Source organism: Mustela nigripes, chromosome 9, assembly GCF_022355385.1.
Source record: "Mustela nigripes isolate SB6536 chromosome 9, MUSNIG.SB6536, whole genome shotgun sequence".
Classification (NCBI taxonomy): Eukaryota; Metazoa; Chordata; class Mammalia; order Carnivora; family Mustelidae; genus Mustela; species Mustela nigripes.
In genome coordinates, this window is record NC_081565.1 from 38,092,541 (window position 1) to 38,164,629 (window position 72,089).

General features: G+C 40.2%; 1 long non-coding RNA gene and 1 pseudogene across 1 annotated transcript; one reads left to right on the forward strand and one right to left on the reverse strand.

Annotated features, from left to right (window-relative positions):
• Positions 1-23,306: 23,306 nt before the first annotated feature.
• On the reverse strand, positions 23,307-52,192 carry LOC132025099 (uncharacterized). Its single transcript, XR_009406413.1, has 3 exons — positions 52,140-52,192; positions 25,824-25,894; positions 23,307-23,420 (listed from the first exon to the last, which is right to left on the reverse strand). It is a non-coding gene; the product is annotated as an uncharacterized LOC132025099 (long non-coding RNA).
• Positions 52,193-52,711: 519 nt separating this feature from the next.
• Positions 52,712-52,806, forward strand: LOC132025241 (U6 spliceosomal RNA; annotated as a pseudogene).
• The last annotated feature ends 19,283 nt before the right edge of the window (positions 52,807-72,089 follow it).

Consider the following 72,089-nt stretch of genomic DNA (forward strand, 5'->3'; position numbering starts at 1 on the left):
CACTGAAATGGGTGAAATTGCATGTTTTATCCCACTCTTCTAGTCACCGATTCATTCATTCATTTGGCACTTAATAAGTACCTACTATGTGCAGGGCCCTGCCTAGTCTCTCTTCATCAACGAGAGGGGCCTCTCTAGCAGACCCCCTGAAGCTGAGCCTCCAGAACCCTCCATGTCTCATCACTACCTCCTCAAGTTCACGTTGAGGTATATATTTCTAAGAGCAATTGCCCTGAAAATGATACTGCTCTGTATGAGAAAGGTATAATCCTGAGGCTCTGGCAACACTGTTGCCTTCCTGAAAATGACTGTGACATAACCTAGTCTGACTCCTGGCAGGATGAGGCAGCAGAGAAAAAAGAGAGAGGAATTCCTGCACGTGATAGGGACGCAACTTAAAACACAGATGTTTCCGCAATATCTTTTGAAAATAGGAATGGTACAAAGGTGACTTAAGAAAAGCACGGAGGGACACCTGGGTGGCTCAGTGGGTTAAAGCCTCTGCCTTCAGCTCAGGTCATGATCCCAGGGTCCTGGGATCAAGTCCCACATCAGGCTCCTTGCTCAGCAGGGAGCCTGCTTCTCTCTCGGCCTCTGCTTGCTTGTGTGTGCTCTCTTTCTCGCTTTCTCCTCTCACAGATGAATGAATAAAATCTTGAAAAAAAAAAGCATGGAAAAGAGTAAGGTTCAGGGTTCAGATTTAAATACCATTTAGAAGTAATCTTTGTGGTGATCCTCCTGTATTATGAAATCTCTTTGAAATAACTGCAGGAAAATGGGTAGAGACAGTATCACACAGAGGCAAAGCATCCAACTTGACTCAGCACCAAGACTCTTTTGGGCCCTGAGATAGGCTGAAATAACATCCTTTGCCAAAGACATCAGATCCTACAGTGGTCAACATTGACTAGGTTGTGAGATTCATTTGTGGTCTGAGGCGGTTCCATGTTCTTTTTTTTTATTATTATTAACATATAATGTATTATTTGCCCCAGGGGTACAGGTCTGTGAATTGTCAGGCTTACACACTTCACAGCACTCACTATAGCACATATGGTTCCATGTTTTTGATATAGATCTATAAATGGCCCCCTGCAGGGTACAGAAAAATTCAAAGGGATATTTCAGAAGTTTTTTTTTTTTTTTTAAGATTTTATTTATCGGGGGGGCGGGGAGAGCGAGCACAGGCAGACAGAATGGCAGGCAGAGGCAGAGGGAGAAGCAGGCTCCCCGCTGAGCAAGGAGCCCGATGTGGGACTCGATCCCAGGATGCTGGGATCATGACCTGAGCCGAAGGCAGCTGCTTAACCAACTGAGCCACCCAGGTGTCCTGGATATTTCAGAAGTTTTAAAAGAAGAGCTAAAAAGCACCAGGTTCTGCTTTTAATCCTTAAAGCATATCTACATAGGGGTGTGGGGGAGAGACTACCACCCCTCCACAGATGAATGAACAGGGCTTTGATAAATGTATGGCAGAAACAAGCACACTTAAGCCAATCAGATTTGGTTGGTCAGTCTCTTCCTTTTCTTCTGCCAAAATGGGCATTTAACAATCTGCTCCTCTGACTCCACAATTAATGAAAATTTTTAAAGGTCCATTGATGTGGTTTTTCCTACAGAAGACATATGGCTACGTATGTATGTATGTGAGACTCAAGAGTTGCATTCTCCTCTGACTGAGCCAATCAGGCGCCCCTGACATACGGCTTTTTAATATAGAATTTATGTATGATTAAAAGCTTCATATCTATTGATTTCAATCCCTAGAAACAGAAAGTCTGGTTGCCTTAGAGCAAATGTCAGATGGTATCATAAGTGAGCCTTGTATCTATCCACAGGCATTTTCCTGGTGTCCTCGTGGCCTTCAGATATTCTGTAATTTCCAAGAAACCGGTGCATTTCCAGTGCTATGGTGCTATAGTGACAAATGATGAAAAGCTGAAATATCTATACCTTCAGAGGTTCACGAAGGGCAAAGGGCCAGAAAGATGATCTACTGTGGTAGTTTTCAAACTGTGTTCTATAGAACCTTCAGTTCTGTGTATTTGCTGTAATTCTTTCATTCAGAAGTAGTGCAAAACAACCAAACTGTCTGGAAAGATCCAGGGTTAATATTAGCAACAGGCATGCCTGGATCCAGATGCTCAAATAATGTTATCAACTTACCATTTCCCTGCTTTTCTCATTCTTGTGTCTTAGTTCTTCTTCCCTGTGTTTTAGAGCTTCATTGTCAGTTAGACTCTTTGCCACGAAGCAGCAAAGATGGCTAACAACAGCTTTAGGATTTTATTCTACCAGCTGAGCAATCCCAGGACAAAGAGCATCTTCCTTCCTGACATTTTCAATAAAAAGTCTTAGAATTAGTCTCACTGACCGAAAATGAGTCAGGCTTATTTTCAAACCAGTCTTGGTGAGTCTGCTTGGGCAGTTCTGGGTCACATTCTCATCTTTAGAGCTGGGCACTAGGGTCAGTTCCGTGGAAATCAAGTGGAATGGGAGAGTGGTGGTGGGAAGGAGGTTGAGGTTCCTCAGAAAGAGGTAGATCCTGTTATCAGAGGAGATTCTAGAAGATTAAAAATAGAAGATGGCCACTAGCTCCATGGTACTGTCTCAGGATCATCTATAGCAGCTAAGAGGAGGGGAGAGAAGAGGGCAGACCTGCTTCCAAAAAAGCATTTTTCTTTTTTTCCTTCCCCACCAGCTTTATTGAAACATATTTGGTATATAACATTGTGTAAGTTGAAGGTGTACCATATGTTGATTTAGTCACATGTTGCAAATGATTACCACCATAATTTTAGCCAACACCTTCAACATATCACATAATTACCATTTCTCTTTTGTTGTGAGAACATTTAAGATCTATTCTCCTAGCAATTTTCAAGTATATAAAACAGTATTATTTACTTTAAACACCATGTAGTGCATTAGATCCCCAGAACTTATTTATCTTATAACTGGAAGTTTGTACTCTTCGACCAACATCTGCCCAGTTTCTGCACTGTCCCTGCTCTCTTCCTCAGCCCCTGCTAACCACTGCCCCAGTCTCAGTTTCTATTGGTTAGGCTTTTTTTAGATTCCACATATAAATGATACCATACACGATTTATTTTTCTCTGTCTGGCTTGCTTTACTGAGCAGGAGGCTTTCAAGTTTTTATCCATGTTGTCGCAATAGGCAGGATTTCCTTCTTTCTAATGGTTGAATAATAGTCCACTGCATACACTCACAATATCTTTTTAATCCACTCATCTGTTGACATACACTTAGGTTATAGCCATATCTTGGGTATTGTGAATAGAGCTACAGTAGACATGGGAGTGCAGGTATCTCTTCAAGATCTTGTCTCCACTTCCATTGGATATATACCCAAAGTGGGATTGCTGGGTCATATGGTAGTTCTACTTTTGATTTTTTGAGGACTCTCCATACTGTTTCTTATAGGGGCTGTATTGATTCATATTACCACCAACAGTGCACCAGCATACCCTCTTATCCACATCTGGCTTTTTTCCCCCTCCAAATCTGTTTTACATATTGGAATTCTGCATTAGATGTAATTTGAAGAAAGTGATTTGTAAGCTGGAATGTTTAGAAACCACAACTTTAGTTAAACATTCTCAGTTTGTAAACCGAGCATCAGAGATGTTGCATGAACTTCTCACAGTCACACAGTTAGTTAGTGAAAAAATTGTGATGCCATTAAGTTAGAGATATTTAGCCAATCAACTTATTTTGAAGACCTATTATCCATGATATATTGTCCATATAAGGTCTTACTCAAGGCACTGCACGGAAATAACAAAGATGAATATCTTACAGAGCTCATGATAATTTAGGGAAGATATGACGAACACAAAGAGACTTCACAGGGGAAAATGTGTGACAGTCTGTATTTTCCAAAGATGTCTACAGCAATATTTCTGGTCCCACATTCTCTTCCAGAATTTTGCCATACTTTATCAAGAAGTGGAGTTTCATTCCCACCTCCCCCGTCCCCTTGAATCTGGGCAAACTTGTAAGGCTCCAAAAACTTGAATGTGGCATTTTGAAGCTAAGTTAGAAAAGGCAGTACAGTTCCCACATGGCTTTTGCTCACAGGATGCTCAGCTTTAGAACCTAGCCACCTTGCTGTGAGAAAACCCAAACCCTCTCATGCAGAGAGACCACACGGAGAGGCCACGTGGAAAGGAACTGAGGCTCAAGCTGAGTACCAACCTCAGCTGCCACTCGCGTGAATGAATGAGCCTTCAGAATTATCCAACCCCTGGTTTCAAGTCTTTCATCAAAGGCCTAAGATGCTGTGGAACAGAGATAAGACATCCCTGCTATGTCCCGTCCACATTCCTGACCCATAGAGTCTGTGAGCATGATAAATGGTTGTTTTATGCCAGACAAAGTGGAACAGAATAATTCTGCCTGGATCTTCATAGATTGTATAACAAACTGTAGGAGCGATTGCTATGAACTGGCCAGAGTGGCTTTCTCCCAACTCCTTCCTCATGTAATGATCCCATGTCCATGGTCTCACTGATCATAATAATCCATTCCCTTGGACTCTGAGGTAAAGGCAGGGGTTAAACCCATGACCCAAATAGGGCCAATCAGGGCCCTTCCTGACTTGATAAATGGATGATGAGAGAGAGAGGTATTTCATATTGCTAAAGCTATTTGGCTGGGGGGGGGGGGGTAGATGAATGATAGAGGTAGAAAGAAGATTCTAGCTGCATTAAGTCCCTATTAAGCCTTGGTTCCTATGCCAATCCCTTTGAACATGTAGACCACCCCAGTATTTTTCCCAAATGCTCAAGCCAATAATTTTCCTTTCTTGTATATTGGATTTTTATTCCTTCCCTCCAAGAATTCTGCCTAATTTAAAAGTTTTTGCAAAGGAGATAGCCTGGCACTGTCTCTTGGAAAGTGGTAGGGCATGGACTTTCTGAAGTGGGGAAAGGGCTTTAGAAGGGGAGACAATGTCCATAGAGAAAGGAGCACGACAGCTAAAAGCACGGACTCTTCTGTCACCAGGTCCTAGGTCCAAATGTTGCCCCACCCCTGACCCACTTAGAGAACTTGGATTTTACCTCATCAAAATGCAGTTTTCTCACTTGTGAAATTAAATAACACCTAAGGCATGCAGTTATTGTTAGGATTAAGTGACACCCGTGATGCATATTGGCTCAGTGCCTGTGCCTGTGAAGGTTTAGTTTAGCTGTGGCTACCGTGGAAGGACGACATGGAGTGTGGATGAGGAGCAGCTCACGGCAGGAGTTTGGCTGAGATGAAGCTGCAGTAAGAGGCTGGTGTTGGACTGTGTGAGGTGGGCAGGCAGGAGCCATGGACGTTTTACTAGCAGAAATGATTAGAGATGTGAATACATGTACCTGCTATATGTAGATCGCTGCCATCTCAATCTAGCATCAGCAGTATAGCTTCGTGAGAATACATAATATATTTGGATGATTTGTGAGGTTGATTCCAAAAGCCTGTGGAGTTAGGTGTCAGGTCTTCCTCATTCTCTGCACCACCGACAAGGACAGTCTCGGCTTTTACTCCCTAAAGGTTTTGACCTTTAGGTTGTTTTTTTGTTTTTTTCTTTGAGTTAGCATGAAGAATGGACTGCTACACCATCGATGGTGAGCAAATGCAGGCTTTATTATAGATTTATGTAGTGGATGCTATAGTGCTCTATCAGATCTCCTCACTTCCCCTTTTACCATTTTTTGTTCTGCCTTCCCTATCCCTTTGGCTTCTTGCATGCAACCCCTTGTACAATTGTTCCTCAGTGAACACTGCCCTCTGTAACAGAGTGCGTGTGAATTGATCCCCCTCCTCCACCTTACCCTCAACCAAAGATTGACAGGGTGAGGAGTGTGAGAGCCCAGCTTGCTTACCACCAGTGGGGACAACACTGAGCTGCTCCCCTGTGGGATCAGACTGGTGGGTTGTGCCTGGATTTCATTTTAGCTTGATTTTGCCCTCTTCTTTCTCTCGTTTTGCCTGCTCCCTTCTTGGTCTCCCTTGGGAGCACCTCCTTCATAAGCCCCAAGCACAGGAATCCTGGCCTCGGGGTCTGCTTCTGGGAAACTGTTTTCTAGGGCAAATGGAGGGAGGAGTTTATCATGTATGTGCTACAGCAAATAATTTCAAAATCCCCCTTAGACATTCGCTTCTGCTCGGCTAAGAAGTACATTTTTTCCTTCTTTCCCTTCTTGCTTACAAAGCCTGACTTTCTTGGTTCGCTCCCTGAACACTTCACCCCCAGTTTCAAATTCTTACCTCTTTATTTCACAGAACAGTTCTACCCCAGCAACCACCCAAACTTCTTTATCAAACCACCAGAGTGCAATGATATTAGAACCCTGGGATCAGCAAGATCCTCTCTCCTTAGAAAGCAATTTAGGGAACATCTTTTATTATAAGAACATGCCTCTTGGGGTCTCAACCTCGCCTCCAAGTGAGTTACTAACATATCAAATCCTATGTTCCCTCTGAGTGGAACTATTCTTACCAGCTGGGTTAGTATTTTGCCCACTGGTGTTATGTATCTATCTCTGTGTTTGTGAATGTAGGTATGTATGTATCTCAACTGAACAGTATATACATTGCTTTACTAGTCTGGGACCAGTATTTCCAAGCATTTGATTTCTCCACACTAAAAAAGGGGGGAGATCTGAAAAGAAATAAGGCTTTATGGGGGTGGTGGGAAAAGAACTATATGAGCAGGAAAGTGTTGGGCAGAAGAGGCTGGAATGCAATTTCTAGTTCTTTTGTCCCCCTGACACTGAAGCTCAGGTCCACATGGCTTCCCTCGCCATGTAGGCCCATTTGTTTTCACTGCCCCAGAAGTTCTGCTCAAGCAACTTGCCCTACACCATCGTATTTCTTAGACCTTCCACAGGAAGCTGCTGGCTGCTGGTGCAAACTAATGAGTATTTCCCAACACAAAGCCTCTGGTTGAGATTATGAAGTAATTTATTAGGCTCCTACCGCAGTGAGCACACACAGTTCCTACTCAGAATGGACTAATTAAAAACTTCCCTACCATGTACGATTTCAATTGTGTTGAAACAAAAAATGAACAATATCTCTGGTAATTTTTCATGGAAAGGAAATGATAATATTTCCTTAAAAGATTGTGGAAGCCTCACATTGCTTAAGTAGACAAAACTGGTATCTGTGGGTTTTGGTATATAACTCAGAGCGTGATTGTCGTTGTGCAGAATAGATCCAGTTTCCCACCTTTAACTCTGATGTGGTGTTTTCCCTGAGTTCAAGTGATACAAAGGTCAGAGCCAACGTTACTAACTGTAGGAAGAAATGGGTTTCAAGGTAATTTTAATCTGAGGGTGACATTCAGAAACCCAGGTAGCCCTAGTTGGTCCAAGTTCAGAAGTTTCTCTCCTTTAATAGCCAAATATTTGCCATCTAAGCCCCTAATGTTCTACCAGGTAAGCCTCTCCAGGGTGCCTTGGGAATTTCTCAGGAACACCAAAACATTTCAAAATTCACCCTGGTTGTTGCTTGCCACCTTGGACTGCCATCTGACTTTGAACTATGGCCACCTTCTGTGTGAAGACCAGACTGTTATAAACTTTCTGTGTACTGTTTTACTCTAACAAAAACATTAAATAAAAATTTCACTAAGCCTCAAGCATACCTAGTCAAACTTGCCTGCTGAGTGACACTGAGACCTCTAAGAGTCTCATGCAGCCTATTCTGAACCTGTTTTGGAACTATACCTGTGCCTCAATAATTCTAAACCAGAAAAGTAACTAAACTCAAGAAAGACTTTATAATCCACTTTTGAAATAATCAGAAATTTGAAAAAAACTTCCCCTTCTCCATATCCTCCATATCTGCCACTTTCACTTGTAGCTTGCAAGAGACTCACTGACTTTTCTTAAGGAACATGATTCTTCTTTGTCTGGTGGGCAATATATTCTGCCTCCATTTTAGACTATTTTGAAGGTCTTTGTGTTATGCTGTGACAGTGGATGTTGGCCACTGTACTAATTCCCCAGAGTTCAGCTAAGATGGGGCTGTGACATCTCATAAAGCTTTACTGGAGAATAGGGTGCTGGAGGGAATGATACAGGGACTTAAGGATGCCTTAAAACTGGATACCATAGGGGGAAAATGACAACTTGTCACCACAGGTTTCTTTTCTCAGTCCTTTGTCCATGCTCTCTGATAGAGATCTCTTATTGGTTATCCCTCCCCTTACCACCAGCCTGTGACCTTGCTTTTAAGACAGTTTGTATCCCTACAAAATGAGTCGTCTTGCCAAGTTCTTGCCTATCTGATCCAGATGCCTACTCCACTGACACTCAGGGAAACACCCCATCTCATCCTCACTCTCAGTCTACGACCAGTCTCTCAGTAGCATGATAATCTTGGGGATGCGTCTCTATCATCAGTAAAGACTACCACTTATATTTTCACATGAAGCAGTTTGGATCCTCACTATCTATCTCTGGAAGCTCTTCATTGCAACTGATGATCAGAATTTCACTTTTTCATAAAGGATCATTAAAGTTTTCCAGCAATGAAGGAATCATGTGCCTTTAGGGGTGAACGTCAATGTCCATCTTTAAAGGATAAGAAACATTGTTGATGGTTTAAAAAAAAAAATCTGTCCTCCTCTCTCCCTTCCCTCCCCTTTAGAATCTGGTTGAGAGCATCTTCTTTACACTTACAAAGAGTCAATCGCTTCTAGTGTTTGCCAGGTGCAGTACCCAGAACCAAACAGGCAGAGAAAGGTAAGGCACAATCCCCGCTCTCAAGAAGCTCATGGCTGGGGCGCCTGGGTGGCTCAGTGGGTTGGGCCACTGCCTTCGGCTCAGGTCATGATCCCAGGGTCCTGGGATCGAGTCCCGCATTGGGCTCTCTGCTCAGCAGGGAGCCTGCTTCCTCCTCTCTCTGTGCCTGCCTCTCTGCCTACTTGTGATCTCTGTCAAATAAGTAAATAAAATCTTAAAAAAAAAAAAAAAAAGAAGCTCATGGCTTACTAGAGGATTTCCAGTGACAATAGAGTTAGGATAAGAATAGAGATTGCAGGTGTAAGATGAAGAGACAAAAAGGAGTAGGAGAGTCAGGAAAGGCTTTCAGGAAGAGGTGGCATGCCAGCGGGTTTTAAAGCAGAAATGGGAATTTACCAGATGGATGAAGTGGGAAAAGCATCAGGGGGAGGAAATAAGCGCAAAGATAGAGTGGCAAGAACTAGTATGTAGTATGGAGATGACCAAAGTTGGATAAATCTAAAACACAGATTAAATCCAGGGTAAATGGGAGGAAATACAAGGTTAGATCCCTCCTGGATGTTACCCTACAAGGGATGAGGAAAGCTGGAAATATTTTGTGAGGGTGGGGATCAGGGTATGGAGGGAGGTGGAGGTGGGAATGGGAATGGGTGAGGGCTGACATGATCAGATTGGTGTTTTAGAAAGATCACACAGATTCTTTTTCTTTTTCTTTTTCTTTTTTTAACTAGAGGCCAAGATTCCAATCAGAGAAATAGTGTGGCTGAGGGTCGCTGAGACCTGTGATGAAGGAAAAGGAGTCGATGTTTCTGATGGGCCAATTGTGGTGCCACTAGCTAAGACTGGAAGTACATGGAGGAAAACTGGTTTGTGTGGTAGTGAAGTGGGGGGAGTGAAAAGAAGGGGTTAGTAATTATCAAATGATGAATTCTGGTTTGAAAACATCCTGATTTCTGAAGATGACTAGTTAGTAGTCAGATATACAGGTCTGAAATTCAGGTGGACTGATGGTATAGAATTTAGGTGATAATTATCTTCATGAAAGGACAGTTTATACTCCAAGGAGAAGTGTAGAGTAAGAAAAGAGGGGAGACAGAGTTGACCAAAGAATCCTGAGATGTGGGGCAGTGGTGGCAGTAAGGTATTCATTTGTTTCTTGATGAGAACCAGAAATAGTAAGTTACAGTCACTCTCTGAGCCTCTTGACAAAGACTAAGTCCCACTTTTCCGCATTTCTGTATGTTGATTTCATACAATTTCATTCCCATATGTTGATTTCAACAATCTGTAATGCGCTAGTGTCCCCCAGAAACATCCATGTCTTGTAATTTCACCAAAGCAGTGACCTAGAATCGTGCCAAATCCTATGGTACAAACTAAAACAGTGTTCCCACTCGCAAGGACTTGATTTCATGAGAATATGCAAAGGCCAATAGCTTGGCTCCAGGGGCTCAAAGATCAAAGACTGGGGAAGATCCTTACAATAGCATTTTCAGGCAAGATGGGAATTTTCCAGTCTCTGTAATATCTGATCTGGCACCCCCAATCTCATAGCATTTCTGATTTAAAATGGCTTCATTGTTAGAGGCTGGTAATGCTAAATGTCTTTTCTATCTCCAAGCTGTGCTAACGGACAGACAGGACCCTTTACAAAGAGAGCTGTCTTATCCAGTACTTCTTCAGACAAAGGAGTGACATAGAGAGGTCACAGTTGCTTTCTGAAACTTGCCACCATTTCTCCAGGCAGTTCTAGGGTGGTGTGTAAAGTCATTTTAACCTTTGTTAAAGAGGCCCGTGTTTATGGGCCTCTCGTTGCCCATGAGATAGTCAGAAGCACAGTAGTACATGTCGTACTTGCCAGAAGTCCTGTGGGTAGATTACAACACCTTGAAGGCACTCTAGCCCTAGGTTTAGACTCCACTTTTGGAAAACCTTAGGGATCATCCAGTGCAACCCCTGAGGCTAGTAGTTACCAAGTGATTATTCGTTTGGATAAAAGTATTTTATTATCAATAAAATACAAAAGTTTGTTAAAGATGGACATCTTTTTCCTTTGTGAATTAGAAAAGACTCAAATTATACTACAATAATGTCTAATAATGTCTCTCACACTCATTTCTGATAGGCTTTTTGGATAGGAGAAAATAACCCTACAGTTATTCTAGTAGAAACCGAGCATAACTGTCAACTCATATGCTCTATGTAGTCGCTATTAGCCGTGTGGGGGGCACTAAAACCATCCATTTTGTATTGCTTAAGAACATCAAAGAGGCTAAGCTTAAAACCCACTTCATCATCTCAGGATGCTGGATACCTCCAGCAGTGGGGAACTTACTAGCTTACCAGAAGACTCATTCTGCTATAGATATCTCTCATTGCTCAGGTGTTTTCCGTTCTTATTTCAGACCCAATTTGACCTAGTGGGACTATATAAAGTAATTCCACGTTTACTCCTGGATGATCGTCTTCAGTATCTCAGGAGGTTTTTGAGTGTTTTCTCAGGTGTAGTTTGACCTGTTCCTTGATGTGTTCTTCATGTCAAGAGCTGGCTTCAAATTCTCACCTCTCCTGTTTGCTCCGTCAGAATGCCGGTCAATTTGGTAATATCTTTCTTAATGACTAGCGTCCAGAATTGAATGCTCTGCCTCCCACAGGCCCATAATTTCTTACCTTACTCAAGTAGGGAGGATAATACCATCTTCCCCCAGAAAACAGCTTGAATCCTGATCGTAAAAATGCATTAATGTCTGTGATTTTAGTATCTGAAACAGAGGAGCGTTAATGGGAAACTGAAACCTCCAACCTCCAACCCTTTGCACTCACCTTCCAGGAGTACATTCTTTGCCTGTCTTCTTCCCTGCCACCTTCACTCATCCTTTCTCCTCTCTACCAGAACTGCTGGCCTGTGGGGTTGGACTAGAGATGTCTAGTCAAAAGTTCAGTCTATGAAACAAGATGGGATCGGGAGGGAGACAAACCATAAGTGACTCTTAATCTCACAAAACCAACTGAGGGTTGCTGGGGGGGAGGGCGTTTGGAGAAGGGGGTGGGATTATGGACATTGGGGAGGGTATGTGCTTTGGCGAGTGCTGTGAAGTGTGTAAACCTGGCGATTCACAGACCTGTACCCCCGGGCATAAAAATATATGTTTATAAAAAATAAAAAATTAAAAAAAAAATACACTTGGAAAACAAAAAAGTTCAGTCTATCTTTGAAACAAATGTTAGAGCTTACATTTCGGAACTTTGAGAAGGATGGAGCTCCTGATAATAAGGTTCATCTTGGATAATATTCAGTTTTTCTCAAGTGAGGGAAGTGCTGCCCTTAAAGGAACCTTTGAAAATGTGTGTCAGCAGTTTTCGTTGTCACAATGATGGGAGGCAGGTGTCACTGCTGTTAGAGTCATGGGTGTGAAATGTTTTATAATGCTTGTGAACATTTTATAATATGTCATCCAAGGAAATATTGTCGCTTCCCAAATTCCAACAAACACAAATGGAGGGAGCACAGAACTAGGGCACAGATTCTGGTCCTGGTCTTGTTCTTACTCGCCTCACCTTTTGTCAAATGGGTGAAAACACGAAGCTGTTGTGAGGACTAAGTCCCAAGCATTTAATCAGACCATTGTTAAGGACCCTTGACCACTCAAGCCTCATTCTCCTTTCAGCCCATGTGGTTTGGGTAGGCCTGGCCCCACATCTGCTTGGAGGAGGGACCTAGGGTTATCAGTTAGCTAATTCCATTCCATGGTTCAGGGATTGGCTCATGAGAGAGTATGTGATCATTACTCAGGCCAAGGATAATTAGCCCCCAATTTTCATTAAAACCTGTGGGAAAAGGGAAGCTCTATTTTCTCAGGTCACACCGGGCCTTGGAAGATTTGAGCCTTAAACTCTGAGTGGCTACCATGATGGAGCCTGAGAGTGATACTACCTCAGCGTAAGGAAAGCCGAGAGATTGAGAGAGGGGACTGGTGTACACCATTCAAGCCCCTGGAGAAAGCTAAAGCTCAATAAAGATATCCCTGGGAATTTTCATTACATAAGACATATGTTTCCTTCCTTAGTGAAATCAGATTGAGTCACTTATAACAGAAATAATCCTGATTTACCCAGCCGCCGTCTCTGCCTTGAATTACAGTTATTAGTTATCTCCTCCATGTGAATCCAAGCCCCTTAGAGGTAGTTATCTTTGAACCCTCCTAACAGCCCAATAGTAGGTGTCAGTATAAAGAAGCATCCCCAAATATTTGATGCATGAGTAAAATGAAATAAAATGATATATACAAAAAAGTTTGGTTGACTTTCAGTTACTTTGCAGATGAACAACATATTGTGTACATCAAAGTTCTCTTGAATATTTCCTTCTTTTTCTATGAATATTTCCTTCTAAAATCTTTGTCTAGTGAAACATTCCAGAGCAGTAAGATTAGTATGTAAGCAAAGACGTTGCTCACCCAGTTTGTTTTTCACATTTGTCTCTATTTTAGCTTTGTATCAATGCAATCTGTCCTCACTATTGTGTCCCTAATAGTTTCCCCCATTAGATTCAGTGTCTCCAATGCAAAGACCTTTTCTGTTTTATCTCTGTGTCCTCAGTGCACGTCGTAGGTTGGGCTCCTCTCCTTTATCCTCCTCTCCAAAGCTGCTTCTTACTGCTGTGGGCTTTTAAGGTGGCCAGGTTGCCAGAAAAGTGTATTCCTGTGGCACAGTGGGCATCCTTGGGAACTTGTAGTGTATCTTATCATTCATTCATTCAGAAGGCATTCATAGAGGGTTTAACAATGTGCTTGGCATTGTCTTTGAGGCATTGTCATTGAGAATGCCACTCTTGTGGCATTCACAGATGAGTACACAGACAATGACAATGCAGTCTGATAGGCACTAGGGTGGGGGGAAATATGGGGTATTATAGGAATAAACAAGAAGTTGCCAGGTTGAAGTGAATCAAGGAAATCTTCCTGGAAGAAGTGACATCGAAGCTGAGGCCTAATGAGTCAATGGGAATTAATCAGGCAATGAGTGGAAAAGGAGCCTCCCAGTCAAGAGGAAGTGCAAAGACCAGTGGGTCAGGAGGTAGGAGATCAAATGTGTTTGGGGAGCTGAGCATGGCACAGACTGGCTGCAATGTGTCTGTAGATGCAGCGCCACTACCCTTTCCTTGCATCGGGTCTCCTTTCCAGCCAGACCAGGTGATGCTCTGTTTTTGCTTTATTCTGAGGTTTCCTCGGTTAAACCTATTCACTTCAACTAATAATAGGATGCCTGGCAGTTGTGCCTAGCTCTACTGGGCCGAGGGCCTGGCTGGAGTCCTTTCTTTCATTCTTTTCAGAATTCTTTGATTCTCTGGAGTAATTCAACTTCTCTGGAGGAATTCAAGCCTCAACAGAGTATAGGCTGACATACCTACCTTAAAATCAGGTCCTTGATGATTGCAGTCACCTCAAAGATGATTCTGTGTATTTTTTGAAAAAAAAAAAAAAAAAAGATACTTAGGACTTAGGGACATTAAGTTCTGGGGATGGGAGAGGTAGAGACAAGGAGTGGTGTGTGGTTTGGAAACCAGTGTGGAGATTCCTCGAGAAATTAAAAATAGAGCTTCCCTATGACCCTGCAATTGCACTACTGGGTATTTACCCCAAAGATACAGATGTAGTGAAAAGAAGGGCCATCTGTACCCCAATGTTTATAGCAGCAATGGTCACGGTCACCAAACTGTGGAAAGAACCAAGATGCTCTTTAGCGGATGAATGGATAAGGAAGATGTGGTCCATATACACTATGGAGTAATATGCCTCCATGAGAAAGGATGAATACCCAACTTTTGTAGCAACACGGACGGGACTGGAAGAGATTATGCTGAATGAAATAAGTCAAGCAGAGAGAGTCAATTATCATATGGTTTCACTTATTTGTGGAGCATAACAAATAACATGGAGGACAAGGGGAGATGGAGAGGAGAAGGGAGTTGGGGGAAATTGGAAGGGGAGGTGAACCATGAGAGACTATGGACTCTGAAAAACAATCTGGGGGTTTTGAAGGGGTGGGGGGGTAGGAGGTTGGGGGAACCAGTTGGTGGGTATTAGAGAGGGAACGGATTGCATGGAGCACTGGGTGTGGTGCAAAAACAATGAATACTGTTACGCTGAAAAGAAATTAAAAAAAAAAAAAAGAAGTGGTGTGGTGGGGGGTGTGCACGCGTTAGGGGTTTGGGGGAAGGAAGGGCTTACCACTGGCTCATTCATTTGGTGTAGATTCTTATCTTCATATTGAACAGCTTTGGAAGCCCCCTGACAACATCAGTCAGGTGGGTAGGGTCTTGGAACTCATGGCCTTATAGGATGGTGGTGGACATTGAAACTGAGCCTCCTCACAAAACAGAGTCACTATTCTTTGCTCTTTAATGACGCGCCATTCCCCCATCTTTACTTGCGGGCGCCATTCCTAAATTCTGTTTGGGTTTATGGCTCTGCTTTCAAAACGTTGGGAATCTGCCTCCTGGCTGGGACATATGGTAACAGCCCTGGGGGTCTGTGAGGCCAAACCAGAAGTACTTGCCACCAGTAAGAATTTCCTAAAGTCTAATGTTTTATCTTTACATGTTGTGCAAATTCATATTCCCCCATCATAAATGCATGTTTGCTTTAGTGAAAACCGTGTTTTAAATTATCTGCCATTGAATAAAATTGACACTTCAGAGGATGTGCTGTGTTGATGCTGCTTTTTATGACTCTAGCCATGCTGTCTTGTATATAATCTCCACTTTGAGAAACGGGGACTTTTAGGTTATACAGATCTGGGTCACTAGACATGTGACCTTGCACAGATCACTTCACCTTCCCAAGTCTGCTTTTTCATCTAAACTAGGAGAACAATGAAACTTAGATGTCAGGATTCATGTGAGGATTATATGAAAAGAAATATATGAAGTGGCTGGCCCACAGTAGGTACTCAAGACATATTAACAGTTTCCCTGTTATTAGGAAGATCTCTGTCAGGTTTCCATTTCCAGAATTCTGTGATTCTGACTCAGCTGACCGAGAAGGTGACCCCATGGGACATTTGCTACTAGAGGGGTTTTGAGGAGAAAGTATATGTCACTGCTGGGTGACATAGCTGATGACATTGCCGAATGAAAGTAAACTGTATGGAAAGAGGAGATGTGATGTGGTTTTAGGGCTTAGCATAGTCTGTTTTCCTGTTTCTAGGTCTTTCTGAAATGTGAAAATTGGTAATGGGGTGATGCCCACACTGTCCCATCTACTCTCTGGGGCCCCTTGTCATGTGGCAGATGCAAATGAGTCACTGGCTAAGAGAAAAAATCAGAGCCTGACAGCTCTCCCCTTTCTCGGGCTCACCTTTCAGTCCTGCTGCTGAAAAAGATTTAGGCCATGGTCACTGCTTAGACTCATGAGTCTGTCTCAGGGTATGTAACAACAGTCTTAGGAAATTTCCTTCTAAATTCTGGAGTGATACTGGAGATGCCTAGATCCCAATTAAAAAGGAAACATCACCAATGATTCCAATTATGAATGTAGAAACTCAACTATTAACTTTAATTTTGAATATCCAGCTCTTTTCTGGGGAGGGAGGGGAAGACTTCTAGTCATATGACAGTTATTTCTGTGACTTACCCGGCTCAGAGTCCAGTGGGACCTGGAGTACAGGTGAACATGTGGGTAAGGAGGGGTGTGTTAAAAACCTACTGAGGAAGTATGTACAGGTGCACAGGTGAGGGAGTTATGTTATGTGGAAGCTTCAGCAAGTCTTGAGAGTAGAGGTGGTATCCTAGATTAAGATTCTGATTCAGAAGATGGGCTGCACCTCAGGAAGTTGTTTCTCACAGTGACTCCAACGATTCTGGTGCACAGCCAGGGTCACAAGTCATGGCAGACATTTGCACTTCTATTTTGAGCATTTGCCTTTGTAGGTTCTGAGCCCCTTGGTGGTAGCTGGCTGCCTGCATTCCCCCTCTCAGTGAAGCTCAGGATGGTGCTTTCTCTCCTCAGGCGACATGCAAGTAGCTGAGGCAGCCCAGCAGGACCCCGGTTTCTCTGTGCCATCAACAGCACGTGCATGTCCACCTGTGCTGTCGTTTTTAAGCCTGTGCTGTTATTTAGGGCAAAGAGGAGAACAGAGGAGCTGGGCCTCACTGCAGAAGGCTGGCTAGAGGTACACGTTTCCTTGGGAGTATCCATGCCAGTCCAGGAGCCAATCTTTAGCCAAGGACGGATACTTCCTCAGGGAGAGACTCACCATCCCAGCTCACAGAGGCTATAAACAAGCCCTGAATCCCCACTGATTAATCAGAGTAGAAACTAAAAGAGAGCAAGATGCTCCTGTAGAGACTAAAGTCGTGTGCTTTTTGTCAGTCCCTCTGCCCTGCCCAGAACTCTGAGGTAGTCAGTTTGGAATCCCAGCCTCACTGGGTGCAGATGTCTTGACTCCTGAGACTTACGAAGTATTGACTAGAACTCACGGTGCATGCTCTGTGGAGGGAAAGGTGGTCTGGTACTCTCATAGGAGCGAACTGCCACGGGGTCCTTGCTGGGCATTGAGGTGCCATAGAGAGAGGAGGGGCTGCTACACAGCTTCTCTGTGCACAGGATTCGGCTGTCCCTGCCACCAAGGGCTTTCCTCAAAGGAAATGTGAGTAGCGACCGAATGAGTTTAGGCTATGAAGGTGAATCCATGTGCACGTAAGGGTTGCCATGATAGTCATGTGTCCTTCCCCACCGCCATAACTTGAGAGAATTCTTTATTTCTTAAGAAAGCAGTGGATCCCTTTTAATGTCTTTATGTAAGTTTTCAGGAAAAACTCTTTTTTACTTCCAAGAAGCAATTATCAAGGATCAAACTGTGACATGATGTCCCCTGGCTGGGAGCAGGAGTCCCAGATGGTGACTAGGACCCAGCAAAGTAGTCTTCTGATTCCTCGTGGGTATCTCTCCTAGCAGAAGGCCTCAGGCAGCCACGATTGCAGCAGCCAGCATGCCCTGACTGGAGCTCGGGGGTGGGGGTGGTGTGTGGAAGAGAGGACCAGGTGTTTCTAGCAGCCCTTCTCTTGCCAAGTGTGCAGAAACAGACTCCCCATTGTGTCTCTCCCGTTCCAGTGACTGAAGGGTCTCATTAGTCTGTGCACACTAATGGCTTTCTTTAGGGACAATGAGGTCCTTGGGGATGTGTAGGCTGGAGAGCAACTGGAAAATCTGATGGAGTTTTCCAGGTTTCATGGACTACAGCTTGAATTGAGCCTTCCCTCTCGGTGCATTTCCAGCTGCCCTTGCTGCTTCTTTGTAGTCACTTGGTTGGTTGGTTGGTTGTTTTTTCTTCCCTGAAAGCCCCGACAACAGGACATTTTAAATTCATTATTAAAAATGTGGACCCAGACTTAAGTGTATTAAAGGGAGTAAAGTGAACATAGACAGGGAGCTAGGACAGAATAACAAGAAAGCCAACAAAATGTGCTAACCTAAACAGAAAGGTTATGGTCAGCAGTTTCTGGCACTGAAATACATCAAGCTGTCAGGGAGTCAGTGAGGCCTCCCACCGGTAAGCCCCCTAGGGCACCTCTCCATCTCTCATTCTTTCCTATGCACCCCCTTTTTTCTTTCTACCAGCCTCAGAAGCTTTGCAAAGAGCTACACTTTCAAAAGCACTACTTCCTTTCCAAGTTTCTGCTCCTTTTGTGATGGAGAGTGCCATTCCTTGTCTCTGCTTCTTCCACAGAGTCCCCTTCGGCACCTGGTCCTAGAACACCACCTAAATTGGACAGCGGGATGTTGCTGAGCAATTTGGCTCTGTCTTCATTCCAGAGCCAAACCTGTCCATTTATTTTAGCTAGTCTCTCCGTTCTTGGTTATAAGATGTCTCTGGAATGGCTCCAGCCACACAGGACAGGTTTCACTCCTGGCATCCTGGTACCTCACTGGCGTGGTTGCTGAAGGAGGGGTGAGGAGTGAGTGTGTGTGTGTGTGTGTGTGTGTGTGTGTTGTGGGGATTGTTGGCAGTGTTGGGTGCTAAGGGTTAGGGAGCAGGGCTACCAGAATCTAAAGAGCAAATAACACTGAAATTATGGGGCATCATGGTTCTGGTCATCGACCCATTCAGGACAAGACCCCAGCCAGAGATGGAAGTATGCATGGTACAGAGGACTATAAGCCTGAGGAAAGAATCCATTCAGATTTGGAAACCAAAGAGTTGGGGAAGGGCTTTTTTTCTTTAGATATTACTCAGTAAGCACCTATATGGGTCTGGCTGTATAAGAGTACTTTCCATATCTGCTTTCATTTCATGCTGATCTAGAGACATACCTTTAGATGAGGAGGCTGAGGTTCTGAGAGGCTAAACTGCTTGGCCAGGATTACACAGTTAAGTAAGAGGCGAGGGTTTGGATTTCAAGATAGGACCTCTGACCTGAATTCAGAGCTCTATCTACCAGGGTGTCTGGGTTTTTTCCTCGGTTACAGTGGGTCCAATATAGTTACTCCTTAATTTCATGTAAATAGTATACACTTACTTCCTCTGTTACTATCATGTCTTACTTCGTTTATTTTCCGGCATTTCTAGCAGTCTATCAATGGCGGGGGGGGGGGGGGTTCTTCTTTTAGAAAGGAAGTGGTGAAACCCAAGACTGCTTAAACAGAACTCCTTCCCAATGTCATCTTGGAATGTGGAGCTTCAGTTACTCAATTTATAGGGTATCTAGAACATGAGTCCTAGCCATTTCTACTTTCTGCTAAGTTAGCAAGTATGACTTTTCAGTCCTTATGCTCCTTGTTTCCTTGCAACTCAAATTATTCTCCTACTTCAAGCCGCATTTTACCACCTGGCAGGAAATTTAATCTTCAATTAGTTTCAGTTAAAACCATTCGTTTCAGGCTTATACTTGAGTTAATCCAGGATTTTGTCCTCCCTGATCCCACCCTTCAACCCAGAGTTGGCATCTAAGGTCAGGGGCATTATATAGCATCCCATGGCATCAATGAGAAGAGAATTGGGCATCTGGTTATTGGCACCTTTCCACACTGATAGTACAAACTTCCCTTTGTACTTGGGCACTGCTATCCTGCCACACTGGCATCTATGGAAACACCAAGTTCCTAACTGACCTCTAGCCATGTAAGTGTCTTCACTTCCACTGTGGTATCCCTGCATCAGGACACTAATATCCCTTCAACGTGACTTTCTTATTTATCCAGTGAAACTTCCCCACACTCCTCTGGAGCACAGGGCAAAACCAATGGGGACGTTTTAGGTCTTCCCTGTTTCAACACCGTCTGTGGCCATCTGTGCTGACAACTGCCCATGCTATGGTAGGATATTCTGTGAAGTTGGCACACTCAGTCCAGTTGGAACACAGGGCAGAGATCTCTTCTTTTCTAAGGTGTTCCTACTTGTTTGGGGGTTCTACTGTTTCTTCGTTTATAGCAAGTCTTGGGGAGAATGGATCAAATCAGAACCCAAGGACCCATCTCAGATACCACCACTAGACTCTTCTCTTTTGTTTCCCTTCTAACTCTTTCCTCCAACCTCAGACCAGAGAAGCTTTTTAATCCTTTCTCAGGCATTAGGGAGAGAAAGCTGGCAAGTGTTCTTCTCAGGGGATCATCCCTGGTGTCATTTTCCTCTCTTGACAGTCATGGTCCAGTGAGAGAGAGAGGAATGGGTCACAGATTAGAATGAAGTATAGTTGTAAAAGCCAGTGATTGTAATTCAAAGACTTATCCTGCCCCAGCAAAACAGTTTAAACATATGAGGCAAGAATAGTAAGTAATAGTACATACTATTAGTACATACTAATAGTAATACTAATACATACTAATAGTACATACTATTGCTTATCACAAGTATGTGTGTGTGTATATACATATATACATATATATATATTCATTTATTTCTTATGTATTTATAACTATACATATAGTTAAATATAACTCATTTATTTCTTATGTATCTTATTTATTCCTTTGATATTACTCTTATTATTATTACTATTCTCCCTTTTACCAATGAGGAAACTGAGGCAAAAAATTAAGTGACCTATCTGACATCTGTGAGATAGTTATAGGTAGTAACCATCGGATTTTGGAGTCAAATCCAGGCATTCTGTGTTCTCGACCCTTATATGGCTTCACTGCTTACGTACATAAATAATGGTTTAGTTTTCAGTGCTGTGGGGATTGGAACAGGAAAAGAAAGGCATCGTTTTTGTTGAAAACTTATGCTTGCTAATTTCTCACTGTTCCTCCTTTTTTCAAAACAGGTTGGCACCACATCCTCAGTTGTGGAGTCTTTTCTCCACCCACATTGGGTTTATAATCACTTGTCCAATCTGGTGAACTGCGAAGAATGCCCTGAAATGAACCAGAGGATGTGTGCATGTGTGTGTGCATGTGTGTGTGTGGGGGGTGTGGGTGTGGGTGATAGGGAGCTCCAGGCAGATAGGCCCCACTCTTGAGATCCACAGAAGTGTCTATTTCATGGGAATTGCATTCCACACAATATGCCAAACACATGTGGCAGCTCAAAGATACAAACTAAGGTTGGCAGTTTTGTTCTTTTTAAAAAATAAACATTATGAACGGAAACACTTTGTCAAAATCTTCTCTGCACCTATCAGAATTTGTAGGAGGCAAGTGTACACATGACTGTCTGTGACACTTCTCTTGTACAAGTTCCTCTTCTGCTTTCTCTCCAGGCACCCAACAAAATTATCTTTTCTCTATAATATATGAAATAGTGAAATTGCTGGTGACATTTTGCAATATGGTCTTAACAACTGGTGAGTTTGCGAAATGATGATGTAATGGAATTAGGTGAAATTGCTGAAATTCTAATTTTTCCCCATGGAACTCTGCCAACATTTTGTTTTCTACGATTCTGCAGAAAAAAAAATTGGAGAAATTGCAACTCGTGTTTATCTAGTTGCTATGACATGCAAAATAGTTTCTCATGGCTTGGAATATTAAAAAGGGAGTCAGACCAAATTGTGAGCATTTGTTGAAATTCTTGAAAAAGTGTTTGAATGGTAGGGAAATGCGAGTGGTAAATAAACAACCATTAGGAAATCATGTAGAGGGAAATTCCCAGAAAGTGAAGGTTGTGGGGAAACCAGAGTGGGATTAGTGACAGAAAGATTGAATCCCACACCGCAGTGGTAACAAAGCAGTGAGAATTACGCTTCCCCAGATACAAATACTCTCCCATATTTGCAGAGATGTGGAGTGACCTGAGTACTGAGAACATTTAAGTGTGAGAAATGTTTAACTCCAGCATTCACCTCCTGATACAAGCTCCAGTTCTATAGGTCTTGCTCACACAGCTCAACTTCCAGCACCCCCAAAACCCTTAAAAGCTTCAGTTCAATAGCAACAATTCTCCCTTATCTCTGACTCACACCTGTGGCAAACTAGACCAATTTTTTCTTGTCTCTCTAGGAAGGAGCTGCTTGAACCATTTTAACCTCCTACATCCCACTTCTGATCCAGTTTCTAAATCTGATAATAGACTTAGGGTCCAACTGGAAAGGAGAGACAATCAGTGCTATGGTGCTGCCAGTTCCATGGACATGGCCATGAAGATAGGAGAAGGATCAAGTGCCTCGAAGGCTCTTGTCTGAGACACACTGGCTTGGGAACAGTATTCTCTGTTGAGTTTAGAGTTGAGTATACCAGGGAAATCCATGGCAAGAAATGGAAGAAGAACAGGTTTGAGAGCCTGGTTACTTTGAGGGGGGGTAAGAATCTTATATTTATCTGATTACAAAAGAAAATCGTTCAGTCATATTCAAATTCATGCCTAATCAGTGCCCAGAGAGAGATAGAAGGTCTTAAACTGGGATAGTATGAAACCTCTGAAATTATAAATAAAGGGGTGTGTGTGTGAGAGAGAGAGAGAGAGAGAGAGCGCATCTTCCATAAAAGAGAATCCATCTTTCCCCCTGGATTCTCAAGGGAATTTGCTGCATATCCCCCACCCCTACCATCATCAAAGTTAAAAACCAGTGACTTAAAATGATTTCAGAATTTGAGCTGAAATGAATCTTGGATGGTATTTAGTTCATTTTTGCTTCTCTTTTAATTTTTCTGATATAATAATTTGAGTCTGATTAACATGAAATGTTTCATAAACATTGAAGTCTTCTAGGTCTTTCTCTTCCAAAACACCTTCCAGATGGTTCTTGGAAAACGCATCATGATGACCTAGATAAAGGTTCTGAGTGGTGGCGTGACTATCTACCCATGTGTCAGAAGGACTGATGAGGGGGTGGCAGGCATATTGTTGTCCTCTGGTTTATCTTCATATCTCACTTGGAGCAAAAGATGGAACTTTGTGATTTAGAAACTCAAGTCGCTCCATTTCAGAGGGAATGGATGAGATTTATTCTTACTACAAGAATCTGGCATAGTCCCACAATGATTTCACTTTGCTGATTTTCATGGCCCAATCTTCTCCTGAACATTTACACATTTATTTCTTTTACTTCTCTGCTTAAAGCAGCTCAAAGATACATAATTCAAGATGATTATAGTTTGAAAAAAATCTCATCTGTTCAACACAAATATTGAAAAAAGAAATCAGCTTGACACTTGGCACCCTTCACTGCAGCTGGGTTCACTCTTCCCAAGTCCAATGTTTTCATTCAGTGAGCAGAAGCTATAGAAGAAGAGCAGATTGAAAACCACATCATTCTAATTTCCACGTAAGATTTATCTAGGGTGAGAGGGGAATCAGGAGGAGAACAGTCAGTTGATTCTTTTAATAAGTAGGTCATAAATGAGGTCTTCTTTTTAGGAAGTAGAGTAGAAAGAAGTTGGCAACCATTGGCTATAAGGATGTTTGTTGGGGGCTGGGGGAGTTAAGAATGACGCCCAGGCTCCCAACTTGGCAGTTGGGGCACACAGAAGGAAGAGCTTTTGGGAGAAATAAATGAGACCTGATTTGAATATGTTCCATCTGGATCCAGGTGAAGCATTTAGCATGTGGTTCAATATGAGGGTCTGGACCTTTAAGCAGAGGGTTGGGCTGGAGATATTATTTGAAAGTCATCAGAATACCTGCAGCCTACATACCTATAGGAAATTAGAGAAGAGAATTTCAAAGAGGAAGATAGATAGTGACCCTAAATATCTCAGAGAAAGTAAGTATGAAAGAACCAGCTACTCACTGGCTATAGCAATGAGGAAGTCACTAGTGACTTTAGGATAAGATTTGTGGGGCAGAAACCACATCATATATTTGATGCAGGATTGGATGGATAAAAAAGAAGTGACAAAGCTAAATGGAGATGAAGATAAATGCCAGAGAAGGCATGCAGGATGGTGGGAGTTTTATTTGTTGTTTTTTAGTAGACACTTGAACATGATTAAGTGATGATTAGATGAACCAGAAGGAAGGAGAATTTGAAGAAACAGAACAAATGAATCATTGATAGAACAACTTCCTGGATGGAAATGGGGAAGAGTAAATTCAAGAGCACTGTGGTGACACGGGCCTTGAGGCATGCATCCTCCAAGTCACTAGGGAAGGAGGATATGGGTACAAACTCATGAACAGTGGTGGTCATCCTGGTCATCTCAGTCTCCTTAGAGAAAGTGGGGATACTTGAGGTGGGTTAGGGAGCATTAGAAAATTAGCACAAATTTGGACTTGCTGTAGAGAATAGTAAAAGGACACTAATTAGGGAAACAGACAGCATTGGCTAGAAGCACAGGTAACCCAGATGAGACTGAATATCCTAAGCCTATGGTAGCACCAATCCACCCAGCAGTGTGTATTTCTTTAATGCCTGACTACCAGTGTGCAAAGCTGGAGAAGACAGATATGTTTGGTTTAATACAGGACTGGGGATTAAAAAGCAGAAGTAATAGCAGGGCAAAGGGGTGAAGAAGTTGGATTATCTAGATACAGAGTAGTTGAAGTAATAGGTTATCAGATCCGGGCAGGAGAAGGAAGGATGAAGCAGGAAAGGATTGATGCAAAGTGAAAGGCTGAGATAAAATGAAAATGTTGCTGAAGATCTTGTGAAGATCAGAGAATAAGTAGGGTCAGAGAAAAGCTGGAAAGATCTGGAAAGACAAGATTGTGTGGTCAGAGAAAGCTTACTTTTCCAGAACATTTTACTTCTATTTCTACCTTGCACTGTAAAATTTAAAAGTGCATTACAAATGAAAATACAAATGTCTGGTAAATTATTTATTTTGTATTATCTATGCCTTAGGCTCTTTTCTATGTGATAATCCCCCATTCTCTTCATTGAAATAGAAAAATGTGAACCAGGTCTTAAGAGTATTATTTCCCTAAAGTTTTAACCATTTTATATGTACAATGGTATTATATTTTTATTTTAAATATAAGATCTTGGGAAAGAAGCCAGTGTTTTCTATTTCAGCAGTCCCAGCAGCTGTTACAAGCATAAGCAAGCCTTCAATACATGTGCTTTCTCTGGCTTTGTGCTTTCCTCTAAATTTAAGTTGATTGTAGGAAATTTTAACCTGTAAACCTCAAGAGGATAGATATCAGTAGACCTGACATGACAAGTGACTAATGGTAACAAAGTGGACCCATGGAATGTCGGGGAGGCTGTGCACAACATTGTGATCTAGACTGGAAGCTGAGTCTGCAACTCAGGTAGGTAAGGATGGGTTAGATGAACATTGCATGTAAATAAGCTACAGGTTGCCTCTATTCCATTTAAGTCTGCTTCAGCTATAAATGAGAAGAGATGTTAAGAATCAAGTGTGCATAATTTGAACGTAGTTCAGTAGGAACACAAATATTTCACTTGTTACCCTTATTTTGCTAAAATATGTGTTTAGTGAGTTTGCAGATTAGGTTAAAAATATAAACAAAATTATGGATAATGAATTAGAATCCTATTTGCAGAGGAAATTGCCCTAAGATATGTTATTAGTGAGTAGGACTAAGGCGCTTCTCAAGAATCCTGTTCAGTTTTCTTATTACTGAACAGAATAAAGATGGAGTTGACACATGTGATGGCCATCAGGGTCTAGGAAAAAAATAGCACCCCCCCCCACAAAAAAAAGAACAAAGATTTACCATTGGGTCTTCACACGCAGGGCGCTCAGATGAGCCGGAAAGAGACTCTTGTTCATTCGCTGAGTATTTTCCTACAAGAATAAAAATAGGGACACTGTCTTTGTTCATAGCGGGGACTTAGTTAAATGGCAGACAGGCCTGTTCTTCTCTCTCTTCCTTTGGTGAAGATTGTGCCTCTGATCACATCTCATGACATTAACATCACCTAATTTCCACACTCCTCAAACTACCTGCTAATGGTACTTTGCCTTCTTCCTATGTAGACTTTTCTAAAAAAGAACAGCTCTCTGGCATGCTGACATGAATATTCCAGTTTGCTTAGCTGTTCTGACTTTCCTTATAATTAACAAAATAACATTCTAGTTTATTTACTGATCTCTTGTGAGATGGCTAATTAGGGTGAGTTGCTGCCCTTGGTTCTGATGAATTCAGGAAGGAAAATGTAAATTTCTCCACCTTTAAAGAAAACGAGCAGGCCTGCATTCTATAAAAGCACTGCCACTCAGTGAAGCCCCACGTGAGCTACTGCAAACCTCTCTCTGACACTTTTTCTGTTTCAACAAATACCATGTACGCCTTCTCAAATCATGCTCTGTGAGCCCTTGTTCCAGTCTCAGTGCCTAGCATTCCACTATGTTGCCTTTACCTTAAGTAACCTTGACCTTGAGGGGTTTTGTTGTGAGACAATGGGGCTCAAACTTCAGTCTCATCTGCATGCTTGTGAAAATACATAATCCAGGCTTCCCCATAAACATCCTGCCTCAGCAGTCCAGGTAGGATTTGAACGTGCATTTTTTTAAAACAGATTTTGTTTGTAAGTAATTTCTACACCCAACATGGGGCTCAAATTTACAATCCCAAGATCAAGGGTAGCACACGCCATTGACTTAGCTAGCCAGATGCTCCTGGAATGTGCATTTTTAGCATAACTGATTCTGATACAATAGTCAATGGACCATACTTTGAGAAACGGCTTTAGATTGGGGGCTCACTCATTTGTGGCTATGGCACTAGCAAGGGATATTGTTTGTTCTTGAGAGCCAAGAGTAACCTTCCCACCCCCCACCCCCCACCACCAGAGTGAAGTTTGATGCATCCAGAGGAAGGGGAATGGGAGGAAATGAAGCCAAGTGGCGTGACAAAGATCAGAGAGAAATGGTGGGGGCCTGGGAAAGGAGCCCCAAGGCATTCCAGTGGAACTTCCTTTGGAATCTGCCCACTCAGGATGAGGCAATTTGTCTGCCAGACAAGTTGGGTCTGTTGCATGCTCCCTCGAGCAGAAGCAAATTTCAGGTTTAAAACATATTTACCTTAATTTGGCAGTGACTAGTTTGGCCAGGGGCAGATACTCCCCAAGCTGCCTGAAATGATGGTGGCAGCATGTTGTGTTGAAAATGTGTGTGGCACAAGGCTTCTTTCTCTTGTCCTAGAGGTCAGTGATATTGGGATTTCTCATCCATATTTGGTGCTGGAAATCTTTATTAATTGGCATTTGGCAATCCAATTTGGAGAATCATAGAATGCTAGAGCTAGGGCTAATTTACAGAGTATGGCTGAGGTCCTTCTCCTTTTAAAGATGCAGAAACTGAGACAGAGGGAGGATGGGTGATTCACCAGAGTCCAACAGCTTCCTAGAGGAACAGCTGGGACTGGAAGTAGGTCTCTTGACATCAGTGCACAGCACTCTGCTGCCTGCTCCCAAACCTCAGCCAGGAGACACGTGCCTGCTGAATCAGCACAGATGAGTTAGATATATTGGTTTGTTAACTGCTTAAGCATATTTTATTATACGATATTATTAGCTAGTAATAATAGTATTTTTTAACATTTCTTTTTTAAAGGCTTTGTTTATTTATTTGACAGAAAGAGAGAGAGCATAAGTAGGCAGAGTGGCAAGCAGAGGGAGAGGGGAAGTAGGACCCCACTGAGCAGGGAGCCCGATGCAGGCTCAATCCCAGGACCCTGGAATCATGACCTGAGCAGAAGGCAGATGCTTACCTACTGAGCCACTCACATGCCCCATATTAACTAGTAATAATAGTATTAATAGTATTAGCTACTTTGCATTTTTATTTCATCTGTTTAACTCCCTTCCTTAAGTAACCTACTTTTGTTTTTTGGTTCTTTCTTTCTTTCTTCCTTTCTTCCTTTCTTTCAACAATGATCCTTCTAAGTCAGCATTCTTCCTCAACTAAGTACATTTGCCATCTAGTGGCTCAAAGATAGCAATAAAGTTTCCTGCAGAAGATTTTATATAGGGCAAAGGAATCAGAATTTTTACAGCCTGGAAGAGAACCTTCCAGATCTTCATGTCCAATACCCTCATGTTGCCAATAAAGAAAATGAGGCTCTTGAGGGAAGCAACTTGTTGGAGGCCTCACAATAGGTGAGCGGAGCCAGGGGCACCCTTGACCACACTGAGTACAGGACAAGGGTATTTCCTGGCCCCATCCTCTTGGAGGTGGATGAGCCCCTGGAGGGCAGGGATGTGGGTGCACCAGGGATTCCAGAGTACCTGGCCCAGGTCTATGTGTGATGGGTGAAGGGGAGTCCTCCATGACCAGACCCATGTTGCTAGCTTTGATTATTTTTCTTCATGGTGCCATCAAGTCATAGTGGTTGTCCACACAAAGGGGCCTCCGTCAGTGTGGTGTTGGTGACTGGATGGAGGCCTGCATCAGCTGAGTCAACCGAACAGTATGCTATGCCCTCCAGTTTGCACAGTGTGCTTTCTGCCTCACCTTCAGCCACATGCTTCTGCACCCTTTCTGGTTGAGCATCTCTTGCCCAGGATACTTTTGCGTTCAGAGTGAATTTCCTGATGGGCTGCAAGTCTAAGCATCTCCTGCCAGAAGTGAGAGGAGCACTCAGGGCCTCATCCCCTTCTATTTATAACGTGCGTTGGTATCAGGCAGTCCCAAAAAAGGTGCTCAGGGCAGAGTTCAGAACTCACCAGACCTCCAGGAAGAGGTCTGTGCGGGATGGCACTGAGGGGGTTGGGAATGGGCAAGCGCTTTAAACGGCTGCAGATGGCAAGGGTGCCAGGGTGACAGACTGTGGGAGGCAGTTTTCTTTGTATTCCAAATAGGCTGAGGATTTTCTTTTATCCACTGAAACTCTCTGGAAGAAAATGAGGACAAGGAGAGTGGCAGGCATAGGCAGCCCCTGTCGGGAAAGTTTTGTTTCCTGGGGTCCACAGATGGGCTTCCCAAGGCAGATGAGCTCTGAAGCCCCTGGAATTATACACACAATTTGGTGTCTATGTTTTGTTTTGGGAACAAAGTTTCTCTACCTTTTATAAGCTACTCAGGGGAGTAAATGATTCAATCATGTCAGGAACCACCAGTGTCCAGATCCAATCTATCTCCAAACTCTTCGAAATGAGTGAATTCTTTGTCTCGCTCAGGAAGATAAAACTCAGCCACAGTTGTTGTTTGCTTTTACCAATGTTCTCATCTATACCTGATGTCATCTTTTTAAAGGTTGTGTGCACATAGAAAACAAGTATATAAGTAAAATCCTACTGTCTTGACTGCCTTTTGTAATGAATGGGTACATATCTAAGTCCCAAACTAAGGCATGCAGAAAATATGCATTTCTTTTACTTTTCTAAAATTCAAATTAATTTCTATTTTGAGCCCCCATTCCTGTCATGTGGCTGTGACTTAATCTCTATGTTTGGGATCTTCTATTTCTCTCTCTGTCCCAGGGGACTGTGTGTAAATTCTGGGGCACTTACTTAGAGTGGAGGTGCCTACCTAGACTGAGATGTCTGTCTTTTATGTCATTTGTGTACAAAGTCATGTGCTGAGATCCATCCTTGATCTCACGGAGTCCTTGGCTGTGGAGCCACGTGTGTTACCACTGAACTTTCTCTCTTCTGGTCCTGGCCCTGGCAGACCTCCCCACTATCTTCATGATGAGTCCTTGGGGCTGCATCTGGCTCTGCCTGCCCAAGCAAAGGCTCTGTAGCCTTGCTTCTTCACAGGACGCTTTGATCTAGGAAAGAGGATGTTTTGGATTTCTCTTTGAGGTCCAAAGTTACCAAGTCTTCCAATTTGTTTTTTAAGAAGAAGCTGGAAATTTTCACTTTATGCATATCTTTCTGATTTTAAATGTTGGAAATTAATTCATTTTGGAAAAATGGTCACTGAGATCAGACAAAAAAAACTTTCCATGGCCCAGTTTTGCCCCTAGGGCCACCATTTTGTAGCCTCTGCCCAAAGGCTTAGACTTATGGAAACCAAAGCAGGCAAGACATCCATTTTTCTGCTTTCAGTGTGTCATAACTCTCCCTGAGGAAGTAAGCACAGGATTGTCTACCTACTGGACTAGGAGAGAAAGCCAGAAGGGAGAAATCTGGGGGCAAAACATTAGTTAATATTTCGAAAGTCGTATCTTCCTACACCTTGATATTGAGCTTCTAAAGACAGGTTCTGTGTTTAAAAAAAAACAAAAACCAAAAACCAAAAAACAACAACAAAAAAAACTTTTTCTATATCCAGAGAAAAAAGGCTTAAGATCGCACAATATATTTTCAATAAAGTAACCACGTTCAGCAAATGCTTTCAATGAAATTATAGAACTTTATAATAGGTTTCCTTAATGTTTACTGAATCTTGGGGTGCCTGGGTGGCTCAGTGGGTTAAGCCTCTGCCTTTGGCTCAGATCATAATCTCAGGGTTCTGGGATCGAGCCCCTGCTCTCTGCTCAGCAGGGAGCCTGCTTCCCCACCCCCCACCTCCCTCTCTGCCTACTTGTGATCTTTGTCTGTCAAATAAATAAATAAAATCTTTTAAAAAATGATTGTTGAATCCAATTCCTGAGACTAGATTAAATAAATGAGACAACTAAAGTCTACAGAGGTAAATGAATTGCCTTTGATCACTTAGCAATTCACGGCCAGCGAGACTCAGTCTCTGACTCTGTCTGTCTAGTGCCTCCTCCTGGGGAGTACTGCATCCTGCTTGGGGTAGGAGTAGGGTGTGTCATGGGAATGGAGGTGGTGCTAGAATGCAGTGCCTACAGTCAAAGAGGGAACACCCAAGAGAACATGGCGCCAGGAGAAGTTAAGTCAAAGGGGACTGACAGCTTCTTTTAAGTTTCATTAAAATTTGAGAAGTGCTGTTCTGGGCTAATAGTTTTTTACCTTGGCTATAGTTTAGAGTTGTTTAGAGCCTGAAGAGCTTTAAAATTTAAATTTTAAAATTTTGTGGAGGCCTGTGCTCTACCCCTAAAGATTCCATTTAATCAATCTAGTGGTAGAGTCAGGATACCTATAGTTGGAAAAGTTCTCCTGGTGATCTTCATGTGCAACAAGGTGAAAAATGACTGTTCCCGCCACACAGAACCACCACCACTTTCCAAACGTAATGAACCTGTCCTTCCTGTGCACATGCATTCCCATCAGCCCACAACAAAACTCCTACTCATTCTTCAAAACCCAGGTTACCAAGCATCTTCTGGGAAGATGTCCCTGAAGTTTCCCCCAGCAGAATTAACTGCTCCCCAATTTGCAGTCTGTTTTTTGGGTACCCTCCTGTAAATAGTTAATAGATAATTATGTATTTTCAAGTCTCTTTCTCTCACTAGGGAAAACTAAACTGTGCATATCTTTAGAGCAGGGAATTTGGTTTATTTACCTTTTTTTTTTTTTTTTTTTTAAATGGCAGAACCTAGTTTTTATGTAGTTGTTTCTCTGTATCTGGTTTTCTATATCTCTATTGGTGATTGAATGCAGAAATGCAGTAAGTCAAGGTTTTAGAACCAACTCTCCTTCAGATGTTCTCAGTCTCTCAATCATCCCAACCAGAAAATTACCCCCAACCCTGCCAACTCTTCACAGTCCCAAAGAAAGAAAAAGATAGCAAACAAGCAAACAAACAGACCAGAGGCATAATATACATGTCCTGGCTATCTCAGAAGGAATATTTGGAAACAGATCCATAAGGACAGGGATTTTTGTGGGTCTTGTTCCTTGCTGTATCCCCAGTGCCTACAACAGTGCCTAGAATATGGAAGAGGTTAAAGAGGTTAGAGTGAATGAATGGATATTTAATAAGTGGTAATTTTAAGAAGGCTTTCTCTTCTCCTCCTCATTTCCTATTTATCATTCATTCCAGTTACAATGGGCTTTGTTTTGAGTACTGTGACAGAATGCTGTTCTGAATTGCCAGGACAAGATCACCAAGAGCTCCCTTTAAAGATGTTCTGGTTTTGGAAATTTGCTGACCCTGACCACAGTGTTTGTAGGCAAAGTGTCACTCAACCTCCAGCAATATCCTAAGTGCTTCACAGATACATTACAACCTTTCAGACTGACTAAATATAATATAGTCATAAGATCCTAACTTTATATTATTACTTCAACACACTTCAACACACACACACACACACACACAGAAGATCCTGAGTTACACTGAGCTGTTAAACACTGAGCATCTCTCTGGGCTTGGTAAACCAGGACCACATTATGTTCTGCCCTTGAGAACTCAGAAGCACTTCCCGCCCAGTGGGCTGAATCAGCACTGAATTTGACCATCTCTTGATGACTGCTTGTCTTGCTAAACCTCTGACAGAAAATGACAGAATTTTAGAGCTGGAAGGGATCTTAGAGTTCATCTGGTATAACCTTATGCATTTGATGAATAAGGAGGCTGAGATCCAGAGACATGTCATTGCTCAAAGTAACACAGCTCATTAGTTGCTGAATAAGAGCATCGGCTGGTGCTCTAACTTTTGGTCACTTGCATTTTCTGTTTACGTTATTACCAGTTCTAGAATCTCCCTCATACTGGGTCTAAATCATCTACTGTAGGAATGGCAAGTCATTCTTTGTTCCTTATCATGAAAAAGGACTTTAAAAGAGAGTTGTGATCCTTAAAAATCAACTCCTTTAGGTTAAAAGTGAGGTCAGAATGTGTTGAAATACATTGGTCTTGGCTTAAAAGAACAGATGGTGATTTTTGTTTTTTATTTTGGCTTTTCAACTGAAAACATTAGTTTCCATTAAGGCTCTTCTCAAAACCAATTTCTTTTTCCAGATTTAGAACTTCACAAAATAATGTCTTAACCAAGTTGAATTATTCACTGTCCCACAAATGTACTGTATATTTGTAGAATGTCTTTTTCCTCTCTAATCCAATTTTTGTCCTGGCTGATCTCTATGCAGTCACTTCCTACATGTTCTCCCAAATCTAGTTAAATTTCCTTCCCTCTCCAAGTGTCCTCTTGACCATCTGCCTTGCCTGGAATAGTATCTTCTTTTCCCCAACTTCTTTAACATTTGTGAGAGAATTTAATAACTACATATTCATTTAATTGTGTGTTAGAAAAATATATTAGTAGCATAACAGACTCATTATTTTGGTTATTCTTTTAAAATATCACACTGACAATTTTTTATATCATTAAGGGAAGGATGTTTTTGTTATTGCTATAATTTGTTATTGCAGTCCAACAAACTACTCTAAAACTTAATGGCTTAAAAGAAAAATAACTATTGAGCTCATGATTCTCTGGCTCAGCAATTTGGGCTGGATTCCTTTGGGCAGATCTCTTGGTTTCACTGGGCTCCATGTGTCTGTGGTCTGCTGCAAGTTTGCTAAGTGGTTAAACCTATGGGGTTGACTAGCTGCCAGCTGGAGCCCCTTCTTTCTTCTTCATGGTCTACCATCCCCTATCAGGTTTGCCAGGCTTTTCCTATGGCAGAGCCAGGGGTCCAAGAGATACAGCAGAAGTATGCAAAGCCTCTTGAGGCCACTTGTAACTGGTACACCATCTCTTCTGCTGCATTATATTGGTTCAAGCAAGTCATAAGGCTAATTCCTCTCTCCCTAAGTGGGAGGAGCTACAAAGTCATATTGCAGGGGAAATGGATGAGGAGAAGAGCTAGGGAAACATTTCACTCAATTTATACCGAAGTTGGTTTAAATAAAAATGCACGTAGTAGGAGACTATGGTAAAGACTGAAGTTGTTACTCAAAATGGCTGAGTGCAGACGGCTATGATCCATTTGATGCTTAATCATTTATTGCCTTATAACAATTCTGTTATGACCATCTGTAGCACCAACCTGAAATGCAGTTGGAATGAGGCATTTCCTGTGTCTTGATCTCTAAGACTTGGGTTTCTGGAATTCTAGCCCCACCCAAGGCCTCCCTTTAGATCTCATGATTGGATTGAGTTTGAAGAGTTGGGGAGGGAGTGTGTTAGGGTAGAGGAAGGTCCCTTAGGGCACATTACATATGTTTTCTTCCTCAAAAGACTTCAGGCAGTGGATATCATTGAGGTGGAACCTGGATCACTCTCAGTGTATCGATACCAGCGTTGTTAACTTGCTCTTGCATTGCTAGTTTGGGGCAGGTATTCAATATTTTGATTATGTATTCTGACTTAGCCATCATGATGCAGCGATGTTGAAGCCAGGAGAATTTTGCTGAGTCATAAGCTACAATTAAAATTTCAGTTTAAAGAAAAAACTGGTACTGCAAGAAGGGACATTTTCATTCTATTCCTGAGCCTTGCTCCAGGGTTGAGACAAGGGGTGGGGGTGAACCAAGCCATATTAAGTAGTTGACAATGAGCCAGGAGGCTAACCTGAGCATCAGGCTGAAATTCTAAAATTAAATTAAAATATATGAAGGATATGGTCCTCATTAACTCAGATTTCCATGAGCAAGTCCTTCAATACTATAAAAATGCAAACTGACCCAATCTTGCTGAGGGAGACAACATAATCAAATTGAACTTTAAAAAAGAAGGAAGGAAGGAAAGAAGGAAGGAAGGCAGGACGGAGGAAAGGATAAGAGAAGAAACAGAAATTCCTCTTAAGGAAGACACTTGCCTGTTAAGTACTTTTACAAGGAGTGATTGCAAATGACCTGATGCAGTGAGAGACCACAGCAGTCCTCAGAACATCCAGCCCATATTCCCCTTATGACCCTAACAGTAGCCGAAATGCTGAGACTGTTTAATACATGATGTGTTAGTTTGCTGGGGCTGCTGTGACAAAGTACCACAAATTGGGTGTTTTAGAACAATGGAAATTTATTGCCTCACTGTTCTGGAGGCTACAAGTCTGAAATTAAGGTGTTGGCAGGGCCATGCTCCCTCTAAAACCTGCAGCGTAAGGATTCTCCTTTATCTCTTCCAACTTCTGGTAGTCCCAGGTGTTCCTCGGTTTCCCCGTGGAACTCCAGTCCAACGCTTTCACATGGCATTCTCCTTACGTCTCTTCACATTGTCCTCCCTAGAGCATGTCTGTCTCTGTGTCCCAACTTTCCATTTTTTACGAGGATGCCCGTCACTGGATTAGGGCTTACCCTAATGACCTATTTGAACGTCATTACTTCTTAAAAAACTCAATTTCCAGACAAGGTCACATTCTGAGGTACTGGAGGGTAGAGCTTCAACATATCTTTTTGTGGGGGACACAACCCATGACACATGACATGGTGCTATTATCTGGAGTGGGTAATTTATTTTATTATCTAAACTGTAAGCTGTCATATAGATATGTAAAATTTAAATATGCCTCTCAAGAAGTTGTCTGGTTCCAAAAAAAAAAAAAAAATCACAAAGGAAATCTATGGACAAAACAAGAATTGCAAACACACACACACACACACACACACACACACACACAAAACGTAGGAAATGTTTTACTATCAGAAAATCTGGAAAAGCAAGTTTTTAAAGATATTTTAAACTGCATCTATATTTGCATGTTATCATTTATTGCTGTTACTGGTGAAGGTCAAGAGGCAATCATAAGAGATGGAAAAACAGTGAAATGGGGACAATTCAAAGACACTAAATTTTTTTTTCCTTGCCAACACTCAATTTTTTTTAATGGTCAGTCTATCCAATAAGTGCCTTATCTTTGTAACCCACATATATCTAGAGCCCTACTTGAATCTATCACCCTGTGGTATTACTGCAGTCAAATGCTCTACCACTGAGCTATACCCCTCCCTGTGGTATTATTGAATGAAAAAAATATATCACAGGATTAAAACAGGAAAATATAATTGGAAGCATTTCATATCTTCTCAGTGTCTTTCGACAACATGCCCAAATGGCAGAATATCCTTAATAAATCAGTAAGTGTTCTGGGAGAGAATGTTCTCCAATCTCATCCCCTTCTCATAGACCCAGGTGTACACACAGCACTCATATACACACATCTGGCAGGGACTTCTTTTTTTTTTTTATTAAGTTCAATTAGCCTATCTATAGTACATCATTAGTTTTTGATGTGGTGTTCAATGATTCTTCATTGGGTATAATACTCATCATAGTATTATAGTGCTCATCATATCACATGCTCATCATACCACATGCCATCCTTAATACCCATCACCCAGCTATCCCAACTCCACCCCTCTCCCTTCTGCAACCTTGTTTGTTTCCTGGAGTCCAGAGTCTCTCCTGGTTTGTCTCCCTCTCTAATTTCTTCCCATTCAGTTTTCCCTCCCTTCCCCTGTGATCCCCGGCTCTATTCCTTATGTGCCACATAAGAGTGAAACCATACGATAATTGTCTTTCTCTGCTTAACTTACTACACTTAGCATAATCCCCTCCAGTTCCATCCATGCCATTGCAAATGGTAGCTATTCATCCTTTCTGATGGCTCAGTAATATTCCACTGTCTATATGAACCACATCTGCTTTTCAGTGGCTTCTGAAGTGGAGCCCTCTTTCTTTCCTCCTGCAAACTCTTTTAATCCCCAACCTTTGGTCATCCCCTCTCTCCTTCCCTTTCTACTTGATCCCTTTATTGTGGGAGAATAACCAAGTGTCTCTGATTGCTTTAGGTTTGTTTTTTTACCCCCAAAGGAGCTTGTTTCTCAGGTACAGCAGAGTAAAGGAGGGTTTGGGTGCCTGTCCAGCAGCTAGAATCCATTCTTATTAGGAGGAAGAGGGAGAGGCTGTGATACTCAGACAATATTTTGTCAGCTGCTTGCACTTCAATATTTTTGGTTGGTGTTACATTTTTAATACAGAGCAAGTGGTATCCTCTCTTATTAATAGAAGCCAGCTTCTTCCTGACAGCCATTAAATAGACATTGAACCAATATTTACTTGTTTAGTTTGCATCATTGATGACTTATTCTTTTATTTATTTTTATCTTTTAATTTTTAAAATTCAAATATAACTTAAATAGTGTTATATTAGTTTCAGGTGTGTACTATAGTGTTTCAATAATTCTATTGAATTTCAGAGCTCATTAAGGTAAATGTACTTTTTTTTTAAAGATTTTATTTATTTACTTATTTGAGAGCGGGAGAGAGAGTGGAGGCGGGGGAGGAACAGAAGAAGAGGGAGAGGGCGGGGGATAAAATCTCAAGAAGACTCTGTGCCAAGTGCAGAGCCTGACATGGGGCTTGATCTCAAGACCCTGAGATCATGACCTAAGCTGAAATCGGGTGCTTCACTGACTGAGCCAGCCACTTGGGAGCCCCAGGTTCATATACTCTTGATTCTCTTTATCTATTTCACACATTCCTCTACCCACCTTCCCTCTGACAACCACCAGTTTGATCTCTGTATTTGAGAATCTGGGGTGGGGGGTGGTTTGTCTCTTTGTTTGCTTATTTTGTTTCTTTAAATTCCATGTGAATAAAATCATATGGCATTCTTTAAGTATATATATATTCTTTATTCATTTGTGGATGGAAACTTGGGTTGCTTCCATATCTTGGCCTTTGTAAATAATGCTGCCATAAACATAGGGGTTCATATGGCTTTTTGAATTAGTGTCTTTGTGTTTTTTGGGTAAAAAGCCACTAGTGGAATTATTGGATGAAATGGTAATTTTACTTTTTTTTTTTTTTTGAAAAACCTCTGTACTATTTTCTACAGTGGATGCATGAGTTTGCATTCCTACCAATAGTGTAGGAGGGTTAGTGTTCCTTTTTTTTTACATCTTTACCAACACTTGTTATTTCTTGGGTTTTTTATTTTAGCTATTCTGACAGGTGTGTGGTGATAGTTCATTGTGGCTTTGACTTGCACTTCTCTGATGATTAGTGGTGTTGAGCTTCTTTTCTTGTGTTTGTTGGCCTTCTATATGTCTTCTTTGGAAAAATGTCTTTTCCTGTGCCCATTTTAATCAGATTATTTGTTCTTTGCGTGTTGAGTTGTAAAGTTCTTTATATATTTTGGATATTAACCCCTTATAGGATCTATCATTTGCAAATATCTTCTCTCATTCAGTAGGTTGTCTTTTGTTTTGTGGATGGTTTCCTTCACTGTGTGAACCAATATTTTAGAATATCTCTTTAAGCACAAATTATTAATTAGCCCCCTGTGCACTCCCACATATGAGGGTCTAGGGAAATGTGCTTTTGTGATCAAAGGCAATAGAATGTAGGTGAAGGAGAATAAGGCTAAAACATTTGGAATTCAGTCTGAAAAGGCATGGGGAATAATGGATGCTGGAATAGCTCCCTAATCCTAGGATATAAGAACTCATGTGAAGAGGTGTGCTTAGAGCTGTAAGGGAAGTATGATTCCAAACAGCGACTTTAGAGTTCAATTTGTATCATTTAAAGTTTTGGCCTGATGAAAAAAAATGGCTTAAAATGAAGTAATGAATTTCCATGATTCCACGTTAGTTAAGTACTTGATATGCCCTACCCAAGCTTCCCAATAAAATGCCCAAGAAAAGGTACAAAAAAACCAACATCAGAAAACAAAAAGAAGCCTATATGCTGTGATCTAGTGTGAATATTTCTATTAAAGAGAATCTCTACAAACAGAAACATTGGTGAATGTGCCCCCAGTGATGAAATTAGGAAAAGCTTTTGATCACTCCTTTTGTCTGCCCTCCTAAATTTGAGATAACTTTAATTAGAAAAACAGGTGCTTGCCCGTCTTTGCATGGGGACTGGTTTTCTGTGGTAGGCAGTGTTGTGTAACTTGTCCCACATCTGTCTCCTCATTTCTCCCTCTATATTCTCTGAAAACTAAAACTCCAAGTATGCAACGCAATCAGGAATGGAAATATCTGCTTAGGTTCACATTGAAAGTATTCATTGTTTCAATCCAAGGGTTTTATATTAGGTAGCTGGGAATGTAGGTGCATACATTTGTGCTTGTATTTTCTGAACATTCCTCTACTTTATTTCTATGGACCTAACCCGAAAAAGAAAGCTATGGAAAAGACACTAATATCTACTGTCATGATCATAGCTATAGCACTGATTCTCCAAGCATTTATAATTACCTGGGCTACACTCTTCAGACCCTCTTTGAGGTAACTTTGCTGTTAGAACATAGCAAAATTTTTGGACTCTAACATAATGCTAAAATGTTGGAATTCTAATGCGTATTTTATAATTCTAGGAGTTTATGAGCTCACATTTGGTGCCTATAATCCCTGGGGTGCAATTTGGAGAAGAAAAAATGGAATCTAACCAAGGGCGATGTAGAAATTTTGGAGACGTAAATAGAGGGCTTGCAATTATTATGGTCAAGGATCTTAAAATCCAAACTCAAATTTCATGCCACTACATTAACATATATACCTAGAATAATAATTTTTAAAGTTAACTATTTTGTATAGTAGAAGGGAAAATGGAAAGAAAAATTTGCCCTGAAACTGTTGTCTAATTTTTTTAAAGTAACAGTTATTTTTTCTTTTTTTTTTTTTTAAGATTTTATTTATTTATTTGACAGACAGAGACCACAAGTAGGCAGAAAGGCAGGCAGAGAAGGGTGGGGGAAGCAGGCTCCCTGCTGAGCAGAGAGCCCGATGCGAGGCTCGATCCCAGAACCCTGGCTGGTATCATGACCCAAGCTGAAGGCAGAGGCTTTAACCCACTGAGCCACCCAGGCGCCCCTATTTTTCTTTTCAGTACTATAATGCCGCTAATATTATATAGTGCTTACAATGTGCCAGACTCATTCTAAACACTTGATGTACATTAGCCATTTTCATTTTCACAATTTATTAGTCCTACTAATAAATGGGGAAACTGAGTCATGGAGAATTTAATTAACATGTATGTACCTGGTCTTCTTACATCTTTTATAATTTTAATATCCTCACATATAAGGATAATATTTTCTTATATCTTATGGAATTTTATTTCCTTATATTGTCTTCTGCTTTTGAAGATAGGTAGTAGTTCTCCTTCAATTTTTTCAAAAATACTATTAACCATATTTTTCTAATTATCAAAATAAGAAATGAAATGGTATTTTCAGTTTTTCTTCTTATTATGAATGAAGAAGTAACATTTCTCATCCCCATTTCTAGTCTTTGGTAATAATATAACCAGGAAAACTCCAGATTAAATTGTTTTTATATTATATAATCTTTTTTTCTGTCAGAATTACAGTTTGACAGCTATATTCCATTTTGTAACAAATTTTGTAATTCTTTAACTTTACTTCAAAATGTTTTCAATGTCTGTTGCCAATTCTTTTACATCTTCCTATTTTTCCCCTTTATTTTGATTTATCTCTTATTCTGAAAGGTTATTGTTTGCTTGCTTTCTTGCTTTTTAAGAGGATAAGGTAGGTAGAGACTTTTAGTCTCACAAACAAGAGATTGTCTTTTGATTATCTTCACATGCATTTGAGTGAATTTTTAAAATCTGAGTTGGAGCATTTCTCTCTTAAAAACTCTGAAGATCTGAAGGTAGCTGCTTAACCAACTAAGCCACCCAGGCATTGGTTAAGCAGCTGCCTTCAGCTCAGGTCATGATCCCAGCGTCCTGGAATCGAGTCCCATATCGGGCTCCTTGCTCAACAAGGAGCCTGCTTCTCCCTCTGCCTCTGCCTGCCATTCTGTCTGCCTGTGCTTGCTCTCTCCCCCTCTCTCTCTCTGATAAAAAAAAAAAAAAAAAAAAAAAAATTCTTAAAAAAAAAAAAACTCTGAAGATCTTACTCCATTGTGTTCTGGCACTAGTGTTGCAAAAGAAAAGCCTGAGGCGAGCTTCGTTCTTTTATGCACAACATGTTTGTACATATCCCTGTAAGTTTTTTTCTTTATTCATATAATTCTAAACTTCTTTCAGAATATGTCTGTGCATTTATCTTTTTTCAGAAGGATGCAGGAAGGACTTAAGCTTGGCAATTGAAAAACATAGATTGAACGTCAAACTCTGCTACTTGAGTTGAGACCTTTAAATGACCTCAGATGACCCTCTCTAAGCCTCAGTTTCCTCAACATAAAGTGGAATAATGACTTCACTGTTTAGGTTTGTTGTTAAGGTTCAATGAAAGCATGAATGTAAAATGCAAAGTACAGTACCTGGTTCATAGTAAATGACAATTATTACTGTCATTAGTCTTGTCTGGAACATGATTCACCCTTTCAATTGTTGTATGAATGCAAAAGTCAGAGCAGACTCAGGAATCATAGATCTTACTCCTCATCAAATTTTCCTAATAATTCGAAGGATAGAGGCAAACTCCAGTTGGAAACAAAGCATTCCTTTTCCTGGAGGAGCCGGCAATCAAAAGCCTGCAAAAATTTGTGAAAATGTCTTTTTTCTTTTTTAATTTTTAAACAATTTGGACTTTGGTTTTGGTTTTGGATTAACCAATGCATTTGAAATCTTATTCACAAGGGAACGATTTTGATTTTGAAGGACCATTTCTTTTATATTCCATCAACTACACATGGATAAGAAAATGCTTATATGACTACCTGTTATTCTCAAGCTATGCTCGTTAAACCTGGACATTCTAGCTCTATTCAAAATAAGCAACCTAGACAGACCAGGTGTATCCTGTTGAAAACATTCTATAGCTAGAGATTACTCAGAAAAAATACCACTAACATGTTTACAGTGAAATCTGATTGAGGTCATTTATTCCCTTGGGTAGAGAAGGAGTCAACTCTTTCCTTCCTAACCTTCATACTCCAGTATTTTTCAACTCACAGAAATGTTCCTAAGATAGGTCTTTGATTATTGCTTCTGTCTCAAGTTTTCATCTTTAGAAGGAATAGCAATAATTCTTCTGTCCGAATCTCTTTCTTTGTTGTCCATAACTAACTTTTTAAAAAAATCATAATCTTTTTCACTTCTTTTCCTTCATTTTTTTCCATAGTGTAAATGTTACCTCCAAAAGTATATTTAAAGATTATTATATATTTGGTTTCATATATTTTCTTATCTCACTCATCTCATGTTCATCTCATCCTGTTCTTTTCCATCTTAGACTGTTCTCCTATTTTTTTCTATGAGTTTTCCTATGATAATTTTTATGATTTTTAAATAATTATTATTTTTATTATAATTATATTTATTATATATTATATTTATAATGATATGATATATCATTATATTATATCATATCATTATAAATATAATATAATAAAATAAATATAATATAACTATAAATAATAAATATAATATAATTATATAGAATAATAATATAATATAATATAATATATTATATATAATATAATATTATATTATATTTATATAAAATTATATATTTTATTTATATGTAAATATAATAATATATAAATAATATAATTATGTTATATTTTATATTACATTATATATTATAATATATAAATTATTATTTTATGATATTTTGATTATGATATTCATAATTTTTAAATGATTATTATTTTTTATACCCTGCTAAACCAGCGAGCTGATTACTAGAATTTTCTTTTTCTGGATCTTAAGCTAGATTATGTTCAGAGGTTTCTTCTTACACTGAGTATACAATTCCTTTTTCTTTGTGCCACAGCATTTTTTAAAATTAGCTTTATGCTTTTTTCCCTACTGACTTCTATTTGAATGAGAGAGATTGTCTACCAACAGGTATGATAAGTGGATAGTCTTTGATCTCATTCTTTGCCCCCTTGAATTTGGCTATATTCTATTTTAAGATAGCAGAATCTAATACTCTTTCATTTAGTGTGGCTTGGCTGGATTGAGATACTATAGCTTTCTGTCCCTACGTACTGCCAGGCTCTCTAGTAATTTAACAGATGCTATTGTGAAAATCTATAATTCCCTGTATACCTTTTTCCCAGGATTTATCTTTCTCCACCTCTACCCACTGTCCTTTACCTGATGGAATTACCTGATTTTGCTGCCCTAAACCCCTCCCACCCTTCCCCATTTCATGCTGACATGATTAATGGAAGTTATAGTTGCTGATAATGTAAAAAATGTAGAATAAGCAGGAATAAAGAACAACCTTCTGATTATCTTTCTATCATTCCTGTAATAGATGGTTATATTCTCAGTGTTCTAGTTGGTAAAGACCTTGACTTTCTTAATAAGGAAAGAAAAGTGGTTAAGAGCTAAACACAATCTCTTACTTTCTGAGAAAGTACCTTCATGGGTTCTGAGGCTAGGAAATAAAAGATATGGCATGCTGTCTTGCTATCTTTTTGATCACTTGTTTTTGGGAAAGCCAGCTACCTGTTGTAAATATACTGATGTAGTCCCGTGAGGAAACCCACACTGAGAGGAACCAAGGCACCCCACCAACAACTAGCATCAATAGGATAGCCATGTGATTGAACTACTTTTGGAGCAATTTCTCCATCTCTAGTCCAGTTTAGTCTAGACTTCATACAATGACTGTAGCTTCATCTGACATCTTAACTGCTTATAAGAGATCTCAGGTCAGAATCTCCCAGACAATTCACTCCCAAATTCTTCACACAGAAACTGTGAGAAATAATGTTTGTTTATTTTTATTTCAATTTTTAAAATTGAGATAAAATTCATATTCCATATAATTTACCATTTTCAAATGCACAGCTCAGTGATACTTTGTATATTCATGATGTTCCCCAACCATCACCACTACCTAATTCCAGAATACTTCCATCACCCCCAAAATAAATCCTGTACCTTCTAATTCTTCTCTTTTATCTCCTGGCAACCAGTAATTTATTTTCTGTCTTTATGGATTTGTCTTTTCTGGACATTTCATATAAAATGGAATCACACATTATGTGACCTTTTGTGTCTATCATCTTTTAATTAGAATAATATTTTTAAGCTTTGTTATGTTATGGCATGTATCAGCACTTCTTTCCTTTTTATGGCTGAGTAATATTCTGTTGTATGGACATACCTTACTTTGTTCATCCATTCATCATCAGATGATCCATGCAATCAGTTGAGTTGTTTCCACCTTTTAGCTACTACAAATAATGCTGCTGTGGACATTTGTGTACAAGCTTTTGTGTGAACACATATTTTCAGTTCTCTCAGGTATATACCTTAAAGTAGAATTACAGGGTCATATGGTAATTCTCCCTTTAACTTTTTGAGAATAAGTATTAATAGATGTGGAATAACATGGAGGACAGTAGGAGAAGGAAAGGGAATTGGAGGGGGAGTTAAACCATGAGAGACTGTGGACTCTGAGAAACAAACTAAGGGTTTTAGAGGGGAGGAGGGGGGAATGAAGGGTGAGCCTGGTCGTAGGTACTAAGGAAGGCATATATTGCATAGAGCACTGGGTGTTGTACATAAACAAAGAATCTTGGAACACTGCATCAAAAACTAATGATGCATAAGAAATAACATGGAGGACATTGGGAAATGGAGAGGAAAGGGGAGTTGAGGGAAGTTGGAGGGGGAGATGAACCATGAGAGACTATGGACTCTGAAATACAATCTGAGGGTTTTGAAGGGGTGGGGGTGGGAGGTTGGGTGAGCCTGGTGGTGGGTATTATGGAGGGCACGGATTGCATGGAGCACTGGGTGTGGTGCATAAGCAATGAATTCTGTTACACTGAAAAGAAATTAAATTTTTTAAAAAGCTCATGATATATTTTATGGTGACCAACATAACACAATAAAAAAAATAAAGATTTGGTGCAGTTTATCATGCAGGAATGGATAACAATTGCCCTTCTTTTAGTGCATAGACTAATTGACATGGCATGGGTTTTTTTCATGGCATAATCCCTCCAAGATTCTGAGATTAGATTGACTCTCAGCCAAGTATTCTGTGCTGTTATGATTTTTTTTTTCTTTACAATTTTTTGTATGTGATTTTGTAAGAATTTTTGTTGAAATTTGGGAGAGGTCATGAATGAAGTTGTGTATTAGTGTCTATTATTGATATCAAATTACCACAAATTCAGTGGCTTAAAAGTATACACACTTATTGTCTCACAGCTTCTGTGAATCAGAGCTTGACCTAGCTGGGTCATCTGCTCAGGGTCTAACCAGGCTGTCACTGGGCTGCCTTCTCAGCTAGAAGTTTATTTAGGAAAGAATCTGCTTCCAAGCTCACTTGGGCTTTTGGCAGAATTTCTTTCCTTACAGTTGTAGGACTAAGGGCTCTGGCCTGGAAGGTGCCCATAGTTCTTTTTTTTTTTTTTTTTAAGATTATTTATTTATTTATTTGACAGAGAGACATCACAAGTAGGCAGAGAGGCAGGCAGAGAGAGAGAGAGGAGGAAGCAGGCTCCCTGCTGAGCAGAGAGCCCGTTGCGGGACTTGATCCCAGGACCCTAAGATCATGACCTGAGCCAAAGGCAGCCGCTTAACCCACTGAGCCACCCAGGCGCCCAGGTGTCCATAGTTCTTAGTGGCTACTTTCACTCTCTTTTCACATGGACTTCCCAACATGGCCTCTTAATTCACCATGGCAAGCAGGCCACATCTTTAGGATGAGTGTGCTAGTAAGATGGTCTTAGAAAATAGAACTTAGTCACCAAAGTGACAGCCTATCACCTTTGTTATATTCTGTTCCTTAGAAGCCAATCAAAGGTCCTGCTCACACTTAATGGGACAGGATTATTTAACAGTGTGAACTACAGGAGGCGGGGATCATGGGGTCTGTCTGCCACAGGCTGCACACCAAATACCATTTCAAACAAGATGTGGAGAAAACTCTTGGAGATAATCAAATACTTTTCTATTTTACTTCATTGTATTTCTAAAAGACTAAAATTTATTTGCTGGTACTTTTTAAAAAGATTTTATTTATTTATTTGACAGAGAGAGATCACAAGTAGGCAGAGAGGCAAGCAGAGAGAGAGAGAGAGGAGGAAGCAGGCTCCCTGTTGAGCAGAGAGTCCGATGCGGGTCTCTATCCCAAGACCCTGAGATCATGACCTGAGCTGAAGGCAGAGGCTTAACCCACTGAGCCACCCAGGTACCCTGCTGGTACTTTTATGATATATTTTCACTCTCACCTATTTAAAAAAATTTCCTTTTCTAACATTGCTTTAGCTTAAACTTGGAAAAACGAATTGCAATCTAGATATAGTTTTAACGTTTCTGCTTTCTCTATATAGTCACTGTCTTGAAAACTATGAGGCAATGCAGGATAAGGTTTACAAACATTGGCTTCAGGGTTAGGGAAAAGGACGCCTGGGTTCAAAGTCTGGTTCTACTGTATATTAGCTGTGTCGCTCTGGGCAAATTAATTAACCTTTTTATGCCTCAATTTCTTCATCTGTAACATAAGAATAATAATAATATTGACCACATGGGGTTATGATTATTCAAGGACAGAACTCATATAAAGTGTCTAACATAACACCTTATAGATTTAAGCACTCTATTAATGCCAACTTATAATATTAACGACAACAATAATTATTATTATTGACCTAAAGAGGAGAGGTTTGAGAAGGAGGGAACAGTAAAGAGTTTGGCACAAAGGACAAGTATGGTAAGGACAGATTAGATTTAGCAATTGTAGGGTTATTGCTGGTCATCCTAAGAGCTGTGCCAATGGACAGAGGTGAGGCTATAGCTGTGTTGCTGTGCAGGTGTGCAGGGAATGGGAAGTTAGGAAGAGAAAGCAAAAGGAAAGTGCATTGACTCTGGCAAGAGAAACTCTGAAGGAGATAAGTGGGCAATATGTCCTCTATGCCCTTTGTCTGTATATGCAATAGTTAATAGGGTGTCATCTTACAAAGACAGTATATCCTTCAGTGGACAAATGGATAAAGAAGATATGGTCCATATATACTATAGAGTATTATGCCTCCATCAGAAAGGATGAACACCCAACTTTTGTATCAACATGGACGGGACTGGAAGAGATTATGCTAGTGAAATAAGTCAAGCAATTTCTGGAACCTATGAAGGAGATTCAGTCTTTTCCTCTTTGAGTTAGTGCATTTCTAATCCTATTGTACAGGAAAACTTTTAAAAATGCAAACTTCTATTTCTGGCTTCTCCATAGTTTGCTAAATTACAACTTTAAATATTTAAAGGTCTCTAGCTTACAGAGCATGCTGATGCAATACATGGGGAAAAAAGAAGAAGCAGAAGCAGTGACCTCTAAGAGGCAGGGGATATTAGTAAAGAGTTACATATACTCAGCTGCATAGAAATGAATGGTGGAGCCGTAGAGCATTGGGGGGGGGGGGTCAAATACAAGCTTAAGACAGTGGATTTAGAGGGTTTTAATGTTCCAGACTAAATTGCAAGCCCATTTGGCACGTGACCAGCTATCAACATGGGCAAAATGCAAAAGCTGATGTTTATGTTTTTCCTGAGCTAGCTCGAGGATTTATCTGTGCGGTAACAAGCTGTCCAAGCTGGAACAGTCGGGAAGATGCTTGAGTTTGTAATTTATTATTATTCCACTTACCATTGTCTTTTGTGCCAACAGTCACACTTTATACAAGATCTTTCTGAATAATTCCAGTTCATCAGCCAGAAGGAAGAACAACTCCTCAAGATAAGGGCCGTGGGCCCAATGCTGTACCTTTACCTCAAATGGGTATTGGAAATAGCCCATGATGCAGTGTCTGGTCATTTATAGAGCCAAAGAGATCCTTAGTTCTTACCCTGGGGTGTGCTAATGGAAACTTCAAAAAAAGTGTTGCCATGAGGAAGTAGAAAAGCTCTGAACTAGAATCACAAAGTCCAATAATAAAGCCTCATTCCATTACTATCGTGAGAACTTTGGGCACTTCATGCCCTCTCTAAGCCCCATTTTCTCAGCTGTGAAATAGGACAATTATGTCACTCCCATGAATTGTTGTACGAATGAGTTGAGATGCTGGGTGTCTGCATTGTTGAAGGTTTAATACATTTTTCTTGGATTTGGATTTCTAACATGTCTCAACTTTTTATTTGATGAATATTTGGAATTCTTCCTATGACTATGACCTATGTCTAAGTTCCACTCCCAAAATGGGGAGTAGTGAGTTACCTGCCCACAGTAACTGCTATAGCTGTAGGGCGGACCGTGAGTGGGAAGTGTGGTGAAGTGACATGGAAGTCAGGATCCATAACTGTGTTTCAAACCCCCTGAGTGACCTTGAAAATGATCTAGAGTCTCTGAACCTGCTTCCTGATTTGTAAATTATGCCCGCAGGGCAGGTGGTGGTGGAGAATAAAACATCTAAGTTTTTTCCTGTCTTGAATATTCCACATTTAGATCAGAAAGTTCCTTCCATACTGGGTTTATTGAGTCATACTTTTACTCATGATAATTCATTAAGAAGTATTATCATCAGCCATTATTATTATTACCAGGAACTTTAAATGATTCCCATGGAAGAATTTAGCAGATAATAAAATCATTTGCAATAAATAAGTTTGTTATCTAAAATGTGGTGATGTCCTATGAAGAAGAGAATTTGTTTTATTATAATTAAAATCTATTTTTAAAAAGTCATTATCATTCAGGTCCTGAATCGTATGTGCATGAATATTTGTTGATTTAACAAATAAATAGATTCTTTCACTCTATACAAGCCGTCTATGCAATAGGGTCAAACATGAGCAGGAACTATTTGGACATTAAAGGAAACATGGAAGGGGCCCTATTCTGATCACATGCCATCCTGTGATGCTGTTCAGTACTGCTGTCCTAAAATACACCTTTGCCTACAAGGATCCTGCAGGCTAATTTCAGCAGCTGGGAACCTGCCCAGGCTGTCATTGGCTTTAAGGCATGCTGCCCTAGGCAGTCACCAGCAGGCATCTGTCTCCAAATCTAGGGGGAGCTTACAGCGGCATGACCCCAGCCCTAGAAGGGAGCTTAATGGAAACTGGTAAGTCAGAGTTACAGATCCAAATAGTTTAGTTAGAATAAATGTGGGACTTGTTTAAAAGTTATATACATGACCTTGACCACACAGGGATCAGTGCTAATCTCATTCAGACCAACTATTGACACAGATGAGCAGACACATTACACGTAAGGAGTCCCAATGCTCTGAGCTGCTCAGAGCTTTTGCTCTATCAAGGAGTCCTCCTATATGGCCATTAACTTCATGGGCCTTGCAGTCAGCCAGACCCCGATTCAATTCCTACCGCTACTCATTAGCTGTGTGACTTTGGCAGGTTTTCTTTTCTGTAAAATGAAGACAAAAAAACAGTTTTTACCTCACTTATGGTGAATGTGTGAATTAAAGGAGATAAGGCATAGTCCATGCTTTGTTAAGTGCTTTTCATGTTGTAAGCCCTGCAATATTCTACCTATTTATTCTCATTTCATCACTGTTTATTTATAATAATAAAAATGCAGGCTCAGAGAAGGTTACTCCAGGTCAGACAACAGCTGGCAGGGTGGGAGTGAGCACCTGGAAATATCTGCCTGTGGTTCTAACAACATTGCTGCAAAAGGGAAATGAGTAGGGTTACTCTAAGAGCAGCAAAGACAGAACTTGCTGACAAATGCTGTGTGGACAGCCAATTCTGGGCAGGACCTTGTCACTCAGGAACAGAAGGAAGTAGGAGTCAGTCGAAGCTACGAAGGTCAGTCCATCTTTCTTCCCAGAGGCTACGGAAGACCTACGGAAGGCCCAGGCCTCCCGGGCACTTCTGAAGCCAGGCAATCCTAAACTGACCTACTTGTAAACTGCGGTTAAAATTTAACGAAATGAATACCAAGCAGTGCAACAAGTATATAATTCTGTAATATAATTCTCTTTGGTCTTCCTCTCTGCTGCTTTCACCCTCCATGTGCATGCAGTGTACTCTGGGAGGCAATCTCCTTCCAAATCCCAAATTGGGAATGGGGCACAAATATCTCTGGTTTTTCTTTTCCCAAACTTTCTCCAGTTTTCTTTAGCGTAGTCTGTAAGGTACCACCCAGAAGAAAAGGTGTGAAAGGGAAGCCAGGGCCCAAGCACCTGACCTCTTGGTATTCTTTTCTTCTTTTGGTAAAATACCTTTTATTTGCTCTTCCTGTCTTATAGGAACTTTCCTTGGGTCACTTCTGAGTCCACTCTGCCTGTGGCTTAGAGGAAAACTAATTTTAGACATGTAGGCATTACTTCTTATATGTAAAAAAAAGGATATTTTAGAATTTATAAAAAAAATTTACTCTCTCTTCAACATCTGGTTTTCAAATCTGTCTTGCTATGAAATTAAAAAAAAAAAAAGACATTTCAAGATATACTACAGGGGCGCCTGGGTGGCTCAATGGGTTAAGCCTCTGCCTTCAGCTCAGGTCATGATCTCAGTATATGTGCTGCCGAAGCGAGCACAGGTCATGATCTCAGGATCCTGGGATCCAGTCCCACCCACATCGGGCTCTCTGCTCGACAGGGAGCCTGCTTCCTCCTCTCTCTCTTTCTCTGCTTGCCTCTCTGCCTACTTGTGATCTCTCTCCTCCATCAGGTAAATAAGTAAAATCTTTAAGAAAAAAAAAAAAAAAGATGTACTACAAAGCTGTGATCATCAAAACAGTGTGATGCTGGTATAAAAATAGACAGATAAATGGAACAGAATAGAGAGCCCAGAAATAAACCTTCACTTATATAGCCAATTAATCCAGGACAAAGGAGGCAAGAATATACAGTGGGAAAAAGTCTCTTCAACACATGGTGCTGGGAAATCTGGACAGCTACATGCAAAAGAATGAAACTGGACCACCTTCATACCATATGCAAAAACCCTCAAAATGTATTAAAGACCTAAATATGAGACCTGAAGCCATAAAATTCTTAGAAGAAAACATAGGCAGTAATTTCTTTGATCAGCCAGAGCAAGATTTTCTAGATAAGTTTTCTCAGGCAAAGGAAACAAAAGGAAAATTAACTATTGGGATGACACCAAATAAAAAGCTTTTGCACAGTGAAGGAAACCATCAACAAAACAAATAGGCAACCTACTGAATGAGAGAAGATATTTGCAAATGATAAATCCTATAAAGAGTTAATATCCAAAATGTATAAAGGACTTAGAAACCTCAACACCAAACAAACAATCCAATTAAAAAATGGATAGAGGGGGCGCCTGGTTGACTCAGTGGGTTAAGCCTCTGCCTTCAGCTCGGGTCAGGATCTCAGGGTTCTGGGATCGAGCCCTGTATCAGGCTCTCTGCTCAGTGGGGAGCCTGCTTCCTCCTCTCTCTCTGCCTGCCTCTCTGCCTACTTGTGATCTCTGTCAAATAAATAAATAAAATCTATAAAACATTTAAAAAAAAAAAGGATAGAGGACTCAATTAGACATTTTTCCTAGGGAGACATACAGATGGCCAATGAACACAAGGAAAGATGCCCAACACCACTAATCATCAGGGAAATGTGAATAAAAACCACAGTGAGGTATTACCTCACACCTGCAGAATTGCTAAAATAAAAAATGCAAGAAATAATAAATGTTGGCAAGGATGTGGAGAAAAAAGAGCCCTCCGACACTGTTGGTGGGAATGCAAATTGGTGCAGCAATGTGGAAAACAGTATGGAGGTCCTCAAAAAATTAAAAATAGAATTTCCAATGATCCAGAAATTTAATACTGGCTTTTTACTCAAAGAAAACAAAAACGCTAATCCAAAAAGATTTATGTTTGTTGTAGCATTATCACAATAACCAAGATATGGAAACAACCCAAGTGTCCATTCAAAGATCAACTGATATAGAAAATGTGGCATCTATATATATACTATGAAATATTACTCAGCCATAAAAAGGATGAAATCTTGCCATTTGCAACAAGATGGATGGACCTAGAGGATACAACGCTTAGTGAAATAAGTCAGAGAAAGACAAATACCATGTGATTTCACTCAGATGTGGAATTGAAGAAACAAAACAAATGAATAAAAAGTAAGGGGACAAACAAAAAAAACAGACTTTTTTTTTTTTTAAGATTTTATTTATTTATTTGTCGGAGAGAGAGAAGGAGGGTTTGAGCACAAGCAGGGAGAGCAGCAGGCAGACGAAGAAGCAGGCTCCCTGCTGAGCAAGGAGCCTGATGTGGGACTGGATCCCAGGACCCTGGGATCATGATCTGAGCTGAAGGCAAATGCTTAACCGACTGAGCCACCCAGGAGTCCCCAAAACCAGACTCTTAAATGCAGAGAACAAATCGGTGGTTACCAGAGGAGAGATGAGTGAGTGGGGGGATGGTGAAGGAGATAAAGGGGATTAAGATACACTTACCTTGATGAGCAGGAAGACATGTGTAGAATGGTTGAATCATTATATTGTATACCTGAAACCAATATAACACTTTATATTAGTTATAGTATAATAAAAAATAAAATAAAATGTTACTTTATAAAACTTTTTCTGATTTTCAAAAATTGAAAGAAAAGACATTTGTTTGCATTGCTGCTAACCTCCTTCCCTAGGACAGCACTCTTCTTGGCTTATCTTTAAAGCAGTTGGGATGCGTGGGAAAGAAATAACTCCTGGATTAATAAAAAAATTACCAAGGAAATAATGGAAGATATTTTTAAAATATTATCTCTGTGATACTGATGAAGGGCCACAGTTATGCTTTAGGCTAGATCTTTCATTCATTCGTTCTTGATTATTTCTAGAAAGCCAACCTGGGCCAGGCACTGAAGATAGCAATAAACTAAATTTTCCCACTTTTCATAGCCCAGGCAACAGCACTGAAAGAACACATATAGTTGTCTAATTTTCATCGAGCCTTGGGGAGGTCTCACAGAAAATGAGTTACTGATTTTCTGGAATGTCTGTGATGAGAATAAAGATACTTGCTCTTTGTGCTCTCTTCAGCAGCACATACACTAAAACTGGAAAGATAACATGGCCCCTGCACAAGAATGACACGCAAATCCATGAAGCTTTCCCTGTTTTTAGAGCGGAGATGTCCATTGACAGAAGAACGGATGAAGATGTATATATATATACACACACACGAAATATTTCTCAGTCATCAGAAAGGATGGATATTTACCATTAACACGACATGGATGGAACTGGAGGGTTTATGCTGAGCAAAATAAGTCAATCAGAGAAAGACAATTATTGTAGGGTTTCTCTCATATGTGGAATATAAGAAATAGCACAGAGGATTATAAGGGAAGAGAGGGAAAACTGAATGGGAAGAAACCAAAGAGCGAGAGAGACTCTTGACCCTGGGAAATAAACTGAGGGTTGGGGAATGGGTGATGGATGGGGGGATGTGGTAGTTGGGTGATGGGCATTAAGCAGGGTTCCCACTCAGCAGAGATCCCGATGCAGGCCTCGATCCCAACACCCCAGGATCATGACCTGAGCAGAAGACAGAGGTTTCAACCCACTGAGCCACCCAGGTGCCCCAATTCCCACCAGTCTTATATAGGAAAACAGCCAACATTTATTGAAATATTTCCGCATGCCAGGCACTATGTTAAGCACTTGATGGGCTTTCTATTTGACCCTAATAACAATCCTAATGAAGTAGCTATCTTTTTATCCATAGTGGATAGAAGAAGAAACTGAGACTTAGAGAATAATCTGTCAAGGTCACAAACTAGTAACTAGTAGGGCTAAAGTTCTGATGGTTAGTCTGTGTGGCTCAAAATTAGGCTCTCGACCTTGAAGTTATCTATTTTGTTAGAAACAAGTCAATAAATTTCTTGGCTGTGGCCTATCAGTTCCTTGGGTGGGACCTATCAGTCAAGGATCCAGATCCACAACCCTGAACAATAGAGCTAATCAAAGTACTCTAATCAGTGTGATATTTTAGAAATGCTAAGCAATCCTTGGGAATGAGCAATATTGTCTCCAGAATAAGCCAGTGATGTAAAGCTGTGACTTACAAGAAAGGGAGTCCTATAAGCAGGTACCGTTTTCGGACGAGACCTCTAAATGCATGGTACTTAACAGAGATGGCTAATAAATTTTGTGCTGCTTCCCATCCACACACCCTGCTGTGACTTATTCTTCACGAATGTACATTTATTTGGAAACCTCTCCTGTGTTTTTGGTTAGTAAGAAAGCTACAAAATGGAAATGCCTCTCATGACCCGTTGGCCCTACTAGAGCAATAGCCATAGGTTTCTTGTTGTTAGAGGACTTTGAGGCTGTTTAGGGGTTTTGTTTTGTTTCTTTGTTTTTCTCCTTTAGGCTTTTAGTCCTAGAACTAGAGCTTAGAATTGAATTTGAGCCACAGCACTCCATAGAACAGTCTGCAAGAACTCTGCTGGGACCCCCCTGGCAAAGGATGTGTCTGGTCCTGGTTCTTTGCAGTTAAGTCTGATGCTGCTACACAAGCCAGGTCCTGCCACGGGCCAATGAGAGGACATGAATCACTTTTCAGTGGCTCTTGTTCCTAAGTGGCTGTTTTGGAAAGGAGCCCTTTGGAATTAAAAGAAATACTATTTTACATAGCCACTTATTTGGCTATTGCTCTAAGGAAAATTTCCACCAACAGGAAGAAACCATTCCAAAGATTTTACTAGATGGGAACAGCTATATGTGAATAATCAAAACTGTAAAGTAACAAGGCATAATCACTACCCATTTATGGAGAATTTTATTGGAGCTTTGCATATTATCTAGGTAGATTTTCACTAAGCTTGGGTGATAGATACCATTGTTTCCATCATGTAGATGATACATAGAGAGTTTAAGAGACTCATCCAAAGTTGCCATTTCTGTAAACTAAGAGAGCTGAACTAGGACCAGGGTCTCTCAGATTCCAGTCGGTGTTTTAGGCAACTATTCAAAGTACCTACAAATAAGTTAGAACCTTCTTTTATGTGAACCCCAGAAACTTGGAACCATGTTCCTCTGTTTAGGGTGGGATCAGCAGTTAAAATTTTCATTCCTTGAATTTGTAGCATAGACATTTTATATTGAATAGCTAAATTATTTAAAAAGAACAAACATTTGTAAGAAACACTTCAAAAGTACTCATTAACAAAGTTACAGGAAATATGGAATCATAAAACCTCTAGTTAGAAAGGGTCTCAGAAGTAATAGATCCTTCTCTTCCCCATCCTAACGCTTCTCATCACTCTCACGGGCTCATTTAAACTCTCCTTTTCTTGGCAGGAAGCTCTTAGCTTGTAAAGCTCTGTGCCTTTAAGACATTTCACAACTTGGACATCTTTTCCTTTCAGCCCCTACTTCCTTCAAAATTAAACCAAATGGTGTGGGTTAATTCCTGTTGACTCCCAACACACCCTCCTAGGGACCAAAGTTTGTTTTTAAGATTTTTTTCTTTTAATTTGACACAGACAGTGAGAGAGGGAGAGAGCAGGCAGAAGGAAGGGGGAGTGGCAGGCAGGGGAAAAGCAGGGTCCCCGCTGAGCAAGGAGTCTGATGTGGGGGTCAATCCCAGGACCCTGAGACCATGACCCAAGCCAAAGGTAGCTGTCCAACTGACTGAGCCACCCAGGCACCCTATGCAACAAGGAGACCTTAAACCTTCTGTGTTTACTTTCCTCTGGAGAACTTATACTACTTCCTTATGTGTTTATTCTTCCAACTTCTTTGGAGTTATACTGTCCAATGAGGTCACCATTAACTACGTCAGGCTAATGAACACTTGAAGTGTGGCTAGGTAGAATTGAAAGGAGCTGTATGTGTAAAATATATACTAGATTCCAAGGATACCTGGATGGTGCAGTGGGTTAAGCCCCTGACTCTTGGCTTCAGTCTCAGAGTCTTGAGATCAAGCCCCACATCAGCCTGCATGTTTGGTGCAGGGTCTGTTTCAGATTCTCTCTTCTTCTCCCTTTGACCCTGCCCCTCATGCTGTCTCTCTCTCAAATAAATAAATAAATCTTAAAAAAACAAACAAACAAACAAAAACCAAAAAAACCCACACTAGATTCTGAAGCCTTGGTACCCTCCAAAAAAGAATGATCGATGTCATTAATAAATTTTTGTATTGATTACATGTTAAAATTACATTTTAGATACATTGGGTTTAAATATATTATTAATATTAGTTTCACCTGCTTCTTTTAATTTTTTAAAGATGGCTATTAGAAACTAAAATGACAGAAGTCACTCACATTTTGTTTCTATCGGACAGTGCTGGATAAGAGCATAGATTAAACAGCAAAGGAAGTATAACTTGTGTTGATTGTGTCCTGAGCTTGAAAGGCCTTTAAAGAACATTTATGAATCACTCTGAGTGTGCCCAGTATTGCCCACAGCTTACACAAATACACAGTGTCTTCACTCAAGATTCATGTCTTCTATATTGTATGGTAAATATAGCAACATGTCAATATCCACAATTGTTTGAGCCCATCACCTTTCCTAGTTCTTTGCTTGTTGTGTTCTGTGAAGTAGTTAAACAATTAGGAAAAGCTAGCAAGAACGGAGGTAAAGAAAGAAGAGGACACAGTTCTGCAAGGTAATTAGGAGACAATTGTAATTTCCATCTAAAAGTGATGAATGGGAAGGCATCAAGCCATTAACCCAGGGTATGTATGCTCTCTGGCAGGCCTTTGGCAAGCCAGCACAACACCTACTTAAGTGGGTCACAGCCTGATTGTTAATTTCCATTCATGGGGTTTGTTTCATTTTCTGTTGTCTCAGTTAGCTCCAAGATGGTGCTTTAAATAGTTGTGAAGGCATCTGTAGAGGTAGTCAAAGTTTCCAAAGGGGCTATCATTAACTTCCTTTGTCAGGATTTCTCCACTTTCTGATGAGTCTTCAGCAGAATCTGAGCTATTCTCCTGGAATCCAACCAGCAAGCTGTTATCAGAATTCTCCAGCTTCTCCTGGATACCATTGCCAACAAACTGGAAAGAATCGTGTAGGAGGAAATGCCAGCCTTGCTGAGTCAAGCAACTTCTTCAACCCAAAGTTGTCTGGTAATTATCATCACGGCATTCCTAGGACCACGGGAAGTATAGCCAGTTCTGGTCCAGCTCCATCAAATTCGCTCAGTATGGAGAAGGGCACTATCCAGGGTAGTGAAATATTCCAACTCCATGCAGAGAAGAGTTGGCAGATTCGAGCCAGGAGAGTTAGGCTATATGCAGGCAGCAGGTGTTGTTATTAACTTTCTTAATTCTGGGGTTCCTTTAGTGTGATTAGATTATGGATGAGAGAGAGAATAAAATTTGAGAGTTGATCAAGACTGTGCTCAATTCAGATGTAGTCTGGATGAGGGTGAGTGGTCCAGCTGAAATACTCCCCAAAGTGACTCTACTTTGGAAGTTTAGTTGAAACAGGGCTTTGGAGTCAAACAAATTGGAGTAGAGTGGTGATTCTGCAAATTAACTGTATAGTCTTATACAGTATAGTCTTGACCAAATCACTTCACCCCCCTGAGTTTCCATTTTCTCATCCATTAGGTAGGCATATACTAGCTCCCTTCTGGGGTTGTTGTCAGGCTAACTTGAGATATATATATATATATAAACACTTGGAATCTAGCACAGGGAATGCGATGAATCATCCTGACCTCTCTCCTTTAGTGTGTTTTATTAACAATAATAACATAACAATAATAATATATATAATAATATATATATAATATATATATAGAGAGAGATATATATAATATAGATATCTCCCTTGTGAAATCAAATTCTAACCTTTGGCAATGATCATACTTACTCTAGTTTTTTTTTCTTTTGAGCTACTTGACTTTGGAGATTGTCCTGTTCTAATGATGATGATGATGGTGATCAATAGTAATTTTTTAAAAGATTTTATTTATTTATTTGACAGAGAGAGAGAGAGATCACAAGTAGGCAGAGCAGCAGGCAGAGAGAGGGAGAAGCAGGCTCCCTGATGAGCAGAGTCCGACGAGGGGCTCGATTCCAGGACACTGAGAGCTGATGGCAAAAGCTTAACCCATTGAGCCACCCAGGCGCCCCTCAATAGTAATTTTTTATTCAGCACCTACCCAAGTCTTGGCCCTGTATTAAGTGCTTTTCATATACTATCTTGTAAAATCGTCACAATAATCCTGCGAGGCAGGTATTCTTACCCCCATTTATAGATGAGGAATGAGGTTGAGAAAGATTGAGTGGCAGACTTCAAGGTTATGAAATTATTTAGTAGAAGATGTGGAATTTAAACCCAAGTGTGATGGTCTCCAACGTTATCATTCTTTTTTTTTTTAATATTCTTATTTATTTATTTGACACAGAGAGATCACAAGCAGGCAGAGAGGCAGGCAGAGAGAGAGAGGGGGAAGCATGCTCCCCGCCTCAAGCTGAGAGCCCGATGCGGGACTCGATTCCAGGACCCCGGGATCATGACCCGAGCCGAAGGCAGCGGCTTAACCCACTGAACCACCCAGGCGCCCCCTCATTCTTTTTTTTTTTTTTTAAAGATTGTATTTATTTGTTTGACAGAGAGAGATCACAAGTAGACAGAGAGGTTGGCAGAGAGAGACAGAGAAGGAAGCAGGCTCCCTGCTGAGCAGAGAGCCCAATGTGGGACTTGCTCTCAGGACCCTGAGATCATGACCTGAGCTGAAGGCAGAGGCATAACCCACTGAGCCACCCAGGTGCCCCCAACGTTATCATTCTTAAATACTCTTATATTGTAACCATAATATATATAATAATATATATATAATATATATATAGAGAGAGAGATATAATATAGATATCTCCCTTGTGAAATCGAATTCTAACCTTTGGCAATGATCATACTTACTCTAGTTTTTTTTTCTTTTGAGCTACTTGACTTTGGAGATTGTCCTGTTCTAATGATGATGATGATGGTGATCAATAGTAATTTTTTAAAAGATTTTATTTATTTATTTGACAGAGAGAGAGATATCACAAGTAGGCAGAGCAGCAGGCAGAGAGAGGGAGAAGCAGGCTCCCTGATGAGCAGAGAGTCCGACGAGGGGCTCGATTCCAGGACACTGAGATCATGCTATCAGTGTGCCTTATTTTTCTTCAAACTAAAAGACTTCCTATGTCCATAAAGGTATCAAAATGGGCTTTAAAAAGGGACCATTCCCAGGGGCCCATGGGTGGTTCAGTTGGTTAAGCCACTGCCTTCAGCTTGGGTCATGATCCCGGAGGCCTGGGTTGATCCCCCCATTGGGCTCCCTGCTCTGTGGGGAGTCTGCTTCTCCCTCTGACCTTCTCCCTTCTCATGTTTGCTCTCTCACTCACCCTTTCTCTCAAATAAATAAATAAAACCTTAAAAAAAATGTGGGGCACCTGGGTGGCTCAGTGGGTTAAAGCCTCTGCCTTCGGCTCAGGTCATGATCCCAGGGTCTTCGGATTGAGCCCCGCATCAGGCTCTCTGCTTAGCAGGGAGCCTGCTTCCCTTCCTCTCTCTCTGCCTGCCTCTCTGCCTACCTGTGATCTCTGTCTGTCAAATAAATAAATAAAATCTTAAAAAAAAAAAAGGAACCATTCCCAATTTTAAATATCTTAAATAGCTTAAACATATCTAATATTTGATTGAAACAAAAATTTTAAATGAAAGATAATCGGGAACTATTTATGATGAAGGGATATTTAATTTCTTATTCTGTATGGAAATTTAGAGAATAAATACATTCTCTAATGTATTGGGGAAAAGAAAGTTACGTTTAAACCAAAATCTGAAAGAACTAATTATAGTGGTATACAGAATTTAGAAATAATTGTAGTACTCGATGTTTTATTATTTTTTTATTCAAGAAAATGTTTGAGAAATTGTAGACATGAAAGCTTGTTTGTGTTCTTTAAAGATTCTGAACGTTACTTTTATTTTTTATAAGAGCTCAAAAATTATGTAATACCCACCTGTTCCCATATCACAAAATATGAGAATATTAGATAAATAAGAGGAATTTGAGAATATGAAAATAAAAAAAAATTCAGAAATTGGAGTACACAAATCTATTTATGAGGCCAAAGAAATAACGCTTCAGATAAATAAAGGCACAGACCACTGAGTGTTTTTCATGGGAGGGATGGGGAAGCACTTCTATCTGTGGAGATGACAGCCTGCAAGTTCCTGCTGCCTTGAGGGTCCTACTAGAATTGTTTTTCTTGGGTTTTGCTCAAAGAACAGATGTCTTTCTAAAGCTAGTATTGTCAAATCCAATTTATTTTTTGGATTTACTCTTCTAAACTTTGCCTTTTCCTTCTTAATTAAAGGTATATCTTTCTAAGGTATTAAAAGCCCTACTTTAAGTAATGATGAGATTATCCAGATTAAGTAAAACCTCTTTGAGTAATTGGCTTATCAATGTAACTCACATTAACTGCTCAGAGAAAAATTAGTAAATCTCATGTTGGTGCAATAAGCTTCACCTTTTGTGTTAAACTTGATAAAAGCTATTTTTGAAGAAATAGAAGGATCATTTTCCTTTTATCAATCTCATTTACTGAAATAGCCCCTGTCCAGGTCACCAATGACCTGAATACTATTTAATCCATGGCTTTATTTGCACCTCCCAGAACTGTTGATCATGCTTCCTTCTTGAAACTTTCATTTGGCTTGAGACATCAATATCTCTTGGTTTTCCTTCTATTCCACTGGCTGGTCAGGTCCTTTTTATGTACTGACTGCTAAGTGTTAGGAAACTTACGGGTTTAGGCTAAAAACTTTTAAATTCTTTATTTACTCTGTAGGTAACACCATCCCCAGTCTCTTAGCTTTGAAAGCATCTACACACCCACAATTCCCAAACTTACGTTTCTAGCCCAACCTCTTTCCTAAATTACAAGCTCATGGCCAACCATCCACTCACTCTTTCACTCAAATATCTAATAGGATCTCAAACTTACCCTGTCCCCAATCAAACTCCTGATTCTACAACAACATCATCAGTTGCCCCACTGACAAACCTCTCCTGAATAGTCTTCTACATCTCAGGAAATGAGCTCTGTCTTTCCAGTTGCCCAGGCAAATACCTTATTTCATGTCTTCCTCTGTACCCTATATGCATCAGTAAATCCTATTAGTTTTACCTGCAAAATACTGTGTATAAAAAATCTCAACGCGTTTCACCACCACCATTGCTATTTTCTTGGTCCCAGTTTTCATCATGCCTCACCTCCTCACCTGAATTATTTCAATAACTTTCTAATGGGACCCTGTTTTCCTTCCCCTTTCCCTAACCCTTCCCCACCACAATCTATTCTCAACATAGAGGCCAAATGATCTATTTAACTTGCAGGTAAGATCAAGTCACACTTTTCCTCAAAACATTTGATTGCTAATCATTCAGAGTAAAATCAAAAACAGTATGACCTGACATTATGACCAGCTACCTCTCTGACTCCACATTTTTAATCTCATGCCCCCTGTTCTCCTTGTACACACTCTATTCCAGCTACACCAAAAATTTCCTAGAACAACCACCTCTCATTTCAGATTCAAGGGCTGATAGACTAGAGGATTCCATCTGTACCTCCCATTCAAGACAATTGAAAAAGCTGAAATACACACATACACACACAGACACACATTCTTGCATGCATTGGAGACCTAATGAGATAGTAAGAAATTAAAACAAGGAAATGATTATAGTTCAAAAAGGTGAACCAAAGGAGGATTTACTGATAGTCAAAAGGAAACTGAAAAGCAGAGCTTCACTGAGGTCTTGGGAAATGACCCACACTATATCCTGGAATCCAAGGACTGAAATTTGATTCTGAGGCTTTTTGACAACCCACTGAAAGCAGCTGAGACCCAGAGTTAAGGTTTTGAGGACTCAGTTGCATGAAGGTTTCAGGATTGGCATTCATCCCCTTCAAAGACAGAGGCCCTAATGTAATATCTCTTCCTTTTTTTTTTTTAAAGACCTTATTTATTTATTTGACAGACAGAGATCACAAGTAGGCAGAGAGGCAGGCAGAGAGAGAGAGGAGGAAGCAGGCTCTCTCCTGAGCAGAGAGCCCAATGTGGGGCTCGATCCCAGGACCCTGTGATCATGACCAGAGCCGAAGGCAGAGGCTTTAACCCACTGAGCCACCCAGGCGCCCCATATCTCTTCCTCTTGAGACACTCAAAAGGCTACAAGCCTGGGGTCTGGTGGTCTGGATTTTCTTCCAGCCTGCAAAAAAAAAAAAAAAAAAAAAAAAAAAAAAACCTGAAACAAAACAAAACAAAAACAAACAAACAAAAACCTCACAAAACAAACAAACAACCAAAAAACCCTCAAAGCTTGGTCCCAGACAGCTAAAGTATTAAGGTATATTGTAAAGAAAAAAGATCTAACATCATGCTGGGTTTCAAATTCTCACTAAATATAATTTTAATTTGTCTAGCAAACAGTCAAATATTATAAGGTAAACAAATATTCAGAACAAATGGCAAATATTGTGGTTCCAAACCACCTCTCCACTTAGCATATGAGAAGATGCTCAACATCATTAGTTACCAGGGATATGGCAATGAAAACCACCGCAACACACTTCCCATCAGAAAAAAAAATTTTAAAGTAACTGATAGCATAAAGTGCTAGTGAGGATACAGGGCAATTGGAACTCACATGCATCACTGGTGTGAATTCAAAATGTATAGACACTTGGAAAAACAGTTTGGCAGTTATAGGGGTGAGAGGTAAAAAAAAGAAAAGAGTTTGGCAGTTATTAAAAAGTTAAACATACACATACACATATGACCCAGAAATCCCACTTCTAGATATTTACCCATGAGAAAATAAGGTATATAGCCACACAAAAACCTGTTCACAAATATTTATAATGGCTTTTTCACAATTGGCAAAAATTAGAATTATTTATCCATCGGTGAATGAACAAGTTGCTATAAACACATAATGGATTACTGGTCCATGGTATTTGCAAGGAGAATCACTTTTTTAAAAAATTATGTTGACCCTTTCAGAACTGGTGTGACATTTCAGTCACCTCTGTGGATAGCTGATGAAACAGAAGAGCTCTTGAGAACCAGAGGATGATAAACCTTTTTAATTCAGGGCAGGGCAGGAAGCCCTGTGGCTTACATTTGTCCCTTCCATTTGGCTCCCTTGGTACCTCATCTGACTTCCTGCTCCTTCAGATGTTCCTGCTGTCGCCTGTGGCTGGGGTCACAGACAGACAGCCTGTGAGACAGACAGACAGCCAAGGATGTTTTCACAGGAAGGGCATTTGCTGTAGGCTTAGCTGCCTCACTGATTTGGCCAGTGTTTCCCATAGCCCTTGTTTTACACTTCTTGTAGTGACCCAGAATTGCCAAGTGCAGACGCTCGTACGCGGTAGGTACACATTTGCTTTGTGTACAGATTTGATTTCTTTTTGAGATAATAACTTTAGTTCCTGATGTCCTCAAGTGTACTGAATGCAAACTAGAATTGCTGTGGCAGGAGGTGTACTTAATTCGTTGGAGGAGAAACAATAACCTTGCTGTCCTCAGTTTAAGAATATTGGCTTTGTGATATATTTTTACTCATTCACGCACTCAGCAAATATTTACTGAATGGCTGCTATGTCCTAGATTCTATGCCAAATTATTTAGATTAATGGGATATATATCCCAGAACAAAAATCCATTGTTAATTATAAATTTCAAAGATATATATTGGTCTTTGTATACTTTGCTTCCTAGTGAATTTATTTTTTCTTTTCATTTCTATTTTCCCTGTAAGGAGTGGATTTTTTATGTACAGATGCTCTGAAAGAGTGAGGAGCAGCTATCTTTTCTGTTCTAGTATACTGAGAGGATTTGGTTCATTTCCATGAGTAATGGTAGCTCTCCCATAGTCTACATAAAGGAAGGGTTGTTGGGGGTGGAAGTGAAGTATCAGAATTCAGGAGAGTTAGAAGCACATGTGTAGATCCAAACCACCTATCCACCAGCGCACGCTCCTTTCTCCACATCCTGACTAACAGCTGTTTCAGTATCTGTTTTGCCCAGAAGGAAGAGGTTTCCTGTGTTTACTTCCTTTTGCTTGAGGGGAAAGATTCTATTGTTTGAGTTTCATGGATTTGCTATTTCAGGTTGTCATTAAACAGAAACTCTATTAATGGTATTAAAGATACACAGTTAAGTTTTCTTTGTTAGTCTGTTGTTACCTATATTTTGTTTTTATCCTCCCTCTCCCCAGAATACTAGCCCTTCTTTTGTCTTGTGCTTTGATGGTTTTGATTTGATTTTGTTTTGTTTAGTTTTGGGTATCAACATTGATTTTTTTTTTTTAAATTATCAGTGGGAATAAGCAGGAATGAAACATCTAACAATGTTTGGAGATTGTGTATGGACAGTCAAATCAGTTTTTTTTTTATTAAATTTATCTATTTTCAGCATAACAGTCTTCATTATTTTTTCACCACACCCAGTGCTCCATGCAATCTGTGCCCTCTATAATACCCACCACCTGGTACCCTGACCTCCCACGCCCTGCCCCTTCAAAACCCTCGGACTGTTTTTCAGAGTCCATAGTCTCTCATGATTCACCTCCCCTTCCAATTTCCCCCAACTCCCTTCTCCTCTCTAACTCCCCATGTCCTCCATGCTATTTGTTATGCTCCACAAATAAGTGAAGCCATATGATAATTGACTCTCTCTGCTTGACTTATTTCACTCTTTTAGTCCCGTCCATGTTGCTACAAAAGTTGGGTATTCATCCTTTCTAATGGAGGCATAATACTCCGTAGTGTATATGGACCACATTTTCCTTATCCATTCGTTCGTTGAAGGGCATCTTGGGCTCTTGGATCGGAAGAATAAACATTGTTAAAATGTCTATACTGCCTAGAGCAATCTATACTTTTAATGCCATTCCGATCAAAATTCCACCAGTATTCTTCAAAGAGCTGGAGCAAATAATCCAGAAATTTGTATGGAATCAGAAGAGACCCTGAATCACTAAGGAAATGCTAAAAAAAACAAAAATAAAACTGGAGGCATCACGTTACCTGATTTCAAGCTTTATTACAAAGCTGTGGTCACCAAAACAGCATGGTACTGGCATAAAAACAGACACATAGGCCAGTGGAACAGAGTAGAGAGCCCAGATATGGACCCTCAACTCTATGGCCAATTAATCTTCAACAAAACAGGAAAAAATATACAGAGGAAAAAAGACAGTCTCTTCAATAAATGGTGCTGGGAAAACTGGACAGCTATATGTAGAAGAATGAAACTCGACCATTCTCTTACACCGTACACAAAGATAAACTCAAATCAGTTTTATTGATGCTAAGTGGTGACTTTGAATCATTTGGGATAATGTTTTGTATTCAGTAAGTTTTCTCTCTTGAAAAATAGCTTTAGTTTTTATCTCAATACAATTCATGTTTTTTTCCTTTATTGCTGTTGCTCTTATTAATAACATGTGTCTTATATATGACTAAGCATAAAAAAGTCACATGTAAATTTAAAACAGAAATTACTTGCATTTTGCATACATCAGTCAGCCAAGATATTTGAAGAATAATCTGAAAGTGCTCAAATTTATATATCATAAAGCCAGTGTAGTTTTTGATACATCTTTACATTGAATTGAGTAAACAAATTTAAAAAATCATTTATTCCCCTATATAGAAATAAAACATGACTTATATGTGAATATTTGTAACCCATGAGTGTTTTAGAGAGATTAAGTTCTATTTTGGATTAATAATGCCACTCTAATGGACAACATATTTTAAATAGAATTTTGCAATAAAGAAAAATTCTGAGAAATAAGATTGCTGAGAATAACAGAAGAATCCCCAAATGAATTCTCTATGAATTCCCCTTTGTATGGCATATATAAACTAATTACCTTTAAAAAAATAAATAAATAACTGCCTTGCCTAAATAATATTTCCATGATTAACTATGCTAACACATGATTTTTAGAAAATGATCTCTATGTCTTTTGATTTAAAACAACTATTGTTAATTTCCTAAGGGAAACAAGGAAAAAGAGAAATAATTCTTAATATGATTGTTAAGCAAAAGAGAACAAAAGGAAAAGGAATTGAGAAAAAGTGCAAATATTATTTCTTCAAATATAAGAAATATGAAAAAAAAAAGGCTTAAGACACAAAGCCACTCAGCCATGGATTTCGATTTTCAATAAACATTTGAGTTATACCATATCTCCTGTCCGTGATCACTGAGTCCTTGAAATACACTCTGCTACTAACACATTCTATCACCCATTCAGTCATTCTGGTCTGGTAACCACAGAAACAGAGTGGGCAGCCTGTTGCTTTCACCTGAAGTGGTGGTATGAAGGTGACCTCACTGTGATCCACTGGGATGCCTTCCACATGTAGCATTGCCAGCTTTTGGTCTTCTAGATATGCAGGAATCACGGTAAGACTCTTAATTCCTGGGGTACCTGAGTGGCTCAGTCGGTTAAGCATCTGCCTTTGGCTCAGGTCATGATCCCAGAGTCCTGGGATCAAGCCCCAAGTTGGGCCACTGCTCATCAGAGAGCCTGCTTTTTCCTCTCCCTCTGCAGCTTGCCCTGCTTGTGGCACGCTCTCTCTCTCTCTGTGTCAAATAAATACATAAAATCTTAAAAAAACAAAACAACAACAACAACAACAACAACAAACTCCTAACTCCCCCAAATCATTCAGGTTCTTGGTATCCAGTGGTAAGTGGAGATATTAAGTGACAAGTTTGGGGACCTGGATCATCTTTGGATGAGGGTCTTTGAATCAGCAAATGCTCCCTTTAGTTTTTTGGTAAGGTCAGTTGATGTCCTTTCTGTGTCACTTGTCATCAGAGAAGCTGGAGATTTTCCAATTAAGACTGTGGGAAGCTTTTTGTCAATCTCTTCTTTACCCCCTTGGGGCGACCCCACCTCTAGCATCAGCACTTTGATAGGCATCCTGTGTGTGTGTGTGCGCTCGTGTGTGTGTTTTAAATACTATTAATCAGAGGTGCTCAGGTCAAGTTCTCATGGTCTTGGATCGAGCCCTGCATCGGGGCTCCCTGCTTAGCGGGAAGTGTGCTTCTCTTTCTCTCTCTCGCAAATAAATAAATAACATCTTTAAAAATAAATAAATAAATACTATTAATCAAGTGGTTTCAACCATAGCTTATCTGTTCATAACCACTATTTCCTCCAGTTCAGCAGTTCCTTCCAGGTCTATTAATTTTACTTTTAAAAAGTCATACTAATGTAAAGCAGAACTTATAAATGTAAGCATATGCGATGCAACAGGCAGAGTGGGCCCTGGGGGAGCTTAGATTCTGATACAATGAATTGAGGTCTTGTTCTATCTCCGCCCAGGCTTTCCGTGGGAAGGCAAGATAGGGTGGGTGGGAAGGAAAGGAAGTCGACAGGCTGCCCTACTCAGGAAATGGGGAGGCAAAAAAGTGGGCTTCCATAGCTTCATTATCTTCTGGGCCCAATCCCTTTAGGCAAAATGGAACCAATTAATCATAGGATTTCTGGAAGCTCTACTGCTTTTCTAGAAGCTGCACCTAGGAATATTTCAACTGGAGTGGATTACTGCCACCAGGTAACACCAAACTGCAGTTAGGACTAGGTAGAATTTGGGTTTCCAAACTGGACCCTAACTCCAGGTGGGGTCATTTCATTAACCTCGTGGTAATGGAAACTCGTATCTTGGGCCACTGAGGTTTTTTTAGACCCACTCACAATATGAAGGTCAAGTTTTACAGAATGTGTTTGTATACTTTTTTTGGTTTATTTTTTAACACAAATATGATAATGTTATGCATATTGCTTTGCATCTTATTTTTACCTCCACTAAGAAGTCTTGGATAAATTTGCATAGTAGTACCTATAGATCAGCGGTTTTTAATGGTTGCATTGTATCCCATTACATAAATGTAGCAGAATTTATTTGACTCATCTAATGAAAACCAGGATTTTTTTCTGCCTTTGTGGCTGTTTTTGCTGCTACTACCAATAATGCTTTAATGGGAATTCATGAATATATATCTTTTAACATTTGAAGGTGTATCTGTAGGACAAATTCCTAGAAGTGGGCTAAAGATTATGTACTCAATAGGCCCCACTAACAGAGATTTGAAGCCATAGGAATTGATAAAAAGGGGCTCTGATCTGAGCCTCGAGGAACATTATATATAAAGTACAGGAAAGGAAAGTGGCTTCTAGTAAGTGCACATTGCACTGAATTGAGTGCAAAGTTAGAAATGTTTAGAGAGGTATAAGCCCATAAGTTAATGGTATCATGGAAATTGTCTTTAATGTTTTTCCCATACAAGGAGTAGAAAATATCTTTCTGGGAGGAAAAAAAGAAATAAAACAACTCAGAGACCCTTTGATAAGGATTTAGTTAAAAGAAGAACAACTATAACAACTGAGAATAGTCATGTAATTGTTATGTAATAGAATGTTATGTAATAGAATGTAATAGAGTGCAGCTCTTAAAAATATATTAAGCAGAAAATGCAGGTCATAGGGGCACCTGGGTGGTTCAGTTGTTGAGCGTCTGCCTTTGTCTCAGGTCATGATCCTAGGGTCCTAGGATTGAGCCCTGCATCGGGCTCCCTGCTCCGCAGGAAGCTTGCTTCTCCCTCTCCCGCTCCCTCTGCTGGTGTTCCCTCTCTCTGTGTGTCTTTCTCTGTCAAATAGGTAAATAAAATCTTTAAAAAAAAAAGAAAGAAAAAGAAAATGCAGGTTATAGAACATTAAAATAGTATGACATTGGGAGAGAATGTCAGTTCCCTGTGAAATAACCTTCGACTTCTTCAAATCAAGGGACCCTTTTGTTTGGCTAGGCACAATGTCACTCAGCTGAACGATTATATTCCCTGTCTCCCTTGCAAAGATGGGGCTATGACTAATTTCTGGTCAATGAGGTATAATCAGAAGTTTCCTTAAAAAGGACAGTTGTATCTTTATTCCTCACCTCTGCTGCTTGGAATGTAATATTTGAAGTTTGGACCATCTTGTACCAGGAAGACAAGGACCATACTGTAGGGATTCTAGAATGAGAAAATGGAAGGCGACAGCTTCCTCATGACTATGAAGCCACCAATCAGCCCTGGACTACCTACCTCCTGTTTTTTTGTTTTGTTTTGTTTTTCTTGTGAGAGAGAAGTGAACATTTATTTTGTTTACATTGTATTTTTAAGAGTCTCTGTTATATGTAGTCAAATCTAATCCTAACTGAGAGAGACCCCACTTGTGTTTAAAAATTAAATATCTACACCCATGCACACATACATACATATCACGTATGTGTGTGTGTGTAAACTATATATCCATAAAATATCTGTAAGTGCACAGAATAAACTGGTAACAGCATTTATCTCTAGGGGTATGGGATTACAAACAGGAGGTATGAGGGGGCTATTAATTCCTTCATATATATGAATTTTAGCAATAAACTTGTGTCAAGAAAAATTAAGATGTTTCTACTTTTATGAAGAAAAGAAAATAGCTCTTGACTGGTAACTCCTTCAAATCGAAAGAGTGGGAGACTTCCTTACCGATCACTGTCTTCTCCAGAAGCAGCGCCATTACCATCCTGCTGGTCCCTTATCTACTCCTCAATGCTCCCAACTTCATCGGCATTGCTTTCCCTCCATTCTGAGTATTCCACATCTCTTTTGAGATTTTATTTATTTATTTTTGTGAGAGAGTGGGTCAGAGAGAGAGAGAGAGCATGCACACAAGTGAGGGGAGGGACAGAGGGAGAAGCAGACTCCCTGCTGAGCAGAGAGCCCAATGCGGGACTCTGTCCCAGGACCCTGGGATCATGACCCGAGCCTAAGCAGATGCTCATCCGACTGAGCCCCCCAGACACACCCTCCCACCCCCTTTTTAAAGATTTAATTTGTTTATTTTTGTGAGAGAGAGAAAGAAAGATTCCACGTCTCTTAAATATGTATCAGCCTGCTTCTGATACAAACAGTTTAAGAAGAAGCTCTGTTTAATAATGGAATGAATAGTTGATTCAGACAGATAAGAAGACACATACATGCAGCTGCTTTGAAAATAAAAGAGTTCTCCTCCAAATAAGAGTTCTCTGGCAATGCTCAGTGGTTACCATAGCTACATGTTCAAGTGGAAGTCAATCCAAATAAGAAAGGCTTGTCCAGTTCTCTAGATAACTGGAGTAGGTTTTGCTTTTTTTTAATTATTCATTTGAGAGAGAGAGAGAGGGAGAGAGCACTAATAAAACTAATATATAATGGGGCAAGGGTATAAAGCAGAAAGTGAAAGTCTCCCATAATTCTAGGCCTTAGAGATAAACATAACCACGTTGCTTTATATCTTCCAGACATCCCTTTTGGTACCTGAATACAATGTCATTGGAGAGATGTGTGTATTTTATTTAACCGGTCCTATGCTGATGAGCATTTAGACTGTTACCAATTTTTCTCTGTTTTATATAACTCTGCACAAAATATAGTTATATACAGATCATTGGCCCTTAGTGGGTTATTTCCTTAGAAGGAATGCCTAGCAGTGAAGTTTCTAGATAAAAGGTCTGCAAATTTTATATTTGAATGCATATTACCAAAATACCTTTCAAAGAGATCACATGAACTCTGCACCCAAAAATGGTATTGTGGGTTCCTATATGCTGGGCTTGCAAGATTAGAGATTTATATATATATAAATTAGGTATTTTCTTTTTTATGTGAATCATCAGTTCACATATTGTTGGACAATTATTCCAGTTATCCATTGTTTAGTCAATGGTTTGACGAACAACCCAAAATAAAACAACAACTTTTTTATTATATCTTGTGATTTTGTGGGTTAGGATTTTTTTTTTTTTTTTTTTTTTTTTTGAGAGAGAGTAAGTGGGTGTGGGGAAGGGCAGAGAGAGAGAGTGAGAGAGAATCTTAAGCAGGCTCCAGGGCCTAGCTTAACCGACTGAGCTTCCCAGGTGCCCTGTGGGTTAGGAATTTAAGTAGGACTCAGCCAGATGACTCCTCTTCCCCTATAATGTTGAGTGGGGTCATTTGATGATATGCAGCTAGCCCTTGGGTCGTTTGCAGGGTCCAAGATGGCTTTACTCATCTGCTTGGTGTCTTGAGGGGATAGCTGGAAGGGTGCTCAGCTGGGCTCTGGTCCTTCTCTGTGCAGCCTCAGAGCCATTCTATGTGGACCCTGTAGCAGGGTGGCCAGACTTCTCACAAGCGGCTCAGGGCTCCAAGAAACCAAAATGAGAGCTGCTGTCCTGTCAAAGACTGGACTCAGAGCTGGCATAGTGTTCCATCCACCATTCTAAACTGGTCAAAGCAGTCACAGATCATCCAAGATGCAAGAAGAGGCCAAATAGGCCCTTCCTCTCAAAAGGAGAAATGTCAAGGAATTTGTGGCCATTTTTAGTCTGTACAAATGTTATATTAGTATACTACTTAATTTTTAAAAATCTTCCCATTTCTTGGAGAAATCCTACTTGGACATGGTGGGAACTCCCTAATTGCACTTTAAAATTTAATTTGTAGGTGTTTTACCCAAGATTTTTACATTTATATTGATATGTAAATTTGGTTTATAGTTGTTGCTATTGCTTTAAATGTTGGTACCAATGTAATTTTAGTTTTTTAATAATTAATTAATAAGTTTCCATGTTTTTTTTTTAATCTTTTTTTTACAAAGGATGAGAATCATGTGCTTTTTGAACATTTGAAAGTCTTACCCACAAAGCTGTCTGAGGCTAGGGGATTCTTTTGGACAGAATTCTTTGATCATTTTTTAATTTTGTTATTGGTATTCAGATTGGATAACTGAACCAGTTTTGATCATTGAACATTTTTTTTTTCATTTTTAAGTCTCAAGTTGTATATTGTAGCTACATATGTGAACTTGGAAAGTACCATGGAATATTCAGTAAGGGGAACAAAGTGCCCAAGAAACATTGGAAGGTAGGTACCTTCTGGAAATGTTTATTACAGACATTAGAAGCTAATTTTAGACCTCATCTTAATTTTTTTCATAATATTCAAGAAGATATAGACTCTTTCAAATAAAAAAAGTGAAAAGAAGATACTTTCATAAGCATACTTTTATAAGATGCTGAGATGGCCCCTACGCTTGATATACAAGCAGAACAGAAGCCAACTCAGGGCCCTGAGGAACATCCTTACACCTGGCAATAAAGGGGATCAAAACATATTGGTTGGTGAACATGTGAAGAAAATGGATGAATGAATGATAAGTAATACCTGTTCTCACAGTGTGATTTGGTCTTACAGTCCTTCCAGACATTAGGTATACACACTGATCACTGCATGCATGGCTCACCTCCTACATACCTCCTTAATTGTACATGCTTATTTGCCATGCAAATGTCCAACATC